At 38.3% G+C, this 72,089-nt stretch overlaps 1 long non-coding RNA gene across 1 annotated transcript; it reads right to left on the bottom strand.

Annotated features, from left to right (window-relative positions):
* Positions 1-36,540: 36,540 nt before the first annotated feature.
* LOC100895293 (uncharacterized) lies at positions 36,541-71,416 on the bottom strand. Its single transcript, XR_621474.5, has 3 exons — positions 71,092-71,416; positions 48,150-48,346; positions 36,541-40,858 (listed from the first exon to the last, which is right to left on the bottom strand). It is a non-coding gene; the product is annotated as an uncharacterized LOC100895293 (long non-coding RNA).
* Positions 71,417-72,089: the final 673 nt, after the last annotated feature.

Here is a 72,089-nt window from a genome sequence, read left to right as displayed (position 1 = left end):
CCCAGAGTTACCACAACCAGTAACAGATGTAAAACTCATCTTTTCCCTTTAGGGTCGAACAGAAAAGCAAAAATCCCTGATGTTGGGCTGCATTTTCACCCAGCCTGGCCAGAATAGACTGATGTGCTCAAACAGACAGAGGACTCCATGGGAAGTGTGTTTCCCAGTCCTTTCTCTGCTAATATGTCTAACAGGAGAGAGATCACACTTCCACCTGCATGGAGGCGAAGAAAGGAAAGGAAAGAAAAAAGATGATATTTTATCTTCCAAGTTCTGCTGCAGCCAAATTGTTCCCCCTTTAAGAACTCTGGGAGAGCCAGGAAGGTAAGAGTAGAGAAAGAGCATTTATTGAGTACCAATTATTTATTTATCAATTATTGGGTGTTTGCCATGTACTACGTAGTGTGTTTCATGTATGTTTCATGGATTTGATCGTGATTATATCTAATCTTTAAAATGACTCTATGTTTTTGTCTTGGGGCAAGGCTGATTGTAATCTTCACTTTTACAGATAAGAAAACTGAAGTTTCTTTCAGGGTGCACAACCTGTATGTGGCAGAGGGAAACTCTGAAGCCAGGTGTGTTTTGACTCCAGAGTCTGTGTAATTCCTGCTCACCCTGATCCTCTTATAGGGCCATGTGACATGATGTAGAAGGATGAAGTTTATTATATCACAGCATTGAAATGCCAGTTAAACACCAAAATTATGATGAGGATGCGATTCCAAAGAAAAACTTGGTGTTAGGGTTATGGGCAGTTTACACGTTCAACAATTACATACTTTTGGATATTGATATACAAGTAAAACAAAGGAGGGAAAATTGTATTAATACTGTTTGCTGTGGATCTGCTTCTGGGCGGGAAAGAACTGTTTTAAGTAGCCTTGGTGCTAAGTAAATAAACTAGGGAGAGCCGAGGACACACAACCTCATGCAGAGTCATAAAATCATCTCATCCAAAAGGATGATCAAATCAACACTAACTGTAGGAATATTTCTAAATTTGGGTGCATGTAATTACGCAATCTTAATAAATGACTTTACAGTCTTTAACTGAGGAAGACATAAAATATTCATTTAAATGACCAAATATTTCATGAGACTGTACTTCATATGGGAAACTATGTTTGGCTCTGGAAATACAGAGATTAAAAATACTCTTCTTACTCCTAGGAAATTATAACTTATAAAAGGGTTAACAACAAATTTGCTTTAAGGGGTCTCTAGCAAATGGATCCCAGTTTGTCATGAGCACTGTGACCCTTGGCAGATCAAGATTGCATGGTGGAAATGCCGTCAGAGCCAGGGAAATTAGGGCTTGAACACTGACCTCAGCCTTACTAGCTTTCAATAAATGGTGACCATTCTGATGGCAAAGCAGATCTGTTTATGTGTCAAGTCTTCATTTTCTTATCTATAAACCGAGAGGTTTGGTTGATAGAAGAAAACTCTTGTAGCTCTGGTATCTTTGACTCTATATTTTGAAAAATCAGATTCCACCATAGCAGATATGGGAGGTTGTGTCACAGGCAATCACGAGTGTCGGGGAAAGAAAAGTAAGTCAGGACGAATTTTTCTGCAACAGCTACTATTTCTCCCCAGGATAGAATTCATTCCCCTTTCTCCACCCGTTGTACCTCCACTTGGCTATTAACTAGACTTCAACTTGACAGGCTTAAAATTCCATCTTATTTCTTGCCCACCCTAAGCTCGAGTAGCTAATGAGCAAAAAAATGACCAGAAGATGGGAAGGAGGATAAAATGCAGAGTTCTTCAATGTTAACAAAGGAAGTGACAGCTTAGAGCTGACCGCCACTTGTTCACCTTCTCAGGGAGCTTCTTGAATAAATACATGCGGTTTAATTTCTTAACAAGGTTATACTCAAGATCCTCCCCCACCAGGATAGATTTTAAAAAAAGGTTGAACCCATGATTTTATGAAAATAGTGGTAGGAATTCAAAATCTGCAAAAAGAAAGATGAAAGATGAAGCATTTAAAAACACAATCTGGCACTTTGTCCACAAAGACAATGGATAGTAAAGGATTGAAAACCTTGATCATGAAACTCCCTAGCATGAGCTCAAGCTGCTGCCCTCTGCGACAGCTCCAGTTCTAGGACTCCAGGGTGGCACCAGCAGCACCCTCCCTGCAGCTGGCACAGCTCTCAGAAGCTACCACTCGCCCATGTTGCTCCTCTGCGGTGACATCTACAGGTGGCGGTTCCCAGCTCCCCAGCCCCTCTCCTTCCACGAACTGCCACTTGGTCACCAACTGTCTGAAGCTGGGATGCTGCCCTGTGCAACTGTCTCCACATCTGCACCAACTCTGCAGAAATGGCTCTTTCAGTTAACTTAAGATTTTAGAATGGTAGCCCTGAAGGTCAGCTGATATTTCCTTGGTTTTCATATTCCACTCATGCTACCGCTGGCCTCCAACACACACACACACACACATACACACACACACACACACACACACGAGAAAGCCAAGGTTCAAGGTCCAGGGATGTAAAACACCTGGACTCAGAGCTGACTGCTGAACACGTACACCAGCCCTGTCATGGTCCCTCTGCCATGTGTCTCTCCTGGAGATGAGGATGATGATATTCAGGACCACATGGTGCTGCCCAGCCTCGCTCCTCACCCTCCCTTCATGGTTATCCGCACACTTGCCACAGGAAGCCTTCCAAGGCAATGTGGTGACAATTTGGTCACTTCACAATGGCTGTGCCTAAACTTGAGCACTAAGGACAATCACAAAGGAGCAGGGGAAGGATCGGAGACTTGGCAACAGCAGGTGATGTCATTGCTGCTTACCAACCTCATCACTGTACACAAGTCATGTCGACATCCTCTTGCTCCAGGGTTATGCTTGTTAATGTGTGAAAATAATTGGTCCTCATCGAGTGCGTTGGGACTAGGGGGTTAAGCAAAAGCCCCGCTGTTCTTCTTACAGATAATCCCCTCCCGAGAAGAAGCAAGGAGCAGATGTGAGAACAAGTTCAAGGTATAGTCCTAAGCGTTCTACAAGTTCAAGTTAGTCCCAAGCTAACTAACCTTCTAAAGGGACCCTGAACTTTTAAAAAAGAAAATGTTTTTTAAATCCCCACATTTTGTCAAATGGGTTGTAGCACTCATTTGGATTTATATTATTCTTTATAGTTTACAAAAAGCCTTTTCTTTAATGAATGACAGTCATAGAATTACTAAGCAGTGAATCTGGGTTTGAACAAAAGTCTTCTAACTCTTCTCATGCCTTTCATCAGTTCATCATTATCTAAAAAGTAGATTCTGAAAGTAGGAAGGGTGTCCATGGACTGTAATGGTTTTGAGAAAATTAAACCAAGCAGAGCATTAAAGGTAAAAGAGATCTTGTACTATTGGCAAGTCAATGCCACATTTTACACACAGGTCTGTAGAAAGGCATGGAGCTTTCTCCAATTCATGAAGCAATCTGATGTCACATCCTTGGCTAGAATTTGGATATCCAGCTGCCCACACTTCATCTACCCAGGACATACACACAGTCTCCTGTGAGCACATAGATCCGTGATTTAATGAGACACCTCATCTTCTCCTCATGGGAGAGCTTTGTCGGCCAACTTACCTCGAGGATCTCATTCCTCTTTTTCTTTTGCAGTAATAAACAAGTGGATTAGCACGTGTCGTAATTCAGACCAAGGAAGAGGGAGCGATGTGGTGAGGGGCTTCTGTGTGAAGTTACCTTTCAAAGACACAAGAAAGAGTCAGCACATTCTTCTGCCTCTGGATGTTGTTAAATGCGGACGTGATGCCTGGAACCACTGCAGCCAGGTTGCAACCCTGAGGAACCAGCCTTAGAATGAACCCAATTTGGAGGAAATGAATTAATTGCCACCGAAGTATTTAAACATAACATTTTGTCTAAGCAAAATAACATATTCTTATCATTTTAAAACCACTTTCAGTTGCACTATCAGGCATTGTGCTTAAATAAGGAATAATGAATAAAATTTCTGTGTGGGTGATGGATATGTGGATTCCTATAAGCACATAACTATAATCATCTATTATTTATTCCTCATGACAATCAAGGGCAGAAATTATTATTATGTGTACATTACCAATAAGAAAGTGAAACAGGCTCAAGAGGGTGATGATTTGCCCAAGGTCACACACCCTTGTGATTGGCACAAGAGATTCCAGTCCCCATACCCGACACAGGGCCCATGCATTCATTTGCTTCCCACTACCACTTAGAGATATGAGGACTCTCTGGACAGGAACAAATTGTTTCCATTCCAAAGTCTGACATACTCATCGTAATTTAAGAACAGAAGTAAGCGTGAAGACCCAGAGAAGGGCTTTGTGAACTCTGTAAACAAAAGCAAAGCTAATGTATCTATTGATGGAGCAGTTACTCAACAGTCCAATGAGAGACAGGTGAGATGATGGTCTACCTTCTAATTCAGAGCACTTTTGAGAGTGAAAAGCATGTCATGATTAATTAAGCTAGGACAACAGGCATCCACTCAGCCTGTTTGGGGTTAAAAGAGATGTATGGTCAACATAGAGATAGCCAAGAAGCATCCCCCATGTTTCCCTCTGTTAGAAACACCACCCTAAAGAAAAATGCTTATGAAATGCTCGAAAGTGTCCCATCATTTTCCTGTGGAACTCTATTTCTGTATCCTGTCACAGTACATTTAGTGATGAACAATCTGTTCTGAAATTAAGAGAAACAAATCGAGCTAGGAGTTGGAGGGTAACTTGAGGATTAGAAGCAAATAGGTCCAGAGAGGCCTCAAGCTAGACGAGCAGTAATAAGGGTACTTATCATTTTACCAAGTGACAGGCAGAGAAGAACAATGTGGGAGAGGGGAAACTGTGCCACGAAAAATTGAAATAAAGGAGAAAACAAAATAGAGAGGAAATACAAAAGAGCTGGTGCTGAAAGAGAGCCGGTATCCAGGAGCGCATTTTACTTGCCCTATTTCACCATAACCCTGGGATACTTTTAATTACCTGGCTCTTTCACAAACAGCGTCTGACTATTTTGTCAGAGGGTCAAGGATAACAGCAGGACCTGCCCTTTCCTTGTGCTTAAAGGGACACCACCCCCATATACTTTCAGGGACACCCAACCTAGAACGGCTCGTCAAGAAGCACACGCATTTTTCCTGAGCGATCTTTCCCCAAAAAAAGCCTCTCCCGGAGGCTGTGCTTGCTAAGCTGGAGAGAAGAAGTCGGCAGCATCAGACACTGTCTAATAACCCAGAATGAGATTTTGTCTGAGGTGCGGCAAATGCTTAGCTGATCTCCTGTTTGGTACTCACACTGAGACATGTCCAGATAACGGAATTAGAGGACACGAAAAGAACAACCAGTGAATACAGCGTTGACAATGAAAAGAACTGGATTTTGGAGAAAAAGAAGGCTGGAGTTTTTCTTCTGCCTTCTTTCCTCTCGGTTTAGGAAATGTGCGCTCTTTTGAAGCAACATTAATAATGGTTTTCTCATTAACCTATTGGATCAAAACACTCACTTAATAAATTCCAGTCAGATTTAATCTGAGAGTTTATTATACACTACAGTTAATTAAAGCAACGCTTGTGTGAAAAATATGACCTCTTACTACAGAAGAAAAAAAACTCATGTCCAGAGTGGGGCTGGAAGTGATGAACATTTTCATATTTTAATTTGGTAAGTTTCACAATTCGCTTGTCTCCTTAACTGTAAATCTTTAAAATTGCTCAACCTCAATTAAGAAAAATAAAAAGCAAATCAAGAGTCAGTATTCATAGAGGAATGCTGTTGGCTAAGGCCCCAGATATTTTTTGTATCTCTGGTGAATTGCTTGTAAAATTTCCAGGAAGTTTGGGAAAACTTTGCATTGACATCACTCAGAAAAACTTGGAAAAGATTTACCAGGGGAAGGACTGGAGGTCAGGCTGACTGTCTGGGGTACTGATCCTGTGATATTAGTAGACTCACTTAATGCTGATGAATTTTGCAGAAATTTCCTTTTTCCCCTTCCTCCTTGCAGTTGTAGCCACTTTACTGTAGAATATTTTAATAATTAAACCACATTTTATTTTATCTTGGCTCTGGGCTTTCTTCCTTCTCAGGGTTTCCTTGTTTAACTTTATTAAAATAAATATTTGTTGAATACATTTGAGGCATATGAAAAAGCAGTAGAATTAAATTTTAAAAAAGTAAAATTTTTAGTTAAAAAGACAAATTGTCAGCCAACACAATTAATAGATTCATACATTAAAATACTATGAATTGTCTTTTTTTTTTTTTTTGAGACAGAGTTTCTCTCTTGTTACCCGGGCTGGAGTGGAATGGCACAATCTCGGCTCACCACAACCTCCGCCTCCTGGGTTCGGGCAATTCTCCTGCCTTAGCCTCCCTAGTAGCTGGGATTACAGGCACGCACCACCATGCCCAGCTAATTTTTTGTATTTTTCATAGAGATGGGGTTTCACCATGTTGACCAGGATGGTCTCAATCTCTTGACCTTGTGATCCACCCACCTCGGCCTTCCAAAGTGCTGGGATTACAGGCGTGAGCCACTGCGCCCGGCCTATAAATTGGTTTTTATATTTCAAGTTACTGTGATTTAGGGGGTTGCCTGTTGATTTTAGTTTAAAAACAGTCACTTCAAAAAGCCCTTTTAACTGGATTGGAATTTCCCTTTCCTATATCTCCATTTTAATGCATACAGATTAATGTTATATTTCACAGAGAGTCTTTTAGAAATTTCTAATAATCTTATAGATTAATGCAAAATGATAAAGTATTAAAATAGTAGATTAAACTCAGAAAAATATATTTTCTGAGAGGAAAAATGTCTCCTTTAAAATACTACTTGTAAATGTGAATCTCACAGATACATGGGACATTTGCAGGAATATATGTCTAAGAAGAAACATGTGGGGCTGGGCATGATGGTGCATGCCTATGGTCCCAGCTACTTGGGAGGCTGAGGTGGGAGGATCACTTGAGCCCCAGAAGTCGAGGCTGCAGTTAGCTGAGATTGCACTACTGCACTCCAGCCTGGGTGACAAAGTAAGACTCTGCCTCAAATAAAAGGAAAGAAAGGGAGAGAGAGGAAGGGAGAGAGAGAGAGAGAGAAATAGAAAGATAGTGTTCACTACATTCTATGCTTAGCTGAACACTGTTTTGGTAACATCTTTATTGATATATAAGTTATAGATCATACAAATCTAAAATATGATATGTGCAGTTCAATGCCTTTTACTATATGTGCACATATGCACAGACACGTTGAGCTATCAACAAAGGCAAATTTTGATTCCTCAAAAAGAACCCAATAATATCCGGATTTAGATATTTTGTATGCCTTTTTATTATAGTTTAAAATGGGATTCTGATAAATATCTTTTCATTTTGCTATACAATAGCTCTTCCTAAAAATGTACTGCTTTTAAATTCTTAGCACTTAAAGTTACTCTATATTTTGTGAACCCTTTCTTTACAACAGATAGTGTCTAGGTCAGGTAAGAGACCTTCTCCTTCCAAAATCAATGATCAAAGAGCTAACAGTACAGTAAGAATATGTACGACTATTCATTCAATATTATTATTACATTTTAGGAAGAATGAATCAGGGAAGATTTATTATAGATATTCTGGTAGAAAACTTTTGCAACTGAAAAGGACTCCAGACATGTTCTCCGTCATTCTGTGGTAGTTACTATTTACTGAAGATTCACCATAGAGCATTTAGGTAGAGCACTTTACAGTGCTTAGCAATGGGTCTGCCACACAATGTGAAGAGCTCCTTACATATTCATGTTCAATTAACTATTGTGTTTATTTATTCCACAGTTTATAGATTAGATGTCAATATATCTTCCAGTTTCAGGTGGAGAAATGAAGGTTTGAGAATATTCTAGAAGTTTCTCCAGATCACACAACTAGCGGAGTTTCAAACCACTGGCCTAGTTTTAAAGTTATTTTCAAAACTCCAGAGCTTAAACTTTTGTTCTCCAGGATTTTACCAGAAAAGAACTTTAGAGGGAATCTTAAGCATCTGGATTCTGCAATTATATGGTGTTTGGTTTATCATATATCTACCCATTATCCATCCTTCTATCCATTCATTAGCCCAGTATCATTTTTAAAATTTATTTCAAAGTAAGTTACAGACATCAGTACACTTTCCCAGCTTATTCTGCATAGCCTTAGAGTTTATTATCTGCTTACAGTTACTTTCTTTACTTTTCCTGTTTGTTTTTTGAGACAGAGTCTTGCTCTTTCGCCAGGCTGGAGTGCAGTGTTGCCATCTCAGCTCGCTGCAACCTCCACCTCCTGGGTTCAAGTGATTCTTCTGCCTCAGCTTCCTGAGTAGCTGGGATCACAGGTGCATGCCACCACGTCCGGCTAATTTTTTTTTTTATTTTTAGTAGAGACAGGGTTTCACCATGTTGGCCAGGATGATCTCAATCTCCTGACCTTGTGATCCGCCCGCCTCGGCTTCCTAAAGTGCTGGGATTACAGGTGTGAGCCACCGCACCCAGCCTATTTTGTTTACTTTTTAGGTATAATTGATAATCACTGAAATGTATACATCTTAAGTGTACTAACAAACACATCTCCCTATTGAAATCCAGGACATTACTCCCTCCATGACTGGACTCGTAAACTACATGACCCTACAGTGCTAGGGGGTGGTTTGTTACTCTAGTTAACAGATAGGGCAATTAGTCTGCTGTCACAAACACAAACTTCGGCACTATCCTCATATCAACCCAAAATGTCGGGGCAGGCGTTATTTCATTCATGAGGAGGGGAAATCTCAGGTTAGAAGAGTTCACCTGAATATTGCACAATTTCGAGAACGATGAAAAAGCATGGTTAATATTGTTAGGGAGAGGCAGCAGAGTCGAGTGCAGGTTCTGATGTCACGCAGCTCAAACAGTAAGTCCCAGCTCACATGCTTCACAGTCTCTCGGCCTTCGCTTCCGTTTCCTCATCTGTAAAGTGGAAATAACTACAGCATGATGGAAGATTACTTGTGATGAGCACAGTATTCTTCCTGGATCTATGTCCTGTTTTAACGTAACTTCACAATTCCTCCATCACAACATGCAGTCTACTTCCCCTCTCCTGAATCTGGGCTGTCCTGTGACTTGTGACTTGCTGTAGGCAACAGAAATCGTGGCCAGTTCTGAACCCGGACCTCAAGGATCTCCTGTGCTTCCACTCCTGCTTTTAAGAAGCTACCAAGGACTACCTGAAAAAGCTTAAGATGGAATGTGACCAAGGAAACACAACAGGGAGCCAGAAAAGCTACCATAGCTGAGGCAACTCTAGACCAACCAGCACCCACCTGGACAGCAGCTGACCACAGACTCACAAGTGAGTCCGCATGAAGCCTCCTCCCCACAGTCAACTCGAGCTTGAATTGCCAACCCTCAGAGAATCAGGCACTAAATAATTGGTGACTGTTTTAAGGCACTAAGTTTTGGGCTATACAGCAATAGAAAACTGTCACAAGTCTCTATTTCACCGAGGTCCTGTTAGGATTTTAAAAAGTTAATACATGTGCCCAGCACTTTGGGAGGCCGAGGCGGGTGGATCACAAGGTCAAGAGATGGAGACCATCCTGGTCAATATGGCGAAACCCCGTCTCTACTAAAAATACAAAAAATTAGCTGGGCATGGTGGCGCGTGCCTGTAATCCCAGCTACTCAGGAGGCTGAGGCAGGAGAATATCCTGAACCCAGGAGGCAGAGGTTGCAGTGAGCCGAGATCGCGCCATTGCACTCCAGCCTGGGTAACAGGAGCGAAACTCCGTCTCAAAAAAAAAAAAAAAAAAGTTAATACGTGTGAAATGCTTTGAGTTTTGCATGCCCCTATAGGAAGGAAATATCAGTAAACATTAACTATCCCAGTCATCATCGCTGTTCTCCTCATCAGTGTTCTTTATTTTTTTTTTTTTTTTTTGAGACGGAGTTTCGCTCCTGTTACCCAGGCTGGAGTGCAATGGCGCGATCTCGGCTCACCGCAACCTCTGCCTCCTGGGTTCAGGCAATTCTCCCTCCTCAGCCTCCTGAGTAGCTGGGATTACAGGCACCACGATGCCCAGCTAATTTTTTGCATTCTTAGTAGAGACGGGGTTTCACCATGTTGACCAGGATGGTCTCGATCTCTTGACCTCGTGATTCACCCGCCTCGGCCCCCGAAAGTGCTGGGATTACAGGCGTGAGCCACCGCGCCCGGCCCTCATCAGTGTTCTTAAGGCAAAGCTGCTCTAGTTTCTTAATGATGACACTGAGATCCACTGTCTCCTTCCTACAGTGTGTTTTCCATACCTTCCTTCCTTAGAAACGTCTAATCATTTCTCAGCAGCTTTGTCCTCTTGTAAGCACTTTGTACATTTCAGTCATGCCATCCTGTACTGTATATATTAATACTGCTGTCTCTCCCCACTCCACACTGTGTGAGTCCAAGGTGTATCTCGTTCACACTTGTACTGAGCACAGTACTCAGCTAACATTTATTGAATAAATGGTCAAAAATAAGAGACACAGGACATTTTATGCCAGCAACTCAAAGACCATGTTTATTTCGGTGTCCTCCTTTTATTCACATGGTGTATCACCTTCGTCAGTTCATTTCTACTTATTTTCAGGACATAGACCTTCTTCAAAATAACGACGTGTAAATTCCACATCTGTTCCTGGGAACCTGCATTTATAAAAATACCATGGCCTCTCTAAAAAACTCCATCAGAGCCCACCCATACTTTAAATTGCTTTAAGTTGCTTTTCTATGAGATTTATGCCATAAAACCTATTCATAGTTGAAGGCCTTTCATCATGGGAGGAGCATATTTGTGTGTTGTTAAATGAAGCTGTTCACTCAGATCCAGGCAAATATTAATTTATTTATAGTGAGATCAAGATTCTTCTCTCTGGAGAGGGAGACATCTTGGTTATTTGGGAAGTATGTAGTGAAAAAATAATTAGTGAATGAAAAATATGGCCCAAGTCATCTAGGCCCCAGGAGAAAACATTGTAATTAAAAATCGCACAAAACTCTGGGATTTTCTGACTTGTCCATTCGTCCATGATTATGGGTCTTCGCTTCCTTCTTCTTTTCCCACTTCCTTGGTCACATTTAACCAGGTGGCCCTGAAGATCACAAAAAGCACTGGTAGAGCAGGAATTAAACGAGGAGTAGGAAGGTTGAAGGGCAGGCACTGTTGTCGATTTTAATAAACAGCGTTGAAACAGCTCTTACATGGAATGTGTGTTTGGTAGCTGTGTTTTATCAGGCTATTCAAGAGAAATGTTTGGTGAGACCTGGGTCTGGTGGAAAGCAGGAATGTGGAGGCAAGGTGGGTACTTCCAGCTTTTAGGCTGCCTTCTCCCATTGGGCCTGGAGAACCATGATTTTTGTATGGCTTGTCATCGCCCTCCCTTGTCTGGCTCCTTTTAATCATCCTTGGGGAGCTATCTAGGAAGTATATCTCCTAAAAAAATGATCACCCAAATATTCTAGATTGAACAAGTCTCTCCCATTCATATTTGTCCCTACTCAAGGATCACTTGTTTGTCTGTGCCAGTAAAGTTGGGATGGTTGTTTTGGCTTTGGTTTTAAGTTTTCATTTTTGCTTTTGAAATCAAGGTGCATCCAACACCTCAAACAGAAAAATGATTCAGTAAAGGGTGGGGGGATAAACGTGTGAGGAATATGTCACTGGATGAGCTTTGTGAGGGATCCAGAGGGGGCCACCTGCCCCCTCAGTACTGTCACTGTCTCCTTGGTGAGATAGGACATGTACACACGCCTAGAATCAACTCATTTTATATACACAACTCTTCTGCAGCTTACTGCCTACCTACAGTGTTGTTGAGGATCTAATTGTTTCGATCCAATGGTGATAGGGAGATAACAGTAGCAGAATACAAAGTTTCAGAAGACAGACTTAATTCATTCTAAAATTGCAGTCAAAATCTGCAGTCTGTGTTTAAGTGTGCAAATTAATTATTTAACTGGACCTACTTTATTTTTAATGTAGGTTATTGACTGGTAAGTGAATCAATAAATTCAATGTGGTTACAGCAGGTCGCCTAGTCTCATGGTCAATAAGCAGCTCCAATCTCCAACTCACAACAATAAAAAGTGAATCAATCAGCATGAGCTGCCAAAGCAAGAAAAAGCAAATGTCTCTGAAAAATGTCCTGTGTATCCTTTCTTACATTTTAAAAAATCTTTTTTGCTACCTTTTAAATTATCCAATCCAGTGGCATTCACAGTGTTGTGCGGTGGTGAGCACCATCCATGTCCAGAACTTTCTCATCATCTCAAACTGAAAATTCCTATCCGTTGAACAACAGCTCCTCACTCTCCTTTCCTCAGCCCTGACAGCCACCACTCTGTTTTGTCTCTGTGAATTTGCCTCTTGTAGGTACATTATGTGACTGAAATCACACAATATTTGTCCTTTTGTGTCTGGCTTATGTCACTTAGCATAATGTCTCCAAGGTTCATCCATGCGGTAACATATGTGAGCATTTCATTCCTTTTTAAGGCTGAATAGCATTCTATTGTCCATTTATGTATTTCTTTTTTATCCGTGGATGGACATTTCAGCTGTTGTGAACGATGTTGCTGTAAGCACTGGTGTATAAGTGTCTGTTTGAATCCCCGCTTTCCAATATTTGAGACATATAACTAATAGTGGAATTGCTGGACCCTCTACTATTTCTATGCTTAATATTTTGAAGAACTGCCATATTGCTCTTTCAGTGGCTGAAATATTTTACATTCCCAACCCCAATATGCAAGTGTTTTAAATTCCCCACATCGCCACCAACACTTTTTATTTCCAATTTTTTTGACATAGCCATCCTTACAAATGTCAAGAGGTGTATAATTGTGATTTCAAGTTGCATTTCACTTGCAGCTAGTTATATTGAGTACATTTTCATTTACATATTGGCCATTTTTATACCTTCTTTTTTATTTTTGCTTTTTTAATTTTTTATTCTTTTTAGAGATGGGAGGTTTCCCTATGTTGCCCAAGATGTTCTCAAAATCCTGCCCTCAGGCGATCCTTCCACCTCAGTTTCCTGAGTAGGTGGGATTACCAGGGCAAGCCACTGCACCTGATCATTTTTATATCTTTTTTGGAGTCCCATGTATTCAGATATTTTGCCCATTTTTTCAATTGGGTTTTTTTTATTGTTACTGCTGAGTTGTAGAAGTTCTTTATATATGCTAAATATTATTATATATATGATTTGAAAATATCATTTTCCATTCTGTGTCTTTTCATCCTCTTGATAGTGACCTTCCATACACAAAATTTGATTAAGTTCCGTTGATATGGTTTGGCTGTGTCCCTACCCAAATCTTAACTTGAACTGTATCTCCCGGAATTCCCATGGGCTATGGGAGGGACTCAAGGGGAGGTAATTGAATAATCATAGTGACTAAGTCTCATAAGATCTGATGGGTTTATCAAAGGTTTATGCTTTTGCTTCCTCCTCATTTTTCTCTTGCTGCCATCATCTGTGAAGTGCCTTTTACCTCCCACCATGATTCCGAAGCCTCTCCAACATGTGGAACTGTAAGTCCAATGAAACATCTTTTTCTTCCCAGTCATGGGTATGTCTTTCTCAACAGTGTGAAAACAGACTAATACACCAGTGTATCTACTTTGCTGTTATTGTTACACGTACTTTTATTGCCATGTCCAATAAATCATTGCCAAGTCCATTGTCATAAAGATTTTCTTCTATGTCTTCTTCTAAGAATTCTATATTTTTAGGTGTAGATTTGTTACCCATTTTGAGCTAATTTTTACATATAATGTATGGTTCCAGTGCAACTTTGTTTTTTGCACTTCAATATACAATTTTCTCAGTACCATTTGCTGAAATGACTATCCTTGCCTCATTGAATGGTCTTGGCACTCCCACTGAAAACTCTTTGCAGTTACAACAGGGTTTATTTCTGGGCTCTCTGTTCTACATGTATCTTTTTTGACTGTTTTTCATGCACTCAGAAACTGCATGTGCTGGTTCTATACACTGTGCAAGAAAAAAAATCAGACAGGAAGATTAGAATCTTTAAAAGATGTAGACTTAGGAAAGTAGTGAGAAGATGGTGTCTCTTACTTCTTGCTGAGTAGTATACCCACAGCAGGATGAACAGCTACTTTAAGAACTAGAAGCAAAAAAGAAGTGACTCTCACTTAAAATGAATGAGTTTTTAAGAATGTATTAAGAATTGCCAAGTTTCCAACCTTTGATGTTGAACTGATTGCTCTTTCTACATTACTTTTTGATTTTCTCTCATGGAAAATTATCCATTAAAAAAGTTCCAAAAATTGTCCCTTTTCTACCATTTCTTTACTATGTTGTTTAGCATCATAAGAAATCTTGTGCTAATTCATTATTAAGGTTTCCAGTAAAAATAAAATACACATGAAAGAAGCTGCACATTTATGTGTATATGGATTTATTTCTCTTCCCACAACCAAAATGTTTATCCATTATATATTTTAAGAAGTTGTGGATGCAGAGGGAAGTAAAGGCAGATTTTATTCAGACTAATACACCTTGTTTTCTATAAAATCCTCAAGGTTGTAATTTGAGAAGAAGGTGATTTCTCAGAGTTCCCTTTGTAGGGAAATGTTGACCCTTATCATATTCACTGATGTCCTGCACGACCCACCAGATTGGGAGCTGCAGCCTGGCTCATTGAAGCCAGCCCCTGGTGAGGTTTCTGCTAAAGATCTTCATGGTTATCTGCAGAATCCCTTTCTCAATGTCTGAAGAATGTCTTTCCTAAATAATCAGCACTTGTACAATGTTAACAATAACTTTATCCTTGTGTACTGATCATAAGGGCACACATATCACAACTGTTGGCCTTCAAGTCTTACCATCAGCTTTCCAATCTTTCAGAAGAATTTCTCCAACACTACCCAGCCAAAGCCATTGTTCTAAACCCACAGGTGGCTTGGCATTAGGCACCCAGCGGAATTCTAGATTCTTCAGCTCACTTCCTTCCCTTGGCCGCACTCTTGACCCAGGCCTAAGCAGAAAGTACCTCGAGGCAGGGATTGTATTCATCTTTGGCACAATTTCATCCATTGTGCTTGGCCCTAGATGTCTCTTCCCTTAGATAAATATTAAATAATATCAAGACAATGATTGCTCTTCCCTCTGGAGGGAAGGGGATGTTTTCCACTATTTACTTTCACCTTCCTCTTTTTTCATTTGCACATATCAACCAAAACCTTCAATTTAAAAATAACTTTAAAAGGGCATATATAAACTAAACTTAATTTTCTCTACATTGTTGTCATGTCTTAAAGAAAATTTCTGATTTCTATTGCACTCTGACAGATTTTTAATTCTGCCTTGGATACTAAGAAAAAAATTATTAGAAAAAAATAAAATGTTAAAAATGAAATGAAGCATGTTCTAACTGCACTCCATTTATTCTCAAAAGCCCTGCACATAGGTTGTGGCAAGTAGGGTAAATGTAAAATTATGAGGTGTAGTGTTCATTTTGTTAACTATCAAGAAAAAAAAAAGCATGTCCAAATTCAGGGAAGAAAATGTGAGCGCTGTGAAATGCCATGTCTTCCTGCCCCTGGGAGATGTATTTATTGGAAATTATATTGCAAGGAAAAAGTCTAAATAAATTAAGTCCCTAGTTATTATGTCACATGTAACTGCATTGTAGAATATAGCCACAATTTTGCACTTATGTAAACGAAGCTGTCAAGCACTTGTTATTTTAAAGCTGGAACCAGGCAGTTCCCCTGACAGCCCTGTGGTCCCAGCTCCCAGCCTGATTCATGGCCGGCGCTGAGACACAGGAAGTTCATGTCTGCTCTAATCTAAACACCATGAAAATGGAACATAAGAAGCAGTGCAGAAAGGTAAAAATAGGCTAAACTCCATAACCCAGACAAGAACCATACAACACTCTTGGAGGAAAGAGAAGAGAAAATGTAAGCCTGTGAACCACAGCACCACTTTGTATATAACTAGGGATACACAGGACAGGCCCCAGTGCAAAATGAAAATGAAGGGCTCCTTGTTCGAAAATTAAAAGAATTCCAAGACAGTGACAGCACAGCATCAAACCAAGTGCAGGGACCTTCTAAGTGTGGGACCCTGAGTGACTCTACGAGTCACAGCCTCTGAAGCTGGCCTTGGAGGTATCTTTTAAACAACTGAATTGTTACACAGCAATGAAACATCAGTTGCTTCAACAACAAGGAAATAGTGTCCCTCATCTGTACTATTTCATAAAGGCATTGGGCATTTCAGTTGTAAATTTGTAAAGATACTCAGTTTGTACACCTTAAAGGGTTTTTTTCGTGTATGAATTTGCAGCAAATGAGCAAATGCTTGTGGTCATTGTAATTATTTCCATATTTTTCTCCTGAGACATAGTAATCCGAATTCTGTATCAACTCAACAGCAATGAAATCTGGACTCATTGTTTAGCCTGGACTATGACAGTCTTCACTGCTTTAGGGCCAGCCACTGGGGAAAAAGGAATATTTAAAATACACCATGATAACTATTTGTTTAGGGGCAGGGAAGGAGTTTGACCATTCCGACCCTAAATAAAGATAAGCTATGGTTTATCTCCTATAACAAAAAAAGTAAATTTAGCTGTTCATATTTCTCATTTTAAGGAAATTACACTTTAGCCTTATTATTACTCTGTATAAACAAAGAAAAGGCACAAAACCTTGTCTTCCATCAAAAGCAATAAATTGCAATAGGGAAGAGAAGAGTCTCCAGAGGCTGCTGATTTAAGCAGCAGATCTGGTCCTCAGAGTGCCTTCCTTTTTAGCAAGAGGGTGAGTGTCAGGAGACCCAGAGCCACTCCCTCCAGGCCCTCTCTGGCTCAGCTCAGAGCAGGGACCTGGGTGTACCTCAGGAAGCTCCTTGGACCCGTAACATAATCCGCCATAATTTGCCTGCACCAGAACCCTGTCAGCAGGCAATGGTAGGCCATTCTGTTTAAACTGAAGTAATTAAATCTCTCTGCTCTCATAAAAATAAAAATACAACTGCCTGCTGCTGGTCAGTGGAATTGCAATGAGTGAAGGTAAATTTTAATTTCGCAGTGCAAGTGTTAAATTATTGCCCTCTAAGCTGACTGCCAATTCTGCCTGAAATCTCACCACATTTTAATAATTCGCCTTTTGTTTATAATGGAAAGAGACTTAGAAATAGCACATGTGTTATGATTTGGAAGGAGATTTTATGTGCAATTAGGGTCCTGAGAACCACAACAACATGACCACATTCAGGTTCCTTAATTGGGCCAAGAGGAAACTATCATTTCTGAAATGATTTGGGGGCCTTAACCTTTGTTCAGCTTCTCTAAAATGCTTGGAATTATTTTGATAGCGTCTGCTTATTCTCAACATTTCCATTTAATTCTAAAACTGTGTACTTTAGAGATGTGCTTCTCTGTTATATGAATACTGTTAATGACCAATCTTTTTCATTACATTGTGAAGCTGTCAAAAATTGCCATTTATAAGTGATTCTATGTGACAATTAAAAACATTTTTAATATAATCTTAGCAGAATTCCACTCTCTGCCAAAGATCAGAGCCAAATAACTATCAATAGGGAAATTATTTCTGCACAACCCATCAATAAAAAGCTGAACTTTCAGAAAAAGTCAATTTTGAAATATAATAAGTCTCTTAGGTTCTTACTGATGGCGTTGGATGAGCTCTAAATAGTCTCAAATATTCCTCATATTTATTGCATACCACTACTAACTAGTAAAATCCAAATGTTAAATTAAATACCTTTAAATAAAGTAGAGAAAAATCGCCTTAGTTTGTTTTAATCAATATTTTATTTCTTGCAAAGTACTATGACTGCAGTGTTCGAAATCAATGATTCAATGCATCCCTTGTAGTTCAATTGACTTGCTACTCTTACACATTCTGCATAGCTATTAATGTAAAATGGAATTAAAATAGAGTGCTGTGAATCAAACCTGAATAATCTATACAGGGTTTATCCCACACCCCAGGGTATCTGCAAACACTACTTAGGGAGTGAAACAGCCTGACATCCTCCCTATGCTATTGACTTGTTGAATCCCAAATTCTTTAATCTGAATAAAAATAGCATTTTCAAATGGACTCACATTGGAGTAGCCCTGCTACATCCAAGTCAATAATTCCTTAGAGATGGAAGAATGCATATTAGCCAAATAGAGCATGGTACATGGGCAGAGCTGAAGATAGATAGATTGATAGCTAGATAGCAAGGTTTATATGTATTGCAAGGAATTCCAATTGCAAGGTTTCAGCTCTGCCTATATGGTACATACAAATATATGTCAAGAATAAAAATCAAGATAACCAGAATTAAGTTTATAGAAAAGTTGCCATTGGAGTCAGAAGATAAGAAAAAATACGATAAGAATTAGGAGTGGAAATAGTAGGTAAACCTGGTAAATCAATTCAGAGTAAAATTTTATGAACTGTATGATGAGTTTATTCAGAATTTTCAAGCAAAGAATCATAACTTCTGCTGATTTCAGATATTCAAACTGTATAAAAATGGAAAGCAGTTTCCATTTTTCATATATACTCATTTAAATAATTTTCTTTTTTAAGTGAGATTTTGTCTGATTAACCTCGTTGCTTTTTTTTTTTTTTGCCAGTTTTACTGAGGTATAATTGAGAAGTAAAAACTGTATGTACTTAAGGAATACAGTGTGACATCTGGATTCATGTGTAAACTGTGAAATGATTACCACAATGAAGCTACTTAACATCTGTTACCTCACATGGTTATGATTTTTGTGTGCATATGGTGAGAACATTTAAGATAAACTCTTTTGCCAAATTTTAAGTATCCAATACAGTATTGTTAACTACAGTTGTCCTAGATCTCCAGAACTTATTCACCCCACATAACTAACTTTTTGTGCCCTTTTATCAACATTCCCCCTGTGGCAACCACCATTCTACTCTCCACTTTTGTAACTTTGACATTTCTAGATTCCACATGTAATGTAAGTGAGAACTTACAGTATTTCTCTTTCTGTGCTTGGCATATTGCACTTAGCATAATGTCCTCCAGGTTCACTCATGTTATCACAAATGACAGGATTTCCTTCCTTTTTAAGGCTGAATAACATCCCATGGTATACGTTTGCCCAGGTTCTTTATCCAATCATCTGCCAATAGGCACTTAGATTGTCTTGATATCTTGGCTATTGTAAATAGTGCTGTAATAAACATGAGTTCAGGTATCTCGTCAAGATACTAGTTTCAGTTTCTTTGAATATATACTCAGTCGTGAAATTTCTGTGTCACACTGAATAGGGCAAGATATTTGCAAGCCGTATATCTGATAAGAAGCTAATATCCAAAATATACAAGAAACTCAAACAATTCAACAGCAAAAACACAACCACAGTTTTCAAAAGTGAGCTAAGGACCCACTCAAAAGAAGACTTGCAAGTGGCCCATAGGTAGATGAAAAGGTGCTAATGTCACTAGTCATCAGGGAAATGCCAATCTAACCCACAGTAAGATATCACATCACACCTATTAGAATAGCTATTCTCAAAAAGACAAAAGACAGCAGGGGTTGGTAAGCACGTGGAGAAAAGGGATGTCTTGTCACTGTTGGGGGGAATGTAAATGGGGACAGCCATTCTGGAAAACAGTCTGGCAGGTCCTTCAAAGTGTTAAAAATAGAATTATCTTCCCTGGCTGTGATTTGTAGGAAATTTAAGAACAAATGCACTTAGAATAGTCATAATCTTACATCTCGTGTAACTCCCTTAATGCCCTGATGCAAATCATTATCTCTGGTCTTCATTTCCTCACAACAAAATTGGACCCACAGAATACAAAGGCAAACATACATATATACACAGATAGGTATGTATGTGTTTATAAACATGCACCTCCATCTGTGTTTCTATATATATATGCATGCATATATATGTGAATGAATATAGGTCCCCTTCTTTGAACATTTCAAAAGATATGAACATCAGACTGATATTAGTAATTATCAAAGCTACATGAGGTACTTGGAGATAAACTGCTCTATTTTTTCTGCCAATTTGCATGTGTTAAATGTCTGTAATAAAATGTTAAATACAAGAAATGGTGGGCTAGTTGCTATTGTAGTTTTATCTTCTTTTTTGTTTGGTTTTTGCAAATTATTTTGCCTCATTCACAGTAAGAAAGACCACAATTTCCAAAGCACATGGATATTCCCTGGCATATAATTTCCTAACAATTTGTCAATTTATACTGTTAATGGTATTATTCACACTATTACCACCAATTCATTCTGCAAAAATACATTATTCTCTGTTGTTTTATGACACTCATGAGTTCACTACTCTGTGCACAAATAAACACAAGAAGAATTGTGTATTGCAAATATTTCAATATATTTTATTCGATCTAAGCTGCTATCACTACAAGATACACCATTATTTTATGCATTACTAAGAAGGAACCTCTTCTGATTAAACTATTGAAAATGCTCCCTTATCCCTTTATATTTTGTTTTATTCTATTTATATTTTATTCCACTAAAACCTCTTTTGGAATTAGACACCATTTTTTATCATACAACACTTTTTATATAAAAATGAAAATAGAAACGAAATAAGCTGGTGAGTGGGTTTGTAACTTCAAAATACGTTGTAAAAAAGTATTCCTAAAATTTTTTCACCTCCTACTCTGATGAAGAATCGCTGTCTGTGATTCCACACAGAACACCAAACCTTGCTACCAGGAAGTGCTTTGGTGACACAAGAGTGTTCCACCACTGTCTACAAGATTTTCTTTCAAGCTCCTGACACCATTAAAGTCGGTATGCATGTATCTGTATGTGTGTTCTACGTGTATAATATTACTTTTTCCCAGCTTTTCATGTTGAAAATAGCAATCCTACAGGTAAGCTAAGGGAGTTATACAATGAATACCCATCCGCCTCAGTATGCTGCGTATATTGTACAGCTGCTTTACCTGTCTCTTTCCATTTAGAGTTTGATGAACCATTTGGAAATACACTACAGACGCCATGACACATCACTCCTAAATATTTTAGTGTGCATCCTTCATGATGAGAATATTACCCAACATAACCTCAACACCATTATCCTCCCTAAGAATATTTATATTAAACCAATAGTACATGAAATCCATATTAAAGCTTCCACGATGTTCCAAAATGGTTTTTGGTAGCTTTCTTTTTCCCAGTCCACATTCCAATCAAGTTGGTTATTATATCTGAGTCTTTTCTAATCTGGGGCAGTTCCTCAAATTGTGTGTGAGTGTGTGTGTGCGTATGTATCCAAGGGACTTTTTCCGGAAGTCCAGGCCTGCCTTCTTGTAGAATGTCTCACATGATGGGTTTACCTGAAGGTTTTCTCATGACTATATTTAGGTTAAAGATTTTTAGCAGAATGTTACATCTTTAACATTCACTGTATTTCAGACACCCATCCCCGGATTTTACATGTATTATCTCATAATTATCAAAGCAACCCTATGGATCATATTCTATATGTATCCTTATTTTATAGATGAGAGCGCTGAGACTTAGAGAGGGTAAGGCATGCATGACCCACGGGCACGCACAAGAAAGTAGCAGAGCTGGGGTTTGCACTGTGGGGACATTAAGAGGGATGAAAGGACATTGCAGGAAGAGAATCCCTGGCTTGTTAGGCCTGACGGCACAAGAGAGAATGAGGGAGAAGAGCAGGAAGTAAAATTCAGGATGGAGTCTGAAGCCAAATCACAGGGAATCTTTTTGTCAAGTTAATGAATTTGAACTTTATCTAGAAGAAGAGTGACAAGATTAGATTTGCATTCTAGAGCGATTACTCTGACGTCACTGCAGAGAACACACTGAAGTGGTGTGAAGCCTAAGCTGTAAGTGATGAGTGTCAGAAATAGAGCAGTGGCAGACCGAAGGAGACAAGGAGGCAGATTTTGGAAATAACTGAGCTCTGAAATCAACAGCACTTGGTGGCCGGTTAGCAAAAGAGGGCAAGTTGAAAGGACACAGTCTGCCTGAGCCCCAACTTCCTGGCTCGAGAAATTGAATAGATGAATGAATTCTCTAGATAACCTAAGCACCAATAGAGCTTGCAAGGGAAATTAGTCTTAAAATTTTAAAACACTATATTCTAAAAATAAGCCTTTTACCTAGAACATCAATGATACTACTTCTTAAAATGTTTTTACATCATTTGAATTTGAACCCAAGGTTTCTATTTTCATCAATCTCCTCCCTGGTTCAATGTGTTACAGATCTTATTTCTTTTTTTTCAATCTTTCCCCTTTACTATTATATTTCATACTACCAAGGAATATTGGAGTTGTAAGAACTTTTCTGATAAAACAACTCTCCTTAGGCACTAGTTACCTATTAAAAAGAAACAAATTATCCTGAAACTGGAAACACAGACATTCATAGACATTTATTATCTTACATAGTTTCTATGGGCTATGAATTTGGCAGCAGCTTTGCCAAATGGTCTGACTGGGCTTCGCTCATGAGATTTCTATCAATATGTTGGCCAGAACTCCAGTCATCAGAAGGCTCAACTAGGGCTGGAGGATCCGCTGCTAGGATGGCTCACTCCCACGGCTGTTGGCAGCAGGCCTCCGTTCTTTGCTGTGTGAATCTCTCCACGTGGCTGCTTGACTTGGTGTTCTCATGACTGGTTAGTTGCTTCCTCCCCAAAGCCAGTGAGCCAGGAAAGTGACCATGGAGGGAGAGATGACGCCTTTTATAACCCAATCCTGGGAGTCACTCACCATTACTTCCAACACCTTCTCTTCCCTGGAAGGAAGTTACTACATTCAGTCAACACTCGAGAGGAAGGGGAATTAAGGATTATCAAAGCGGTGGGGGATATATTTTAAAACCACCACAATTTATAAATAAGTATTTTCATTCTATGCATTATTCATTAGAAGTAATTCTTAGTAATTAAAGTAATAACTCGATAAGTAGCATTGCATTCTACATCATTAGCTCAACACAAAGCTCAAGTATTGGGCAGTCCACTTGTACCCATTTACGCAACATGGGGTCCTGCAGCCACTGTAAGTTTTGGAATCAGACAGAATGGATGAAGTACCAGCCCCTGTTACTTACCAGCTTTGTGGATTGCATCTTTTAAATGTCAGAAAAACATGCCTTGTAGAAATACTGTATAATGTAAATGAGATAATACAAATAAAATGTCTGGCTTGTATTATTCAATTGGTATCGTGTTTTTTTTTCCTTCTTTCCATTTTGAGTTATTCTTTTTGTGTGGGGTAAAGAAATAATTTAGAAAATAGATCTTTTGTGTGGTTATATATTTAGACTACACCCACTCTAAAAATAGTAATATTCAGATATATTGGATTGATGTTGATAGAGGATCATGTTATATTAACTCAAAGAGCAGATCATAAAATACGATGCTTCATATAATTTCATTTTTATAAATACATGTTTATGTTTATATTTATGTATATACACATATGCATTAGTTTCCTATTGCTACTATAACAAAGTAACACAAACTTAATGGCTTAAAGAAATATAAATTTAGGCCCAGTGCGGTAGCTCATGCCTGTAATCCCAGTGCTTTGTGAGGCCAAGACAGGAGGATTGCTTGAGCCCAGGCGCTCATTACCAGCCTTGCCAACATGGGGTTTTGTAGACCCCATGTCTACAAAAAATACAAAAATTAGCTGGGCGTGTTAGTGTGTGAGAGGTGCTTGGGTAGCTGAGGTGGGTGGATCTCTTGAGCCAGGGAGGTTGAAGCTGCAATGAGCCGTGATCGTGCCACTGCAGTCCAGCCTAGGCAACAGAGCAAGACCGTGTCTCAAAAAAAAAAAAAATTATCTCATATTTCCAGAGATCATACATCCAAAATAAGTCTCATTGCTAAATCGAAGGCATTAGCAGGGGTACATTTCTTCTGGAGCTTCTAGGGAGGCACCTATTCCTTTGTCTTTTACAACTTGTAGATGCTATTCTCAGGCTTTGGCTTGAGTTCCCTTCCCACATCTTCAAAGCCAGCAGTCCAGTCTCACCAACTTTCACTTATCCTGATTCTTTGCCTCCCTCTTTTACTTACACATACCCTTGTGATTATATGAGGCCCACCAGATAGTCAAGAGAAATCTCCCCATCTCAGAGTCAGCTGATAGCAAACCTTAATTTCTCCTGAAACCTGAATTCCTTCTTGCCAAGTAACATAACATAGTAATAAATTTGGGGGACTAGAACGCAGATATCTTGGAGGGGGAGCTTATTCTGCCTACAAGGTATATATGTGTTTGTATATGTATATACATACAAACATATAAGATTGTAATTTGCCAATATCAAAATATTATCAATGACTTCCTCTAAATAGAATTTAGTTTAATACTGAATTTAGTTTAATAATGAATATTGAATAATATTCATTATTCAATCTGAATTTTCTGTTTTTCTTTCCTTTCTTTTGTCGCCCAGGTGGGAGTGCAGTGGTGCAATCTCGGCTCACTGCATCCTCCACCTCCGGGGTTCAGGCAATTCTTCTGCCTCAGCCTCCAAAGTAGCTGGGACTACAGGCTTGTGCCACCATGCCAGGCTAATTTTTGTATTTTTAGTAGAGACGAGGTTTCACCGTATTGGCCAGGCTGATCTCAAACTCCTGACCTCGTGATCCACCTGCCTCAGCTTCCCCAAGTGCTAGGATTACAGGCATGAGCCACCACGCCTGGCCCCTGAGCCACCGTGCTGGCCCCTCCGTTTTTCTATTCGATGCATGAATTAACTTAATGGAATGACAAAGAACAGATTTTTAAGAGCCTGAAAAGACAAGCCACGTGTTGAGAAGGAACATTTGCAAAACTTGTATCTGATAAAAAAGTTATATCCAAAAATATATAAAGAATAGTTAAGTTCAACAATAAGAAAAAAGCCCAGTTTAAAAATGAACAAAAAAAATCAGAAGAGATGCTTGATCAAAGAAGACCTACAGATGCAGATAAGCACATAATCATGTCGACCTTGATGTCTGTCAGCAAATGAAAATTAATCCAACAATGGCATTCCACTACGCACCTACTAAAATGGTAACAATCAGGAACCCTGCGACAACCACACGCTGCTGAGGATGTGGAGCAGCCGGAATTCTCACTCGTTGCTGGTGGGAATGCAAAATGACACAGCCACTGTGGAAGACGGTTGAGTAGTTTGTTGCAAAACTGACCATTCTCCTGCCATATGATACAGCAACTGTGCTCTTTGGTATTGAGGCAAATGAGTTGAAAACTAACATCCACCCAAAACCCTGCACACAAATGTTCATAACGTCTTTATTTGTAATTGCCGAATACAAATCTTGAAAGGAACAAAGATGTCTTTCAATATGTGAATGGATAAGCAAACCATGGTGCATCCAGACAGCGGAAATTACTCAACAATAAAAATAAATGAGTTATCAAGTCGCAAGAAGACATGGAGAAACCGTAAGTGCATATTGCTTGATAAAGGAAGCCAGTTGGAAAAGGCTACATACTGTATGACTCCACTATGTGTTACACTGAAAAAGGCAAAAGTGCAGAGACAGAGAAAAGATCGGTGATTGCCAAGCGTTCCGTGGGTTGTAGATGGGAGTGGGGAGACTTGAGTAGGTTGGTTGCTGGGGATTTTAGGGCAGTGAGCTGTTCCGTATGACACCATTCTGGTGGATACATGTCACTATACATTTGTCAAAACCTGTAGGATGTATGACAACAGGGTTTCTAAGGCCAACTATAAGCTTTAGTGCAAGCAACAATATTGGCTTAACAATTTTATGAAATGTACCACATTAATATAAAATGTTTAAAATAGAGGAAATCGGCAGGTGGGGGCAGTTAAATTTTCAGGTCCACAGTCAAGACTTTTCTTTTTATGATAGAAGATACTAAAAACCGAAGAGCTACAAATTAGTAATGTCTCTCACTACCCCACATAGACCGACTTGGCTTCTATTAACTACTTTTACTAATAACACGAAGTGCAAAAGCTATTAATGCCGTCATCTAAAATGCAATTGACTAAGTTTCCATCTCTGCAGGACTTTTAAGGATACCAGACATGCACCTTACTTTTCTGGAACACTCAAAAGAGCTTAATAATCCTTTGCAAACTGAGTTGCCAAAGCTGCGCCAGAATTTTGATGTTTCCATTAATAAAAGATAGATGCCTGCAGGAGGTACAGATTTGTGATCTCAGGATCCAGAGTTTAGGGGCAAAGGGAAAACGGCTCGCATCTGCACAATGATTAAATGCATGTTCAGGGAGAGGAACTCTGAAGTGTTGCTACAGATCTCAGAAGACCTATTTGGACCTGGGGCTTGCCCCTGCGGGTTATTTTTGATAGCTTTATCTGTGTCAGACACTGGGGCCCCATCCATTCTCACTTATCAATATGGCATAGTAGTTTCAGAGACGAAAATAAGATGAGGGGCCACGGGGGAAAAAAATATAAAGGTCGAGGAACCATTTCAGCAAGCCTACACGTGGCCTGACCAAAATGCAGTGTCAGGAAAAAAAGATAAATCACGACAACCAAGCCCCAAAATAGAATCTATTAATAGTAACGAACTAAAAGTGCTCAAAAGAAAACTAGAGGTAAACATACTTAAGGGCCAAATATCGAGTCCTATAAGTATGTCAACTAGATAGGCTGACAGAGCGCACCCTGAAAATACAGGCCTGGGCATTTATTAATAAAAAGCTGGAGAAACTGTAGCTCCATGAAAGCTCATTGTGTTTTTAAGAGTCACTTGACAAAAACGTGACAACTAATACAATCTGGTCTTTAACTGTTTTAATCAATAATTTTTATTGTCCTTTTTATGCATAAGATACTACACTAGATGTTGCAGCAGAGAAACAAGAATCAATTGAGTACCGAATATTTTTGCACATTAAAATAGCTTTATTTTTGTTCTTACAAAACCTCAAGATAATTAAAAATAGCTATACAAATATACTAAAAATTGAAACTACTATCTAGAAAAAGTATTGACATTGCAGGCTATATTATTTAGTCCCTTAAATATATATAAAAACATTATAAGTGTGTCTGTAATAAGAATGCAGTCTCATGTGATATAACAGCATTTCAGTCAATGAAGGACTGAATGTACCATGGTAGGTCTCATAATATCATAATGGAGCTGAATAATTCCCATTACTAGCGATGTCCCAGCCATCAGAACAGAGTAGCACAATGCACTCCTCATGTGTTTGTGGTGACACTGGTGTAAATGGTCACATGCTGTCCTGGTTTGTAGCTTAGAGGCAATAGGCTATGCCATCCAGTCTAGGTGTGTAGTGGGCTACAACATCTCATTTGTGTGACGGTGCTCAATGTTCGCACAATGACAAAATCATCACCTAATAACACATTTTTCAGAGTATATCTCAGTCAGGTAACTGATGACATGTTTATCCATGCATACCTAATCTACAATATTGGTCTGCTGGGGCTGCCGTAACAATAACCGCAACTGGGTAGCTTAAAAAATGAAAATTTATTTTCTCACAGTTCTGGAGACTGGAAGTCCAAGATCAAGGTGTCTGGGTCTTACTTCCAAGATCCAGCAGGTTTTTTTCCTTTTTTTTTTTTTTTGCTGGATCATACGGTAATTTTATTTTGAAATTTGTGAGGAAATGTCATACGTTTTCTATAGGGGCTGTGCCATTTTGCATTCCCACCAGTGATGCACAAGAGTTCCAGTTTCTCTGCATCCTTGCCAACACTTCTTATGTTTTAGTAAATGTACCTCTTGTAGTATTCTTCTTTTTTTTAACGTCTATTTTATTGCATTTTAGATTTTGGGGTACATGTGAAGAACATGCAAGATTGTTACATAGGTACACACGTGGCAATGTGATTTGCTGCCTTCCTCCCCATCACCTATATCTGGCATTTCTCCCCATGTTGTCTCTCCCCAGCTCCCCACCCCACACTGTCCCTCCCCTAGTTCTCCCCTACAGACCCCAGTGTGTGATGCTCCCCTCCCTGTGTCCATGTGTTCTCATTGTTCAACACCCACCTATGAGTGAGAACATGCGGTGTTTGATTTTCTGTTCTTGTGTCAGTTTGCTGAGAATGATGGTTTCCAGGTTCATCCGTGTCCCTACAAAGGACACAGACTCATCATTTTTGATGGCTGCATAGTATTCCATGGTGTATATGTGCCACATTTTCCCTGTCCAGTCTATCATTGATGGGCATTTGGGTTGGTTCCAAGTCTTTGCTGTTGTAAACAGTGCTGCAATGAACATTCGTGTGCATGTGTCCTTATAATAGAATGATTTCTAATCCTTTGGATATATATCCAGTACGGGGATTGCTGGGTCAAATGGAATTTCTATTTCTAGGTCCTTGAGTAATCACTATGCTGCTCTTCCAGACTTGCAGACAGCTGCCTTCTCATGTGTCCTCACGTGATCTTTTATCTGTGTGTGACTGTTTCTGGTGTTTTGTGTGCCCAAATTTATAAGAACGCCAGTGAGATTGGATTAGGGCTCACTTTAACAGGCTCATATCACTAAATCATCTATTTAAAGCAGGGGTGTCCAATCTTTTGGCTTCCCTGGGCCACACTGGAAGAAGAATTATCATCTTAGTAAAATCTAACACTAACAATAGCTGATAAGCTTTAAAAAAAGAAAAATTGTGAAAAACCTCAAAATGCTTTAAGAAAGTCTACACATTTATGTTGGACAACATTCAAAGCCATTGTGGGCCATGTGAAGCCTGCAGGTTGTGGGTTGGACAAGCTTGCTTTAAAGACTCCATCTCCAAATACAGTCATTCAGAGATGCTGGGGACTAGAGTTTCAACCTGTAAGTTTGGTGGGAGAACACAATTCAGTATATTATACACGTTTATATATATATGTGTATATATATACACACACACACACACAATGTCATGTATATAATTTCATATATATAATCTCATATTTAATGTGATATATATATAATGACAAATATAACATATTTGAGACATTTTTCGTTTTATATAAGGATGGGACCATATTGGGCATTCTGTTTGATAATTTGTTTGCTAATCCTCACTGATTGACTATGTACTAGGCATGAATGTAAGGTAATTTATTTACCAAACTGTTCTTATTGAAATTTTAGATGGTTTATAATTATTTAATATATGCATAAAAATCTATCTATCTGAAGTCTATCATAACTATCCTACTAACACACTCATGCATTTGGGGTTTGGGGTTTTTTTTTCTAAGAGAAATTCTCACAAGTAGAGTTGCTGGATTAAAGAGCATGTATACAATACTATAACTTGCTCTTTAGAAAACTTTTATCAATTTAAAAAAGAAGTTTGCCTGCTTTCCAACATCCTATTTATATTATTAGTATTGATTTTAGACTTTGAAAATATAACGGATGGGAAATGCCATCTTAATTTTTAAAGTTTGCATGTCTTTGCTAACTTCTGAAAGTAGACACCTTTTTTATCAGTTTATTGTCCATTTTAATGTGCCCATTTTTAAAAATTTCATGTTATAGTTTTTGCTCAATTTTCCACTAAGGTATTCCTTTTTTTTTTGTTGATTTGTACATATCAGAATTTGTTGTTTGCCTATGATATTCACTAGAAGTGTGTTACTTTTTTCAAATTTGTTGTTTTCCTTCTAATATCGTTTATAGCAGTCTTCTGACATGATGAAATTTTTTTAATGTTCTCCTTCTGGTTTTTATATAAGTTTTTATTGTTATGATTGTCGGCAACCTATGAAAATTTACCCTATGGTTTTGTAGTTGGCCATACATGGAAAGGTCTGCCCCACAGGAAAATGATCACATTCTCACCAATCTGCATACAGGACTCTATGGATGCTTTTGTATTTTGTTTTTAATCACACTGCTATTTTAGGTATAACAATGATGTAACAATCTAGTATGGTTTATCAAATATAATTAGCCTGCTGTCCTAAGGATATTAAATGAAAAGTTTGCCTTTTATTTAACGGTTTGAGGGGCCATGATGATCATATGCTATACTCTTCTCTATGCACATCTTCAGAGATTTTAGTCTTTTGGCTGTTTCTTAAAAGACCAAACACTGAACTATGTCCATGTAATTTTCTAATTTGTCACAATGGTCACGAATTTTTGTCCTCTGTCTCACTAATATGAAGACTCATGTTACTACATTTGCCAGTGCTTAATAAGTGTCACATTCTTCGGCTCAGTAAACTCTCTTAGATATAGTCTTCCTTTGTTTTTTTTTTTTTCCTCAATTATTTGAAGCATACAAGAGAACAAAAGTAATATATGTAAGTTATAAAACATAATGACAACAAGAACTCTCAAGAAATCTCCATCCAGCCTGGGAATAAAAGCATTTTTGTAATCTTCCAATGACTTCTGTATTTCCCTTCTGTTAGTCCGTGCCTATCCCCCACAAAGTTGACTCCTATCCTGACTTTTTGATATAATATTCCTTAAACTCGCTATGTGGTTGAGCACGTTAAAATTTTCTAGAAGTGTTTTTATCTAATTCATGTGTGAGAATAGTTTATACTTTTCTGCATTATCTTAGTAATGTTTGAAGGTATCATGCCTCAGGAAATCGAAAACCTTTCAATATTACCTTAATATCATAGTACTTATCTGCACCCATTCTTAATGTCAAGGGGTGGCCAGGCACGGTACCTCATGCCTGTAATGCCAGCACTTTCGGAGGTGAGCAGATCACCAGAGGCTAGGAGTTCAAGACAAGCCTGGCCAACATGGCGAAACCCCATCTCTACTAAATATACAAAAATTAGCTGGGCATTTTGGCCTGTAATCTCAGCTACACAGGAGGCTGAGGCAAGAGAATCACTTGAACCTGGGAGGCAGAGGTTGCAGTGAGCCCAGATGGCGTCACTGCACTCCAGCCTGGGCAACAGAATGAGACTCTGTGTGAAAAAACAAACAACAAAGAGACAAACAAACAAAGGGCAAGGAGGATTTGTGGGAATTCTTTCACATCTTCTCCCATTCGTTATAGTTTTTATTCTATTTAGGAGCGGTTTATTGTGTGCTTTGTTTGTGGATTTTCATTTTAACTCTATCACTTTATTTTTAATGATGTATATTTTATATACACAATGCACACATGTGCAAATATATCAGACCACAATTTAAATTAACATTTGGTTTTTATTAATGAGCTCTCTATAAAATAATTCCTGGTGTTAGAACATGAATTTTTATGTGGTTGTCTACTGAGATGTTTCTTGCTAAGTGCTAAGATTTTTCCAGATACAGATTTTAGTTATCAATTTCATTATAATCTCCTTTTTAATCCATTTTTCACCTACATATAATTGCTTTATTTCTTTTTTAAATCAACAAATTGTCATTTCTATGTTCCGGAGTTGACTTGTAGGAGAAGCTGTTTATTCAAACAAATTTGTTATGAAGAATTTTAATATAGAAAAAGAAAGGAAGAGATTTGCTGGCAAAAACAAAATGGAGTAAATCTAGAATCACACAGAGAACACAGACTGAAAGAAAATGAAGGCCAAGTTTACACTGCACACCATCCCATTGCTACAAATTTCCAAATGGCTTAGTTACGTTCCAAATGAAAACATTTTGGCAGTTGCAATGTTAGAGAACGCAATCTGTGCACTTGTGTAGGTTGTTCTGTGTGAACTCGCCAACCTTTGGTGGCATGCATTTTCTGAAAATGGCAATTTTGTGTGTTTCATGCTAAACATTGAAAAATGTTTTCATGTTTTCCTTATTGGCAGCTTTTGTAAATGTCTCATAAATATTTGAAAATAACGTGTTTTTTTAAGGAATTAGTTTCTTTGTATGTTTCTTAATGTACTTGTCTGTATTATTTGGATGCTACATAACAGTTATTTTTCAACTTGTGTCCACAAACCCCTTGAAGAAATTTGAAGAAAGTCATATTTACCACTAATTTTGTTTGCGTTGACAATAATTTAACTTATTTAAAATTTTTAGCTAATGCTTAAAAAGGTATAAAAGTTTCAATTTATCACATGTGAGCATTGATTTTGAAAATGGCAAGAATTATTACTTTATAATTATTTCTGGTTATTCGATTGGTAATATAAGTACGTTATATCTTCTTAATATGAGATCTTGTTTATAGCAGTAACATATATTTTAAGAGAAACAAGATCTCATATTAAGAAGATATAACGTACTTATATTACCAATCGAATAACCAGGAATAATTAAGGGTATAATATTTTAGGTTCATAGCAGTACATGTGTTCTCCTCTCTGTTGCAATTCATACAACTGACCTTAAGATAACATTGTTTTACTCTGAGTTCTTCTTTGAGGTTAATATTGCTTATCTGCTTTCTGTCAGTTTTCATTTGCATAGTGTAGCTTGGCCATCCTACATTTGCAACATTACTCTTTCATTTTTGTTTGACGAGTCGTGTCTTAGAAACAGAATACATCTAAACCATTTTTTCTATCAGTCTTAAAGTCCATTTATTTTAATAGAGTAATGTATTCCACTTGCATTGATTTCAATAACTGTATGTTCTTTCATTTAACTCTTTTCATACTCTTTTTATTAAGATGTCTTGTTTACTTTTTTTTTTTTGAGACGCAGTCTCACTCTGTCACCCAGGCTGGAATGCAGTGGTGCGATCTTGGCTCACTGCAGCCTCCGCCTCCCAGGTTCAAGCAATTCTCGTGCCTCAGCCTCCCGAGTAGCTGGGCCTACAGGTGCACACAACCACACTCATCTAATTTTTGTATTTTCAGTAGAGACGAGGTTTAGCCATGTTGGCCAGGCTGGTCTCGAACCCCTGACCTCAAGTGATCTGCCAGTCTCGACCTCCCAAAGTGCTGGGATTAGAGCCATGAGCCACTGTGCCCAGTTGGGCTCTGTCGTTTCTACCACACATCAGAAACACAATAGACACTTGTGAACATTGTGTGGATGGATAGGCTTCCACTTTACCCACTTGGTTTTCTGAAATGTCCAACCTGCTTTTTTGTTTCCTCTCTGGAGTTGCTAAGTCCCTTGATTGTTCTTCATCTCTATTACTCTTTTACATTTTACGTTGTTCCATTTGGTTTTAATTAAAGCTGTATTTAAATCTCTATGTTTGTCCCATTGCTTGCAGTGACTATAGTTCCCTTTTGCTTTGTATGGTCATCTTCTTTACAATATGTGCCTTATGAACTATCTGAAAACTGTGGCTGTCCAAAAGAACAGTTAGGAATAAAGATGTTCTACCTCTTTCTGACACTTATTAAATCAGGTAGTGTGGGAGGAAATGAGGCATTTGTATCTTTAGCAATACCACCAAGTAATGACATACACTAAAATTTTACAATAATCACTCATATTAAATCATAAACAGAAGACGTTAGAAGGAAGTAAAAATTCAAGTCATTGCTGTTTCTACTGCTTATAGAATCAGAAGTTTAGGGTGACTATAGTTTCAGTTTTTTAGATACAAAAACATTTTGGGGAAAAAATAATGCAGCATCAGAACACTGTCAAAATCCCACTATCTTCATTTCTTCCAATAGCTGTAATTATAGGAGTCTAAAACAGAGACATTTGACGAATGTGTTAAGCCACAGTGAACTGTTTACTTTTCGACAACCCTTTCCATTTGAGAGGGCATAAATAACATGTACAATAAATTTCAATGTGTAACTAAGATAAACAACATCTTTAAAATCAATCACCTCCATTCTAGAATAATTTTATGACAAATAACAAATACTTAGCATTTTAAGAAATTTGGTTAACCCCATTTCTCAGTTGTAACATAAAGCTATTATATTAACCTAAAGGAATTAGTGGCCCAGTACAGCACACATCCTAGATAGAGCAGAAAACTTCAGTTTTCCTAGCAATGAATGTAGCTAGCTTAGCCATTTCATTATATTAGCTTATTTTGTGACTGTTCCTAGACTTTAGCATAATTGATTATTTTATTTTATTTCTAGAAGAAATTAGTAAACTGAACGGAAGACCCACTTTCCTCCAAACTGCGTATTACAGTTTTAAGAAAGACAATTGCTATGGGCTGAAAGTTTGTGTTTTTCCCCAGAATTCATGTGTTGAATCCCTAGTCTCAAGTGTGATGACTTTTGGAGGCAGGGCCTTTCAGAGGAAATTAGGCTTAGATAAGGTCGTGATGGTGGAGCTCCCATAATAGAATCAGAACCCTCATGAAAAGACAAAGAGACCAGAGCCCCCTCTCTCTCTCTGCTGTGTGAGGACATGGCAAGGCAGGCATCTATTAAGCAGAAAGAGAGCCCTCACCAGGAAGCAAATATGTAGGCACCTTGATCTTGGACTTTCCAACCTCAGAACTGTGGAAAATAAATGTTCATTGTTTATACCTCCTAGTCTATGATATTTTGTATAGGAACCCAAACTTTCTTTCTTTTTTTTTTGAGACGGAGTTTTGCTCTTGTTACCCAGGCTGGAGTGCAATGGTGCGATCTCGGCTCACCGCAACCTCCGCCTCCTGGGTTCAGGCAATTCTCCCGCCTCAGCCTCCTGAGTAGCTGGGATTACAGGCATGCACCACCATGCCCAGCTAATTTTTTGTATTTTGAGTAGAGACGGGGTTTCACCATGTTGACCAGGATGGTCTCAATCTCTTGACCTCATGATTCACCCACCTCGGCCTCCCAAAGTGCTGGGATTACAGGCTTGAGCCACCGCGCCTGGCCAGAACCCAAACTTTCTAATATACCAATCTATCTAGCAACTCAAACAACATGAAACTACCTACTATTCTCTGCAAAAAGCAATTCAGATTATCATGAAGGAAAAATGTGTTCTCATTTGTGGTACTTGGGAGTACTGAGGCAATTCAGGGGCCAGTAATGACATTTCTTGACTAGTGAATGAGTGCCTTTATGAATATTCCCATAATAGACCACCACCACAACCATTGAGGTGTGTGAATTAATTATTACAACAAATTAGTGTCTCTACTATTTCTTGAGATTCTGCTACATGCCTGGCTGTATTCCAGGTGGTAGAACTTCGTGAATTGATTTCCTTTTAGAGATTAGATTATAAGGCATGAAACAAAAATGAAATAAGAAATAAATAATAGACTGCTAAATTTATAATGAAAGGAAATAGTAAATTTTATGAAGAAAAATAATCTAAGTATGGACACAGACATACCAGCCACGGCTTGTGTCGTTCATGTGTGAATTGTAAGTAGGGGAGAGATGCTGCAGGGCCCACAGAATGTGGCCCAGAAGAGCCTGAAGAAGTGACATTTGAGAAGAATACTTAATGATCCTGTGAAAGACAGAATAGAAGTGCACATATGTCCCTGGGGCAGAAGTGAGTTCCATGTGTCTGAGGAATAGGAGAGGCGGCCAAAGGGACAGCTGAGGTCAAATCAAGTAGGACTTTGTAGAATGTGATTTTAACACATAGGATGTTTGAATGTAATTTTTTACAGGGAAAAGGCCAAGAAAGTGATTTTGGAATATGCTGGTGGGAGATGGTGATGATTTGGGGTAGGGTACTAATAGAGGAGGTAATGAGACCTGGTTCAATCCAGGCTGTACATTGAAAGCAGAGCCTGTGTAATTTTTTAGATAAAGAATTATATCATCTGTAAACAGGGATAGTTTGACTTCTTCTCTTCCTATTTTGATACCTTTTATTTCTTTCTCTTGACTGACTGCTCTGGCTAGGACTCCCAACACTATGTTAAATTGGATGGTGAGAAGGGGGCATTTTTATCTCGTGCTGATTTTCAAGGGGAATGCTTCCAGCTTTTACCCATTCAGTATGAGGTTGGCTGTGGGTTTGTCATATACGGCTCTTATTATTTTGAAATATGCTCCTTTGATGAAGGGATGTTAAATTTTATCAAATGCTTTTTTTTTGCATCTATTGATATAATTATTAGTTCTGTTTATGTGATGACTCACATCTTTTCATTTACATATGTTGAATCAATCTTGCATCTCAGGAATAAACCTTGGTCTATGTTCATCAAAGAAAATTGGCCTGAAGTTTTATTTTTTTGAGTGATTGTATAATTTTGAGGATTTTCTTAGTATTGATTTCTATTTTTATTGCACTGTGGTTAAGTGGTGTGGTTGGTATAATTTTTTTTTAACTTGCTGATCATTGTTGTGTGTCTGATCATGTGGTTAGTTTTGGAGTGTGTGCCATGTGGCAATGAGAAGAATCTACATGTTATTGTTTTCAGGTGGAGAATTCTGTAGATGCCTGTTAGGTCTATTTGGTCAAGTGCTGAATTCAGGTCCTGTATATCTTCATTAATTTTCTGCCTCGGTGATCTGTCTCATACTGCCAGTGGAGTACAAAAATCTCTAAGAACTTGCTTTGTGAATCTGGGTGCTCCTTTGTTGGGTACATACATATTTAGGAGAGTTAGGTCTTCTTGTTGAATTGAACCTTTTACCATTATATAACGCCCTTCTTTATCTTTTTGTATCTTTGTTTGTTTAAAGTCCATTTTCTCTGAAATTAAAATTGCAAATCCTGTTTTTTTTCCTGTTTACTGTTTGCTTAGTAGATTTTTCTCCACCCCTTTATTTTGAGTCTGTGGATGTCACTGCATGTGAGATGGGTCTCTTGAAGACAGCATACAATTGAGTCTTGCTTCTTTATTCCGCTTACCACTCTGTGTCTTTTATTTAGAGCCTCTAGCACACTTACATTCAAAGGTAATCTTGATATGTGCAGATATGATCTGTTATCATGTTGTTAGCTGGTTATTATGCAGACTTGTTTTTGTGACTGGTTTATGGTACCACTGGCCTGTGTGCACTTACATGTATTTTTGCAGTGGTAACAGATTTTCCTTTCCATATTTAGTGCTTCTGGTTGGAACCTTTTCTAATTCAGGATTGGTGGTAACAAACTTCAAGTCATAAGATTTGGGTAAACATTTGAAAGTATTTTCCTCTATCTAATGACATATAATACTACATGATAGAGTGTAAGACATGGACAGATTATTATTTCACCACTTGCTCTCACTAAAATACATATAATCTCTTCAAGAGAGTGTGACAGTTTAGCTTAATGAAACCACAATAAATGTGTTGATGATGCTATAAAATATCGATTATGTAAATATTAACTATATGATAGCTTTAGATAATATCATTGTGCGTAGAAAAAGGCACTAGATCATCCATTACTTGAGCTGCAGGCTTTGTCTTCTGCAGTTAGCAACCACGCATTGTCACCATCCGTCTCAGCACACATATCCCCTTACCTCATCAATTCACTCATGTCGCCATTGTACACACCAAGACAATACTCTGTTCTGTTCTGACTTCTCCCAACTCATAAAAAGTAATTTACTGGTTCTTTCTCTCCTCCAGCTCAATCACGTGTCATTTATATAATTTTCCAATTGTTTCATGTGGGTCATAGGAGCTCCATATTAGTCAAAATATTTTTGTTAACTAGCCAAAAAATGTGGCCCTTTTAAAATTTCAGGTTAAGTACCCTGTTTGGGGTTGGTACAGAGAGAACAGGCAGGGAAATGCCCCCTTGGCTGGAAGAAGGGGAAAGAATTGAGTACACGATATAAAAGTAATTACTCCCTTGCTGCAGAGTATACAGAGAGAAAGTAAGGGCAAAGAATTACTAAAAAGGAATTTCGTGCTTCAGTGACCCTGTTAGATACCTGCTAAGACCTTTAGCTTCCTCTAATATTTCCAACTAAACCTCAACAACAATAAAGAGAAATCTAAGAAACGGTGGGAATTATGTTAGAACTGCGCATTTTTGTCTTCAATGTCACTGTAGCTGTTATTCCCTGGCAGCTTAATTGTAACTAATTAAAATCTAGTTAAATGGAGAGACAGCATTAAAACCTTCTGCTTAGTTTTCTGCCCTCGATGGTCACAGTCGGTGTTTATATCTTCTCAGAGAAAAGGAAGTTTGAATTCTACAATCACTTGGAATTTTACTTCGATTTGTTTATTTTTGTTTCCAAATAATTTACACAGATTTTGACGTTATGCTGTGGACTCTGCAAACCCCTGTCAGTGCTCACTGCCAGGTCAGCCACTGCATCCACTCAAGGCAGAATAAAGCCCATCCATTACTCTGGTAGCTCTAATTGCAGGATAGCCAGAGGGTAACCATTTGGTCTATAATTAGGTCATTTCTCTCTCATCCCCTGCAAGTGTGTATAATTATAAATTAATTTAAAATCCCACTGTGAGAAAAGAAATTTGCTATAATATAAAAGGAAAGACAAAAGCTGCAGGAAGCATGTCTTTAAAAGCATTTTTTGGTGTTTCCTTCAAAATTGATCCTTGAAATTAAGTTTTTCGTTCTACTCTTCATTTTCCTAGCTAGGAGCTTTATCATTGTCCATTTCAATTTTGGTTTGTTTTAATGTTACACCACAGTCTTAAGATGTTCATGTGTCCTGCAGAATTTATAGTAGAAGATCAAAACTATTCTTTGGGGAAGTAAAACCCATTGAGAGGCTGGCCTTTGAGTGACGCTGAAAGGTGTGGTACTGTGCAGGTGCTGACAGGATGACTTGTTATGTTCCACTCTAAAGGGGCCACGCTTGGGCTCTTTTAACACTTGCCTTTCTGTTTTCACAATAAAAAATAGTATGTGTAATACCAGGTGAGTAAAACATTAGAAAACAAAACCCTGCTCACTGTAGATCCTACAGGAGTTGTTCTTTTCATCTGTTTCGCTGAGCTGCTATCCCATTTGACTTCCATTATTCCAAACTCGAGTTAAATGCATTGCCCTGTGCATTTTTGGAGAGATGCTACAGGTGAAAACATGCATGTCTGACAACAGATTAATCTCAACCAAGCTTTTGAGGCAATGTTTTGACTTGCTAGACTTCCCATTTCTGTCGGGGAATCAACCTCTTTTGTGAACTCGGGCAAAACATGCCAGGTGTTGCCTGAGTAAAAGCGCATAAAACTTAAACTCCGTATGTGAGCTGCTTAGTTTCTAAAACCGGAAGAAATGAGAGAGACCTACACAGATGAAGAAAGATATTTTGCCATCAGATAAAGACAAGGTGCTGTCTTTGAGTCATTTCTCTAAGAGTATTTTGAGGCATTCATTATGATTCCTACAGTAATGTGAAAAAAAATTTTTTTTAAAGTTAGATTATTTTGTTATTTCACAAAACCCTTCCTATTCTGACATCCCACTTGGAGGATAACACCAGGAACATGCCACATTTGTAAATTCTTTGTGTTTACCCTCAGAGGTGGTGCTGTTATGATTCCTTTTTACAGATGAGAAAAGCGAGACCCGAGAGGTTAAGCAATATGTGTGAGGCCTGCCCAAGAGGTAATTGGAGCTCAGTACTCGTGATGTGGGAGTGCTGCTCTCAAGGCACAGTGTTATATTGGGAAAAGAGGAGTAATGGAAGGCCAGGTGGGTGCCACACTTTGCCAGCCTGGGAACCGACAGGGCAGGAAAGGCCTTGACTAATATTCTGTATGAGCTCGCCAACTACTTTTGGACTGGGTTTAGCAGTATGTTCTTAGAGCTGGTGGTGAATGTGCTTTAGTTTTCCATTCAAAAGGATGTCTGCAGCTACGGAATCTTTAAAGATGTTTTACACCAGCAGGAAATGTCATGGCTAAAAGCTGAAGAACCAACTTCTGATCAAAGTCGAGTCTTTAATTTGTGTTTATTTGGCAACCAAATGAAAGTGAAAAAGGGAATGTTATTGAAATCACTCGCATCATTAAAGGCTTTAAATTATTAGCAAGATAGCCTGTCATGAAAATAAGTGATAAAGAGAATTTTAACAAACACAGAGAGGAAAAAATCCATACAACAACAAATAAATTACAACACCCAATTTTGAAAAAAAAATACATAGCCTTCAATTTTCCACTTTCAAAAAACCATAAATCCCACTTCTATTGTTTAAACCTTTAAAGACATTTAGATTTCATTCATAAATAACACTGAACCTTATTTTTTATGAGAAACAAACCTAATGTAGTTTCTTCAAATCACTAACAATAGGGGTTGGCAAATTTCTTATGTAAAGGACCAGATGGTAAATATTTTAGGCTTTGTGGGCCACACAGTCTCTGTCAAAACTTCCCTATCATTGCAGCTCAAAAGCTGTCACTGGCGATATGTTAATAAATGAACATAGTTCTGTTCCAATAAGACTTTATTTATGAAAACAACTGGTAGGCAAGATCAGGCAGCCAGAATACAGATTGCCAGCCTTGGCTTTACGCCATAGAAAAATCAGATGCATTTTTTACCTCCTTCTAGAAAATAAGAATCTATTTATAAATCAAATTATTTCTTCAATATAATAATAACCAATAGACCATTTCTAATAATGTCAAGATTTTATCCAGTGGCATAACAACAGTTCTACAAATTCCCTCTAATTCCAATGTAATTAACATGAATTGTATTTCTCTGTTTTAAATATATGTATATATACTCAGATACAACCAAAGTTTCAGAAAACTAAGGGATACTTTCTAGTCGTCCACACAACTGTGAGATCTGAATAATTCTAGATGCTACATTTGAGTTCTTAAATGCTTTTATCACTGTGGCCTGTGAACACACGGACCATCACAGGGCAAGACAAAAAAATCACACCCATCTGACAGTAAAGTCAGCTATTAAGAAAATCATAAGAAAGAGAAAACGTAGCTACTATTAACGAAGTGGAAGTGGATTATCATAAAGGTCTTCATCCTCATCGTCTTCACCTTGAGTAGGCTGAGGAGGAGAAAGAAGAGGAACAGCTGGGTCTCCTGTTGGCAGAAGCAGAAGACAGTCTGCATATGTGAACCTGTGCAGTTCAAATTTGTGTTGCTCAAGGGTCAACTGTAATTTTAGGTGACTTTAACTTTGGTTATTATGTATTTATTTGAAATAAATTACTTAACCAAATAAATTAATTAACTGGTCAAGTCTCTCATTTAAAAATAAAATCACAGACAGCTCCATGCATGGCATCCAGCACTACCTTTTAATCTTCCTGCTCCCTCCCTCATGAAAATAGATTCACAGTTAGTATCCAAGCCAAGTTCAAGGACACACCAAACTAAACATGCTAAAACACCATCTCATTAAATTATGTCCAGGGAAAGAATGGAGAGGAATGAGCTGGTGAAAGTGTCTGGCTCGAGTGCGCATGCTCGTTTGTCTGCAGCCAGCTTCAGGTTTGGGACACCCAGGTTTCTTGTCCGCCAAGAATGATTAAGAATTTAATGACTTCTTAATGAACGAATGGTTTGGAGAGTCCTGAACAAATTTATGAGACATGTCACTGCTTTATGTCTAAGATAAATCCTACTAGTAAGTAAAATTCTCCCAGACAACTGGAAAAATCCACTAATGGCTATCAAAAAAATAAACAGTCACAGTGAAATATCCTGTTTAGAATCACGGACTGAAGTGCTTCAGTTCTCTTTTAACTAAATGGATTCCTAAAATAAGTATTTCCTAGCGTGAACTATTCCGAGTATATAAATATACCTAATGACTACGAACAAATTAGTTCTAAAAATGGTTAATTGACCTTAGAATCATGATTTCTTTTCCTCTTTTCTACCAAGCAGACAGAATACCATTTTTCTATTGCCACCTCAGAAAATGTCTATTCATCTCAAATCATATCACAGGATTTGGGGGAAAAAAAACACTAGATTTTAACTTACATAACCAGTAAAGGCACCGAAAATAATGTAAAAGCAAGCATAAATCTATGACAGCTCCAAAGTGGGTGGGACTCATGCCCTCATATCGTTTGTGATGGTCAGCAATGTATGTGCACTCAGATTTAGGGCAGTTGTCTCTGGAGGATCATGACAAAAGCTTTGCTGCTAACACGAAAGTCTGCTCTTCCCTTCTTTTCTCTCTGCCCAGCTAGATCCAAGCCACAGCAGCTCAAGAGAACCCAATAGCCTTGGGAACTCTGTAAATGCAGCAGGACACTCCTTATTCTATTGTGAGGAAAAACGATGTCTGGTGCAGGTCAGAATTCTTAGCTGGGCAGCTCAGCAGAGCCATCATGAAGCAGGGAGAGAGGATTTTAGAGGAAATGGCTAATTACTTAGGGTCCTGGCTCAATTTCCTACTACATTTACTGCTAATTAATGTTCTCTTCTTCATTTGTACAGATCTGGGTGAACTGGGGACTGTGAGGCACTTTCTGCTTTTCCTTCTGTAACTATCACCAACTTCTGCTGCTCCATTAGCAAATTGCCCTCCTGAGAATCTCTTTTCTGAAGGTTGGCTGCCTGGGCTATCTCGGTAGTCTTGACCTCGGGTATGACCTTTTGCAAAAGGACTCAGGGCAATAAGCTGTGATCAGTTAAAAACAACAAAATGGGGCTGTAGTAATGGATAAGGTTTCTTTTCTACTTCCTCCCTCTGTCTCCTTTATAAGGAAAGAAGATTATTTTTCAAGACTCTTATTTTTTTTCTGTTTCCTGAGCAGTTCATGTCAACAAGGCATATTTCTAGGAAAGTGCTCATCAAGAAGTAAATGCTTGTGAATTTGAAAATAATAACCGCACAGAGGGCTCATAGACAGCACTGAATGATGAGAGGGAGAGAGAAGAAAATTTTAAATACAATTATTTAGATGTTATGAAGATTTATAAAGATACCTTAAGCAAATATTAACTCCCTTGAATAGATGAGAAAATGATGGAGGCTTATTTCCAGGCATTATTTAATACTTCTAGATAATTGCTCTTTATGAAAAGAATAACAACTGTGATACAAGTTTATCATGCCAGAATTATAGCAAAGTAAACTTGTATCACAGTAGCACCCCTGAGCAGTTTTTTAAAATAAACTAAAGGGAGGCTTACTGACTGGTTTGTTTCAAAAATGCATTTGCATGGTGTGTGCGATGTGTTTCCTCTGTGTCCCTGCACAACATAAAACTCCACTCTTAGCCTTGGTGTGAACTGAATGTAATGAGTGCTCAGACATATGAGCGTTTCAACTGAAATAACATGGTTTTGAATCCAAGCTGTATTAAATTTACTTTCTGGAGCCAAGTCTATGAGCCAATGCTGTCAGTTATGAAATCTGGATTAGAAGAAGTTGGAAAGTGGAGCAAGAAATTAATTAAAATAAGGCTGCAAAAATACAGAGGGGAAAACAAAAAGATATTCTTAAAATACTAAGTCTTAAATACTGCCTATGGAAACATAGGTCCCTCCCCACCCCGCCCTTCCCCTCCCTTCCCCTCCCCTCCCCTCCTCTCCTCTGCTCCTGTCTGTCTGGTTATACTCACATTATAAAGGGCTCATCCTGAGCTCTATGGACTGCCCAGGGTGAGCCCTCTATAATGTGAATAAAACCACACAGACAGGATGGTAGCATGCAGATCGTGGATTTTCTCATCCAGCTCATGGGACCAGGTGAGTGACTGAGGACCTGCTACTCCACCTAAAGCATCAAAGCCCATTGGTAGGAGGCTACATTATCATGGGTTTGCCACAAGTCACTTATTTGGGCTGGTTAAAATAAATAACCAAACTTCGGCTACCTTAAATAAATAAACCCAACTTCCTGGATTAAGTATTTTGTTTTGTTTTGTTTCACCATGAATGTATTGCTCCTGGGATCCTTAATACAGACTTCAGAAGAACATGGACATCTCTGGAGAAAAAAGTGTGTAAAATTTGCAGGTTTAGGGGCATTCATATATAAATATTAATGACACAGCTACAATTAAGACAACAGTGGAAGGTGGCTCAGAAAACAAAAGGAGACTGTGTTTAGGAGAAAGAAAGGAAAAAGAACACAATTCTCTTCCTGGTAATCCAGAGGATTCTCCTGGATCTTGTCCAAGACCATCAGAGTGGTACTTCTATGAATCTGCAAGAACCACAGCATTACTAGGCTTGGATATCTCCTAAAGTAGACACAGCTTAGATCACAGCACCCAAGTTCTTTCAAATATCTGAAGCCTTCTAAAGAGGGACATACAAATAAGCCCAGACAGTGAAGACAACAATAAACACCTAATTCTTCAATGCCCAGACACCAAAGAATATAAATTAGGATCAACATCATCCAGGAAAACATGACCTCACCAAGTGAATTCAATAAGGCACCGGGGACGAATCCTGGAGGAACAGAGATATGTGACCTTTTAGACAGATAATTTAGAATAGGTGAGTTGAGGAAACAAATCAATTCAAGATAACACAGAAAAGGAATTCAGAATTCCATCAGACACATTTAACAAAGAGAGTAAAATAATTTTAAAAGAACCAGTCAGAAATTCTGGAGCTGAGGAATGTAATTGGCTTAATGAAGAATGCATCAGAGCCCTTTAATAGCAGAATTGATTAAGCAGAAGAAAAAATGAGTGAGCTTGAAGACAGTCTATTTGAAGATACACAGTCAGAGGAAATAAAAGGAAAAAATGAAGCACGCCTACAGGCTCTAGAAATTAGCCTAAAAAGGGCAAATATTTGACCTTACAGAAGAGGTAGATAAAAAGATATGAGCAGAAAGTTTATTCAAAGGAATAATAGCGAGAACTTCCCAAACCTAGAGAAAAAATATCAAATATCCAAGTACAAGAAGGCTATAGAACGTCAAACAGATTTAATCCAAAGACGACTACTTCAAAGAATTTAATAATCAAACTCCCAGAGGTCAAGGATAAAGAAAGGATCCTAAAAAGAGCAAGAGAAAATAAACAAATAATGAAGCTCCCATATGTCTGGCAGCAGACTTCTCAATGGAAACCTTATGGACCAGGAGAGAGTGACATGACATGTTTAAAGTGCTGAAGATAAAAAAAAAAGAAACACTTTTACCCTAGAATAGAACATCCAGCAATAATATCCTTCAAACATGGAGGGGAAATAAAGACTTTCCCAGACAAACAAAAGTTGAGGGATTTCATCAACGTCAGACCTGTCCTACAAGAAATGTTAAAGGGAGTACTTCAATAAGAAAAAAAAGAACAGGCCGGGCGCGGTGCCTCAAGCCTGTAATCCCAGCACTTTGGGAGGCTGAGGCAGGTGGATCACGAGGTCAAGAGATTGAGACCATCCTGGTCAACATGGTGAAACCCCGTCTCTACTAAAAATATAAAAAATTAGCTGGGCATGGTGGCGCGTGCCTGTAATCCCAGCTACTCGGGAGGCTGAGGCAGGAGAATTGCCTGAACGCAGGAGGCGGAGGTTGCGATGAGCTGAGATCGCGCCATTGCACTCCAGCCGGGGGAACAACAGCAAAACTCCGTCTCAAAAAATAAATAAAAAACATTTAGTAGCACAAGAGTAAGAGACATTCTTTAGGGCCTTTTTCTTGCAAACCAAAATGACATGGGCACTCAAGTCAGGCATGCCTTGCCTTCAATCTCTTCTCAACAATTAAAACCTATGCCATCATGGGCAACTCACTTTATTTCATGAGTTACAATGTCTTTATCCAAAAGGCAAATACAACAATGGTTAACTTGCAATGTCATTGGGAAGGTTAAACAGTGTAATGTGTAATATAACGTCGAATAAATAGTAGACAGTCAAGAAAGGCCACAGGTCTTCACATAGTGGGAGTAGATACCATAAAATTGGAGAAGAAACTTACATTTATATGTCAAAAAAGACTTCTCTTATGATTTTACTCAAAACACATTACAGATGTTCTAAGAGGATAGGAAGTCCTTGAAAATTAATTGCAAGCCATCCTGAGCTTAAAGAAAGAATCTTTCAGTAAAAGGGGAAATTTCACTTTGAAATAATGCAGACTAATTATACCATCTTTCCATATTACTTAAGAACCAACTGATATAATCAGGAGAAAGCATACATGTGGGAGGTTTATTTTTCAAAAAAATATACAAATATGTGGTTAAAATTGTTTATTTTAAATAAAAATATTTATCTCAGTAGTTAGGATATTAATGAGTATACTTAATATAAGACATTTTCTCCAGATTTCAATCACTACAAATAAAACTGTATTATTCTTTGTTATATTAACTTCTTTTTGTCTTATTATTATTTTATCACTGCCACTACTGTGATTAATTTAAATAACTTGTAGGAACCTAGGAACACATGCTGAATATAGTTTCTTAATCATTTTATGAAAACATTTTAACAACTAAATATATCTAATATTTTAATCAAGTATGTTGCTCATATTCCTGAATTCCTAAAACGGATCTTCCTTTTAGAGTTCTAATTTTCCCCATCCCAGGCAAGGCTGCCCTTGCCCACGAGTAGGGTGAGAAGCCATCTCCTCTCTCGGTGAATGAGGAAAGCTGCCACCCAGGAAGGTCATCTTTGTCTAAAATTCTCTCCTAGTGTTAAACTTTTCACTTCTTTATTGATGGTGACTAGGAAAGCACTAATGTTATCTTCAAGGCATTACATGTTGAGTCATCGTGGGTCCTTTCCTACCAAAGTGTGAGACCTGAGGAAATGGATTTGGGAGGGAAGGAAAGACAGAAAGGCTAGCAGTAGATGCTGCAGGCAATGGGCAAGGGCAGGTCCTGCTCAGGAGCACAGGACTTCCTTCAGGGAAGAGCCCAGTACCCTGGGATATGGCTGGAGGGACCTGAAGGAAACCCAGTCTATTTCACAATTTAGCCTTGGGCCAAAGCAGAGCCACTGATGTCCTTCCTTCCCGCCACAGCCCAGAGAGCACCTTCCACTGATGTATCTGCCTTGTCTCAGGCGGGTGGGAATGTGAGTGCTACCTATGTCTGCCTCCTTTTCCTGAAACTAAGCTCACAGCTTGGTGCTCAAATCATTTGACTAGGCCTGTAAACCTTAACAGTTACTGTGGAGTTAACATCATTGAAAAATTGAACTATTTAGCTGCAAGAAATCTATAACCTACTTTGTGTTCAACCTCTAGGCAATAAGAGCCTCCTGACAATTCTAAGTAGTAGCCTTGACCCTTTTCTTACAGAGTTCTAGATAAGGAGATTTAAAAGCTTCTCTTTTCAGTCTTTTACTCCCTTATTTCCAGGAAAACCTTCTTACCAAAAAAAAAAAAAAAAAAAAAATCCTTCTGGTACAATTTAAACCAATTTCTTTTGTCTGGAGGTCAAGTGAAACCAGGTAAATTGCTTGAGAGTATAAACCTTATAGGCTTATGGGACGTTCATAGTATTGGGAGGATCCTTAGTGAACATTTAGTTCATCTCCTTTCTTTTGCAGCTAAGGATTAAAATACCGGGATGTACAGTAACTTGAGCAAACACACAGAGTCAATTAATCATAGCTCTCCTGAGCTTTAATCAAATGCAAATATAAATAATTCTAAGACATTAAAAACTTATTGGAATTATGAAGCTAGTAAAACAAAGAAAAATAGTAAAATAGAGAAATTCAAACAATCTGAACAGGTTTGATCAGGACTCAGACTGCCTGGGTTCTATTCCTGGCTCTGCCACTTATTAGTGTGATCTTGATCTTGGGGAAGTTATTTCATCTGCCCTTCAGTTTACTCATCTGCAAAATGGTGTCAATGATAGCACCAACCGTAGAGAATTGTTATAAAGATTAAATGAGCTTACGCATGGCAATAATAGCTAATGTGTTTTTACATGTTCAGCATCTTTTCAATTGCTCTGTCTGTACTAAATTTTCACAGCAAATCCTTGATGTAGATACTGTGGTTCTCCTCAAGGAACTTACCAACGCACCAGGTATATAGTGAACGATCAATAAAGCTTAGTTGAGGACATCATCACATTGTCGTTAGCATTAGTATTTGGTGATTTACATGAAGATTGTACTTCAAACTTTCTTGAGCAGATTGGTTTGCTTTTATGGTACTTCCAACCCAGAGTTGTTGGCAGCTCAGAAAAGGGAAACAATTAGAAGAAAATCTCACCTTAAAAAAAAATCGTCTGCCCAAAGAAAAACCACAAACAGAATTCCAAAGCCAAATGTAAATGGCATCGATATTACCCACTCTTTGGAATCATCTCCACAATGCTCCCTTTCATTATGTAGATAATCACACACACACACACACACACACACACACACACACTTTTTCCCCCACTCACCAATAAAAACCACAAAAATTTCAATAACTTACTGTAGTATTAAAGGTCATGAAACACTTGAAATTCACATTTTTTTTTTCCGAAATGCTCTTGTGACTCATGACAACTCATTAAGGGTCCATACATGTCCCGGGCCTGCATGTGGGCAATGAGCAGCTTTCACTGGCTGCCTCTTTAGAATGCATCAACCACAGCTGTGGACTGGTCAGTCTAGAGGGAGGGTGCATCCCTGCAGAGAGAGGACGTTTCATGAGACTTCCTGCCATTTCTCGCTGGCTTTTATTGTGAGATATAGGGCTGTAACCCAAAGCGCACAAGGATTAGAGATGTCATTTTATGTCAATTTTAAGACCAGATACAACAAAAACCCAGAATAGCTACAGCATCGTTTGTCTGACGTGACACTTAGAAGGGAAGATGCACCAGTCACATCAAACAATCGCCTTTTTGGGTAGGTTTTTCCTTATCCACTCAAACTGGCAGCAGTTCTTACTGGGAATTTCATACGCCGCACAACGTACTTTTTGCAAGAGAGCAGTTCTTTCCCACAAATGGGTAAATGTTACTTTGAATGGATGAGTATAACTTAGAAACTACTGGGATCCCAGAAAAAGAAAGCTAAGAGTATTAGAATGGGTAACACCACTAGCTCAAACCCGGTTTCCAAATGGTTATACCTACTTAACACTTACTGAGTTGTTTTAGAAAGTAGGCAGTAAATTTAATTTTCAAAGACTGACCAATTTCAAACAATATGCTCATACAAAGAATAAACAGAAAGAAATGTGTTGAGTAGTCAGCATTGTATTATAAAGAGGATTCTTGCAGAATACAAAAATTTCACAATAATACATTACTTTCCTTTATTAAACACTTCCTATATTTCAGGAAAATTGCTTTGTGCTTTATATATGATGGTTCATCTAGTCCTTTAAGCAAAAATAAGAACGTTAGGTTGAGAAGAACTAAAGTATGCTGCCTACATCACATAACAAGAAAGTGTCACACCCAGGATGGAAACTTTCCTTACCTTGATGCTAAAGATTGCATTCTCCCCTAATGTTCATTCTCACAGTGTGGGGAACACATTTCCTATAGGCTAGAGCACATGCCAAACATAGGCTTAATATGGTACAACTTTCCAGCATTTTACGATAGCTATGGGGAGACAGCTTTTTAAGTGTATATAATTTTAAAGTAGCCCATCAAAGGTATTTCTGCAAAATTCCCACTTCGTAGTTCCAGACAATATAAATGCTTGTTTTCTTGTAAACCCTGGGAACATGAAAAGGTTATATGTAAAGGGGGATTTGAAAAGCTGGTGACTTGTGTGTTCAGCTGATGCCCAAGTGGAAATGTTAGTACTTCTTATTCTTAGAAAGTGAGTGGAGGATCACAAATTGGTAATTAAATGAGTGTTTTAATTTTTTTTTTTTTTTTTTGAGACGGAGTTTCGCTCTTGTCACCCAGGCGGGAGTGCAATGGTGCAATCTCTGCTCACCGCAACCTCCACCTCTTGGGATCAGGCAATTCTCCTGCCTCGGCCTCCTACGTAGCTGGGATTACAGGCACGCGCCACCGTGCCCAGCTAATTTTTTGTGTTTTTAGTAGAGACGGGGTTTCACTGTGTTGACCAGGATGGTCTCGATCTCTTGACCTTGTGATCCACCCGCCTCGGCCTCCCAAAGTGCTGGGATTACAGAAGTGATCCACCGCTCTTGGCCGAGTGTTTTAATTTTAAAGCCTTTTTAGTTTTAGAAAACAACATTAGATGCCACAAACCCGGTCAATCTTATAACCAATTAACAAAATATATATTGACTATGTTAAGCTTTGTTTCTTACCACAGGATGATCCTTGATAACTCATAAATACTAAAAGTTTTAAGGCCTATGATTTTCATGTTATTCTCCACTTGGTATCTTTAAGGTAAAACAATTTTTTAAAATAGATTTTCAAATGATAAGAGGTTTGGCAGATAAACACTGCGAGTTTAAAGTACAGTATTGATACCAAGAAAGGCCACAGGCGTCTGAATCAGCCCAAGTGAGACACATGGTGCAGATGGAATACTATGCAGCCAGAAAAAGAATCACACATCCTTCACAGCAACTTGGTTGGAGCTGGAAGCCCTTATCTTATGGCCTTAATTAACACAAAAGCGGAAAATCGAATACCACATGTTCTCATTTATAAATGGGAGCTAAGCAATGGGAACATACGGACATAAACATGGAAACAGCAGACACTGGGACTCCAAAAACGGGGAGGGGGGAGAGAGAAAAGAGTTGAAAAATCTACATTTTGGGTATTGTCTTCACTATTTAAGTGATGGGTTTAATAGAAGCCCAAACACCAGCCCTACACAATATACCCTTAACAAACTTGTACATGTACCCCTGAAACTAAATTTTTTAAAAAGAGAGATACCTGGCATGGTTGCTGATTCTCCCACAGTGTACTTGAGCAGAAAAATGACCCATTGCCTTGGGTACCACAAACATTGAAACAGCAAGACATAAGATACACCTCCAAGTTAACTGAAAATATTAATCATATTAGTGTGAAGATTAGAATGAGTAAACATCTTGATGTTTATAATGCAAAAAAGGAAAAATAAATTACTCTGAGCAATAATTCTATGAAATTGTCATTCTTGCAGCAAGTTTAAAACAAATCATGGACATTTGAGGGGGAAATCAACAGATTGTCTACAGTTAAAAAAGAGAGAGGTCTTAGCTAGGGCCAAGACAAAGAAGAACGCATCAAACTATACACTATAAAATGCTCATGGTCTGTTTGATGACCATTTTCAGAACCACCTTGAAAGGTGACATGAAAGAAGAGACAATTAGGTAAAGTCCTACCTTTAGATGGGAAAAAAACTTCTTCTTTTGGCAAAAAGGGACAGGAAAACTAAAGAAAACAAATAACTTGCCTCACACAACATTGCCAAGTAATGCAGTTTCAAACGTCCAAGGGTACAGTGGAATTGGTTGAGAGATTTTAGCCTCTTAAGTAAGTTAACATATATGATATTTTTTATTTGTTTACTACATTTACAATGGTTTTATCTATAAAGATATGTTAATTAAAAATATTTATAGCATTTTTTTCTTTCAATTTTAACAAGATACACACCTATGTGAATTTTTTTTTTTCAATCTAGTATGATTCACTAGAATGTACAGATGTCTGCAGGGACAGGGGAAAATCTACCAATGGTTAGAACTCCGTGAGTTATTGCTTACATTGAAGCCATAGGAAACTCTGCTTTTGTCAGTGACTACTGCACTCCCTCACCAAGAACATTTCTTTCAAATGGTTTGTTCATGATATTTCTTTCTCAGTTTGTTCTTTGAGTTGGGAAAACTTTACCACAATAAAAAACTACTAGTTTGCATATGTGTTTGTTAGAAAATTTGAATTAAAATGGAAATGTACTTTGGAATCTTTCCCTACACATATTTCCTGGTAGAATCAGAAGGAGGTGTTAAAATAATTTTTGAACTGAGATTTATTCATTATTTGTCTTTGTGGAGTGTAAGAAAGATAAGGAAAAAAAAAATGAAATCTTGGAAAACGTGTTTGTTGACCCAGAGCTGGCCTGTTCAGACCTATTCTTAAGGCTGAATGCCCTGAATCAAGGTGTGCATCAACTGTCCAAGGCTACATTGCTATAGGGATGAAAAATTGGATGAAGAAATTTGAACTCGTTGGGAGGCCGAGGCGGGTGGACCACAAGGTCAAAAGATCGAGACCATCCTGGTCAACATGGTGAAACCCCGTCTCTACTAAAAATACAAAAAATTAGCTGGGCATGGTGGCGTGTGCCTGTAATCCCAGCTACTCAGGAGGCTGAGGCAGGAGAATTGCCTGAACCCAGGAGGCGGAGGTTGCGGTGAGCTGAGATTGCGCCATTGCACTCCAGTCTGGGTAACAGTGAGACTCTGTCTCGAAAGAAAGAAAGAAAGAAAGAAAGAAAGAAAGAAAGAAAGAAAGAAAGAAAGAAAGAAAGAAAGAAAGAAAGAAAGAAAGAAAGAAAGAAAGGAGGGAGGGAGGGAGGGAGGGAGGGAGGGAGGGAGGGAGGGAGGGAGGGAGGGAGGGAGGAAGGAAGGAAGGAAGGAAGGAAGGAAGAAAGAAAGAAAGAAAAAGAAATTTGAACTCGGAGATTATGAATTATTGGTGACTCTTGATTTGATGCATGTTAAAATGTTTGTGATAAAACTTAAAAAGTGAAACAGGGCAGGGCGCGGTGGCTCAAGCCTGTAATCCCAGCACTTTGGGAGGCCGAGGCGGGTGGATCACGAGGTCAAGAGATCAAGACCATCCTGGTCAACATGGTGAAACCCCGTCTCTACTAAAATACAAGAAATTAGCTGGGCATGGTGGCGCGTGCCTGTAATCCCAGCTACTCAGGAGGCTGAGGCAGGAGAATTGCCTGAACCCAGGAGGCGGAGGTTGCGGTGAGCCGAGATCACGCCATTGCACTCCAGCCTGGGTAACAAGAGCGAAACTCCGTCTCAAAACAAACAAACAAACAAAAAAAAAACCACTAAGAGGCATGAAACTCAAATGCCCTCAGAGAGACATAATGAATGCCGTCTACAGGCCTTTACCTTTCTTGGAGGATTGGGATCAGCTGAATTTTGTCCTAAGGTCACCGGTTGGTAACCCTGTATTCCAGCATGCCCCAGGCCTGCAAGCTTTTTGGGCATCTCTCTTGGGTGCTTATTGTGACTAAGGTTAGAAGGTAACAGAAAATGTTTGCTGACCCTTGGTGTCACACATTTTGAGGACCCTAAATCGCATAATAGGCAATTGATACTATCTATTATGCGAACTAGGATTCTTAAGGCTGAATGCCCCGAATCAAGGTATGCATCAACTGTCCATGGCTACGCTGCTGCAGGGATGAAAAATTGGATGAAGAAATTTGAACTCAGAGATTATGAATTATTGCTGACTCTTGATTTGATGCATGTTAAGTTGCATAATAGGCAATTGATATTACCTATTATGTGAACTAGGATCCTCGAAATGTGTGACACCAAGATAGAACAGAGTCAGTCTGGATTACTGACTTGTTACTGAGAATTAGCTCCATATATGAAGGTACAATTTTCTGAATTTGCCAGTAAAATCTGCATTGAAATGCATTGTCTTCGAAAAAGGACATTTAATGAAATCAACCACTGTTCAGCTATTATCCAACAAGAAAATTTAGTTTTGATTTCTTTTGTCTTTCTGAAGATAAATAATGAAAAATTTTATTTCAATGAATGACACCTTTGAATGGGGTGCAAAATGCCTCTGTTTTAAACAATCAAGTACCTTCAATGACACGTCAGTTTTTATGACCTTAGTGATCTTTTTCCCTTCATTCCTGTTATAGTGTCTCAGAGGAAATGCCTGAGAACACAGCGGACTCCATACTGATATAAAGACCTGTGGTAGGAAAAACCCAGCCATGAGTCAGACTAAACATGGGAATATTTCTCATGGAATGGGGACAGAGCACAGGACAAGGTGAAAAGAAAGAATATTCTCTGACCTGGCACTGTGGCTCATGCCTGTAATCCCAACATTTTGAGAGGCTGAGATAGATGGATCACCTGAGATCAGGAGTTTGAGACCAGCACGGCCAACATGGCAAAACTTCATCTATACTAAAAATACAAAAGCTGGGCGTGGTGGCACATGTACGTAATCCCAGCTACTCAGAAGGCTGAGGCACGAGAATTGCTTGAACCTGGGACGCAGAGGGTGCAGTGAGCTGAGATCATGCCACTCACTCCAACCTGGGCAACAGAGCGAGACTCTGTCTCAAAAAAAAAAAAGGAAAGAAAAAAAGAAACAATACCCTCCATAATTCATGTGATCCTTCATACACATTAGAATCCGGTAATAAAATCCTACACTACTTGTCTCGAAAAATAAATCAAAGTGTGTTTACTGTCATTTAGTCAATGTTAAGGGAGCATTTCATTTGGGACCCAAAATTTTTTACTGATAAGCCGCCATCACAGAATGACTTTAAGTCTAGGGCCTTTACTGAAATAATTTCTAATATGTGTTTTATACAATCTTAATTCACTCCATGCTTTACATATAAAAACATAACTGTAATCTGATAAAGATAATCTTTTTCACCTGCTTTCTTTCTGTATTTTACACCCTCACAGCTAAACTAACATCAACTTTAAAAGTATGAGCCACAGTTCCACCGAACATTAACATTTTAATTGTTTTCCTTGCCCTCTTTACATGAGTGGTATTGATTTCATGTGATTTTTTAAAAAACTGCCACTTTATCCCCTGTGTGTGTGTTTGTTGGGAGGGGGGCGGACGGTGTTAGTATCCTATATGGGCATCATCCATCAATCTCAAATTTTATTAGGCAATCGTGAAAGGGTGTGATGTTTTGTTTAAAAGTTTATATGTTTATATTCATTATTGGATTTAAAGAAACCTTAAGATTTCTCTAAGTTGAAGAAAAATTAGGCAAAATTCTTACCATTAAAATGATGATTAATGGTTTTAACTGGTCCCATTTGCCCATTTGCAGAATCACTGCATATTATTCTGAATGTAATGTTTGATTAAAGAGATGAGTCAAACCCTCTTATTTGTTGGTGTAGTTAGAGCAATCACTATTGATGGCTCACCACTGCTAGGCAATCCTACCTATGAAGAAGAACTCACAGCTCCTCAATTCAGGGCTTCCAGTGGGTTTTGTGGAGACTTCCCTTTACTTTCTTCTTTTATATAAAAGCTTATCATTTAATGTTTACTTATTTATTTACTCTACCTCATGACTTGTATTGGTCATAATCTTTCATTCACAACACATCATCATCCTCTTAGATGTAGGACCGTTCTTTATAGAGTTTGTGGGTTTATTTGTTTTCTAATATATTTATTCTCAATTCTACAATCAACAATCCCCAAAGCACTATGTAATCCAAGAGCTATACCAAAAATACTTTTTCTTAAGTGGTTCTCCCAATCCCGCATCCCTGCCTTTTCTCTGAATTTTACATCTATTTCCTCCTTGTTCTTTAAGTAGAAAAGTTACTTCATAAATATAATGCCTAAAAATATTGTTTAGTTTTACCTGGTTGTGAATTTTAAGAAAAGGATAGCAAACTATGTTGTCTTTTGAGACTTACCTTATTGATTCAGCAAAATGATACTAATGTTTAACTGTGCTGTCGCATGTAACTAAATACATTCCTTTGTGGAAAGACACCATAATTTATGTTTTTTCTATCTATGTGTATTTGTGTTATTTCCATTTTATTCCTTTATGATCAGTGCTATTGTGCACATGCTTTGGGGACACATATACTAAGCTTCTCCTTTAATTGAAACTTGGAGTAGAATGCAAATGTCGGCTACTTATTGTTTTCCAAAGTAGTTATACCAGTTTATATTCCCACCATCAAAGTAAGAGAAAATCCTGGATACACACTCCATCCAACGCTTGATATGGCCAGTCTGCTTTATTTTGCTATTCGAAGGTAAAGTTGATATTGTCTTCTTACTTTGCACTTCCTTCATTATCAATAAAGAGAAAGTCAAGTTGTCGCAGTTTGCTGACATGATTGTGTACCTAGAAAACCCTAAAGACTCATCTGAAAAGTTCCTAGAACTGGTAAATGAATTCAGCAAAGATTCAGGATACAAAATAAGTACACAAATCAGTAGCTCTGCTATACACCAACAGCACCCAACCTGAGAATCAAATAAAACAATTCAACCCCTTTTAAAATAGCTGCCAAAAAGTAAAGTAAGGCTGGGCAGGGTGGATCACACCTGTAATCCCAGCACTTTCAGTGGCCAAGGTGGGTGGATCACAAGGTCAGGAATTTGAGACCAGCCTGACCAACATGGTAAAACCTTGTCTCTACTAAATATCCAAAAATTAGCCAGACATGGTGGCACATGCCTGTAATTCCAGCTACTCAAGAGACTGAGGCAGGAGAATTGCTTGAACCTGGGAGGCAGAGATTATAGTGAGCCAAGATCACACCATTGTACTCCAGCCTGGGTGACATATTGAAACTCGGTCTCAAAAAAAAGTAAAATAAAATACTTAGGAATATGCCTAACCAAAAAAGCCTCTACAAGGAAAACTACAAAACACTGCTGAAAGAAATCACAGATGCCACAAACAAATGGAAACACATCTCATGCTCATGGATGAATTGAATCAATATTGTAAAAATGACTATACTTCCAAAGCAATCCATAAATTCAATGCAATTCCCATCAAAATACTAACATCCTTCTTCATAGAACTAGAAACACAATCCTAAAATTCCTATGAAACAATAAAAAGGAGCCTGCATAGCCAAAGCAAGACTAAGCAAAAAGATCAAATCTGGAGGCATCACATTATCTGACTTCAAACTATACTATAAAGCCATAGTCACCAAAACAGCATAGTACAGGTATCAAAATCAGCATATAGACCAATGGAACAGAATAGAGAATCCAGAAATTAAGCCAAATATAGTCAACTGATCTTCAACAAAGCAAACAAAAACATGAGGTGGGCAAAGGACACCCTATTCAACAAATGTTGCTGGGATAATTGGCAAGCCACATATAGAAAAATAAAACTGGATCCTCATCTCTCACCTTGTACCAAAATCAGTTCAAGATTGATCAAAAACTCAAATCTAAGGCCTGAAACCATAAACATTCTAGAAAATAACATAGGAAAAAAACTTTTCTAGACATTGATTTAAGCAAAGACTTCGTGAGCAAGAAGCCAGAAGAAAATGCAACAAAAACAAAGATAAATAGATGGAACTTAATTAAACTAAAAAGCTTCTACACAGCAAAAGATATAATCAGCAGAGTAAACAGACAATCAACAGTGTAGGAGCAAATCTTCACAATCTATATTTCCAACAGAGGGCTAATATCTAGAATCTACAAAGAATTCAAACAAATCAGCAAGGAAAAAAATTAAAAAACAAGCAATCCCATCAAAAAGTGGGCTAAAGACATGAATAGACAATTCTCAAAAGAAGATACACAGATGCCCAACAAACATATGAAGAAAATGTTCAATATCACTAACGATCAGGGAAATGCAAATGAAAACCATAATATGATGCCATGATGCAAATGACCATAATAAAAAATAATAATAATAATAATAGAAGTTGCATGGTTGTGGTAAAAGGGAACACTTTCACACCATTGGTAGGAATGTAAACTAGAACAACCCTGAATGTAACTAGAACAACCCTATGAAGGATAGTGTGGAAATATTCCTTAAAGAACTATTACAAAAGTGGATCTACCATTTGATCCAGCAATTCCACTCCTGGGTATCTACCCAGAGGAAAAGAAGTCCTTATACGAAGAGGATACTTGTTGGGGTCTGGCACATCTGCCTGGGGACTACCGACCTGTAGGAGTCCCCGAGACTGCCAACGTAGATGTCTCGTTCAACCTGAGGGAGAGAGTGTGAGGAAGTGAAAGAATAAAGGAAAGTGGAGTCTGGAGGGCTGGCTTAGGCTATGTCCAAGCAGCAATTTTATTTTTGCAATATGTTCCTTTATATACTTTTCTGAAGTTAATCTTGTTTACTCCAGATCAACATACTTAAGTTACAGTAAGCAAGTTATGCCCAGTAAGTAAGTTAAGCCCAGTAAGTAGGTTAAGCCCAGTAAGTAGGTTACGCCCAGTAAGTAGGTTACTTCCAGTAAGTAGGTTACACCCAATAGGTCAAGGTAAGTAAGTTACAGTCACGCCCAGTAAGTTATGGTAAGTAAGTTACAGTTACACCCAGTAAGTTATGAAAAGTAAGTTACCAAGTGTAAATACTTAAGTTAATATTTTACAATGAAGGTAACAAGGGTCCAAAATGAACACAATCAAGCAATAAACCATAAGGAGCCGAAAGTGGACACATTGCCTCCCAAGTCCTCATATTCATAAAGTAATGTCTGTTAATTATTTAGAATAACATAGTTCCTCTCTCGGTTCCTGCTTTCCCTCAGCTTGACTCCCCCAACCGGGGATCTGTGTCCGGGCTCAAGCTCACCATATTGCGAGGCCCATTTCCTAGGGGCCTCACATGGGAGCGATCCCCACAGATACTTGCACAGGCATGCATGTAGCAGCACAATTCGCCATTGCGAAAATATGAAACCAGACCAAATGCCCATTAATTAACAAGTGAATAAAGAAAACGTGATATATATATATGTATACATATCACATTTATATATATACTATATATAATATAAATATATATATTATATATTATCTAATATAGATATTAATATATCTATTATATAATATAGAATATCTATATTATATAATAGATATAATATATATATACTGTGGAATACTACTCAGCCATAAAAGGAACAAAATAACGGCATTAGCAGCAACTTTGATGGGATTGGAGACCATTATTCTAAGCGAAATAATTCAGGAATAGAAAGCCAAACATTGTGTGTTCTCACTTGTAAGTGGGAGCTAAGCTTTAAGAACGCAAAAGCATAAGAATGACACAATGGACTTTGAGGAGTCAGGGGAAAGGATGGGAGAGGAGTGAGGGATGAAAAACTACACATTGGATGTACACTGCTCAGAAATCACCACTGAAGAACTTATTCTTGTAACCAAACACCACCTGTTCCCCAAACATCTATTGAAATAAAAATTGAATTTAATTAATATATACATACTGATTCTAGGATACATATGAAAATCAGAAACCAAAAGAGCCAAGACAACCAAGAAAAAGAAGAGAATCAGCAGAAAGAAGAAGAAGAGGAGGGAGGAGGAGAAGGGTGAGGAGGAGGAGAAACTTTAAGAAGAAAAAGAAGAGTAAGGAAAAGGGAGCCAGGGCACGGTGGCTCATGCCTGTAGTGCCAGCACTTTGGGAGGCCCAGGTGGGCAGACCACCTGAGGTCAGGAGTTTGAGACCAGCCTGGCCAACATGGCGAAACCTTGTCTCTACTAAAAATACAAAAAAAATTGGTTAGGCATAGTGGTGTGTGCCTGTAATCCCAGCTACTCAGGAGGCTGAGGCAGGAGAATTGCTGGAATCTGGGAGGTGGAGGTTGTGATGAGCAGAGATGGCACAATTGCACTCCAGCCTGGATGACAAGAGAGAGACTCCATCTCAAAAAAATAAATAAATAAAAAGGGTAGGGAGAAGGTTAGCAATATCAATCATGTTAGATATCAAGAATTACTACTAAGCTATAGTAATTCATATAACATCAGTCTACAGGTGGACAAATGACCAGTTGAAATGAAGAGATGTGAAAAACAAATCCAGACATGTATAAATATGTGATATGGGACATCTGTGGCATTATAAGTCAATGGGGAAGAAATGAATTATTGAATAAACAGTTCTGGGCATCTGCCCATTCAAATGAAAACAAAATTCACAAAAATCACGCAACACACCCAAATTTGTTCTGGATGGATGAAGGCTTACTACGAAAGTCAAATTATTAGAGAAGAAAATGTACTTCTTTGTGATTTCATGATAGACAAACATTTCTTAAAGGAAAAAGCACAAATCCTAAGGGAAAACTTTAACACACTAGACCACATTAAAATCTGCTGCTCAAAGATGACATTAATAAAGTAGAAAAGGGCCGGGCGCGGTGGCTCAAGCCTGTAATCCCAGCACTTTGGGAGGCCGAGGCAGGTAGATCACGAGATCAAGAGATCGAGACCATCCTGGTCAACATGGTGAAACCCTGTCTCTACTAAAAATACAAAAATTAGCTGGGCATGGTGGCGCATGCCTGTAATCCCAGCTACTCGGGAGGCTGAGGCAGGAGAATTGCCTGAACCCAGGAGGCGGAGGTTGCGGTGAGCCGAGATTGCGCCATTGCACTCCAGCCTGGGTAACAAGAGCGAAACTCCGTCTCAAAATAAATTAATTAATTAATTAATTAATTAAATAAAATAAAGTAGAAAAGGAAAGCCACAAATAGAAAGAAGATAATTGCAGTGCCTGGTACTGACAAAGAATTAGAGACCATAAATATAAAGAATTCCTGTAAATTACAAGAGTAACAAATGATAGAAGCAGGTATGTAACAGAAAAGGAAACGTGGTTGGCCAGAACTCACAAGTAATAAAAAGAATGCACACTCAATCCACAGTGGGACACTGTTTTCCTCCCCACCAAATTATTAAAAATCAGGAAGTCTGATAATACCAAGTACTGCTGAACCCATGAAAAGTAATTTGGAATATCTTTTGGCGTTATCAAACAATGCTTGAGATGTATCTAACTTTTAATCTAAAGATTACATTCTGAAAGCTCCTCCCCATAAGCATGCACACAAGGAAATGGATGAAAATTTTCACATAACCAAGTTTGATATATTTTACCGTGAAATACCACAGCCCATTGAAAATGAATCGACAGCTAGGTCCATCAACATGAATGAGTCCCAAGACAGAATGCAGTAGGGGAAAAAAGCACATGGGCGAAGAACACCTATCTTGTGGTTCATTTTCTATAAAGTTCACAAGTATGCAAAGCTAAATTACACATTATTTAAGGATTCAATCATACTAGGTAATGTATTTTTGAACAACCAAGGAAAGATAAATATAGAAGTCAGTTTTCTCTGGGAATACAGATAAGGATATTTTTAAGGCTGGGAACACAAGGAGGCTTTAAAATTACTCGTGGTATTTTAAGTTGATCAGTGAATACAACAGTGTGCAGTGTCTTCATGGACTTGATTCCTCACCCTCATGGGTGCTTAGGATTCTAGACCCTCCTACCTTATGAAGAACTGTTTTAAAAGATGACCTTTTCTTTCTCTGGCGTAGTCAGAATGTCATGCCCTTGTTCCGCATGGCTTGTGATTGTGAAATATAAAGATAAAGTATTCTAGCATTTGTAGTGCCGGAAATACCGTGAAAGTTACTAGAGATGCTGCATTAATCATGTATTTTGTTTTCTGTTTTTGTGATACCTTGACATCTTAAAAGCCTTCCTGGCAGGAGGGAGAATGCCTCTCCCAGGGATAACCCTTTCTTAAGCAAACGTCTGGGCTGGGAGCATGTCTGTCATACACAAACCAGCCAGTCTGGAGTCTGTAGATCCCCCCAATCCCTTATTTAACTCTCACGCACAAAGCCAATAATGTATTCCCTGCCTTGAATCCTCCCAGATTAGAGCCTGGTACAAGGCAACTAAAGATTACCCCTCTAGCCAAAACCCTAGCACTATTTAAACGAGTCAGTTCTGATCCCTTTTCCTTGCTTGGCCTTCACCTTTTCCATGGAAATCCCAATAAAGGGTCTAGGTATGCTGTGCCCTTGCTCCTGTCTTTTGACACTGACTGAAGCTCTGTGCCCTGTGGCCCTGCCTGGCCTGCAGTGGCTGCCTCCCTGTGATCCATGGGCAGAATAACGTGCCTCATGCCAGGCCCCACTTTCTTTCTGTGGCAACACCAGCTTTACGTCCAACGTTGACATAGCCAACATTTACAAATGATGCCCCATAATGATTTTTATACTCCTGCATAGCCCAACAAATAAAGTTCCTGAAGCCACAACATCTAGTAGTGGCTTCTGCAGTTTCAATCTTTTATGCACAGTGCATATCATATGTAAATGTCTCTTTCTACTGGAATCAGAAATACATGTTTTCCACAGTGAAAGCAACATTTTAGCTTGTTTTTCTTATCTGAGTTGTTTCCACATTGGGCCAGGTTGTGTAGGTGACTTGTTTCAAAGACAATTGCTGATTTCTACACATGAGCCAAAGCATTTACGTAGAGAAGTTTAATCTCGCTACAGAAATCCATGGCTTTTATACAACCTGTTTTGGAAACAAATTGCAAAATCAGCTCAGGATTATTTTAGGTTGGACTGAGAAGCAGCTTGTAATCCTGATGCATCCTAAATCAATGTTCTTGTTACAACAAAGGCGGTACCAGTGGGAAGAGGGAGACAAACTTTTTCTTTTAACCTTTGACTTAGGTTAAGTTTTACCAAAATAATGTTAAGGAATAAACAGTGACCCAGTTTGCTTTGATTTAATAAAAATTTGGCAAAAGTGTCTAATATGGTTTCTGGCCTGATTTAATTGTGTCTGGGAAGCTGCTAATATCCATCCACATAAAACTCCCTTCCAAGCTGCCAGAATGTCCCTGCTGACTTATTTGGCAGAAAGTAGTTGCTTTGGCCTCAGATGTGAACCAGCAAGAAGCTGGACTCTGGGTTTATGCAGCCCTGACATGTGCCCTCCGGGACAGCCCCTTTGACGGTTCCAGTCATCATGGCACATTCTCTGTGAGCAAAAAATGTTGTCATAAAAAACACTGCAACAATAGTTGATGTTGGCGGTGCTATGGTACTTGAGGATGAGCATGGATTCTAAACTCTAAGTTCCTCTGTACCTGTAGGAGGACACAGAGCAGCTTTCAAGAGGGTTAATTACCTGAGTGGTAGTGGAAGTGTTACTTTCATTGTGAGCTGTGTGTTAGCAAAGCATCTATGATTGTCCCTTCATATCTGTGGGGGACTGGTTCCAGGACATCAGCAGATACGAAAATCTGCAAATGCCCGAGTCCTGGATATGAAATGATACGGTATTGCACATAACCTCTGTGCATCCTCCTGTACACATTCAATCATCTCTAGATTAATGTAAATGCTATCTACATAGTTGTTAAACGATATTGTTTAGGGGAAAACGACAATAAAGACAAAAGTCTGTATATGTTTAGAACACACACAATTCCTTTTCTGAATAGCGTTTATCATAGGTTGGTTCAATCCATAGATGCAGAACCCAGGAACACAGAAGGCCAACTGTATTATCCAATAAACACAAAACTTAAAGGTGTGTCTTGTACTGTCTTTCTAAAAATGAACATAGCTGTGGAACAAACTCGGATGTTTGCATAACTTCAATGGCAATCGTTTTAAAACTCAAATCTAAAACTTTAAGTGAAGATAGGTTTTGTTTAAGAAGAAAAATAGAAGGAGGAGTCCTGTGTAAGACAAAGGGAAGAGACGAAGCTCCAGCGTCCCTTTCTCACATACCCACCTTTGGCCTTTACTATAAACCATGAAAAGGAGCTACCCTGACTCCCCGCAGTGAATGAACTCTGGCTTTCACCCGCAAAGAGAATTCTACTCCAGGGTTCATGGGACGGGAGGAGCATAAAGCTAAATGCAGCTCAGGTTTATGCATTCGAGCCAAATAATTGGTGAGTTTGGCCAAGTTGATTCAAGTTCATTCTGAAGCATTAAATCAAAGTGTTAGAGGTTTGGTTCCAACACTTTGGAATGCCTCTAGAGTGAATTACGAATCAGCCAAACCCCCACTCCCACCCATGTTGAGGTGACAGAGCAAAGTGGTACCAGGACCTGGCCTGCGTGGCAAACATAAGCAGAAGAATCAGAAGAGTCAATTTCTTTGTTAGCAGCTCTTCTGGGCAAGCAGGAGGGACTGACGAAGGAAAGGAAGACTCTAACAAAGCAGAGACTTGGAAGAGGAAGGATACAGTTATTCTCATACAGAAGTGCAGAGAAAGGGTGGGAATCACAACGGGGATGGAAACTCAACAAAGCCCAGACTCAGGCTAGATGGTAACAGATGTTTGATAGAGGGTTCTAAATTAGAACAAACAAACAAACAAACAGAAACGAAAACAAAGAAACAAAACCCTTAATATAGGAAGAGAAAATAGAAGAGACAAGAAACCAACTGGAGCTAAGTTACATTTCCCCAAATTTATGGGAAGCAGAAGCTCTGGGATGGGGGCGCGGCAAGGAGGAGATGGAAGGGCTGAGAAGCTACGATATTAATCCTTTGGGTTTAAAACAAAGGGAGCACTTTGGGAGGCCAAGGTGGGTGGATCACGAGGTCAAGAGATCGAGACCATCCTGGTCAACATGGTGAAACCCCGTCTCTACTAAAAATACAAAAATTAGCTGGGCATGGTGGCACGTGCCTGTAATCCCAGCTACTCAGGAGGCTGAGGCAGGAGAATTGCTTGAACCCAGGAGGCGGAGGTTGCGGTGAGCCAATATCGTGCCATTGCACTCCAGCCTGGGTAACAAGAGCGAAACTCCGTCTCAACAAAATAAAACAAACAAACAAACAAAAAAACCAAAAAATGAAGATAACAAAGTTGCTACTTAGAGGAAAACATTTTATTTAAATAAATATAAAGCTTTTAACTTACCAGACATAGCATTAAAATATATCATGGGGAAATAAATGTAAATGATACTTTCCAGATCAAGCTAATCTTGATCAGCAAAATTCCAGTCTCACAGCTGACAGAACGAGAATATTCAATTAAATCTCAGAATCTTTAGAAATGAAAGGGCAGATGCCCATGCGTTGCACTTTCTTCCTGTAAAACATAAATTGGAATGCCTTGATTAACAGTGATGTCAGCTTCTACTTAGTGCCTGCAAAGGAAGGCTCCTTCGTCTGAGAAGTTTACGAAGCCTGCCCCAGAATGCTCGATGGGTTTTGATGTCAGGGACAGGGAGGGGTGGCTGGGGGACTGAAGAGTAAATGATAATCTTAACAAATGAAAAAAGATAACGATACCAAAGATGCATAACCATACTAAGAGAAAGCTAGCAGTGTGCAAGCGCATGATAGACTAAATGTTATTGCTGGGTGTGTAAAATGACATTTCTAAAAACATTTTGCCTCTAGGAGAAAACAAAATGTAAATCTGTTCTTTTCTCCGTTCTCTGTGGAAAAGTCCATACTACGATTAAATAAGGCCAGAACATTCCATCTTTTTGTCTGACAGATTCTCCCACTCTCCTTATTGAAAATAACTTAACTCCAGGAACTGCACAGCCTCTCCACAGATTCTAAATAATCACGACTCCATAGATTATTCACCAGCAGCTGTGAGCAGCACAAAGATTTTCCTAGACCAGAGCGGGGAGCATTCTGCAGCAGCCTAGAGGCAGCGTTTCCCCAGCCCTCAAGTGACTTTTAAGAGCCAGCCGGTCTGGAAAATGTTGAATTTGTTCATAGGAAAGGTAAACACTGCCAAAGTCAACAAGTTCCTTCCTTAGGGGGCTGTCGAGCAAATTGGTCTACAGATTAAGACAGTTGAGACAACTTGTGTTGGAGAAGTGAACCCCTTCGGCACTGGGGTTTTACCCTAGAACTGTATTAGAAAGCCGATAAATCTCTGCTGGAGGAATTACGAACTGTGTACTCAAGAGGTGAAGGAAATTAGAATGGATGTCTTCTATAAATATCTTAGACAAAGTGATTTTTTTTAAGTGAAAAAAGTAGGCCAGGAGGTTTAGTGAATTAGGTTAAATGCCTCAGCCACAAGGGCTAGATTGCTCGTTCTGTGTGACTTCACTGTGATTAGAACTATATGAAATGGTTTCATAGGTGAGTGGTTACAAGTCAAGTAAAATGCTTTGATTAAAGTGGAATTGCCAAACATTTTCTGAATGTCCTGTAATTAGAGCCGCCAATAAATGTAGGATGCCAGCTAAATTTGAATTTCAGATACACAACAAATAAATTTTTTTAGTACAAGCATATCCTAAGCATTGCACGTGACATACTTACACTAAACAATTATTCAACGTTTATCTGAAATTCAAATCAAACTGCACATTCGCTATTTTTATTTGCTAAATCTGGCAAGCTCAGCAGTAACACATATAAAATAGGCCTCTGTTTTTCACACTCTGACTCTCAAACCCACAATGAATTCACATTTGAGTAAGTATGGCCAGTCTCTATGTCTAGAACTATTAAGATTAAGTATTATTTATGAGATGAAAATCCAGGCAAGGTTTTCTACGTAGTTAATTCTAAAAGTTACTTTGGGGAATTGAGTTTCTTAAGGTTTCTTCTAGGTTGTATTTTATAACTATCCTGGGAGTTTTTAAAAATCCCTATGTCCCAGATTCAGCTCAAACTAATGAAACTAGAACCTCTGAATAGGACCCAGGACTTTCACCTTTTTAAAGCTTCCTGGCAACACCAAAGTGCTGCCAAGGTGAGAATCGCTGCTATAGACGGGTTGGTACCAACCTGCCAATCTGTGATCACAAAACAAAAACCAAAAAGATGGCTATTGCTGCATGGCTGAATGTCATTTCAGTTAACAGAAAATGCAGTCTCTCTTTTTTTTTTTTAATCATTCCTTGTCTGTAATTCAAAAGAACATACACAGCTACTGAAGGGAGCTAAATGGAGGCGTGAGGAATGGTGAAGAGAAGAAGGTCTTTAAACATTTTCTAAACAAGATCTTCAAATATAACAGGCATATAAAGACTGTATCAGTCTGGGTTTTATGGGCACAGCTGTTAAGTTAAACATCCATAAATCTATGCTCTTATCAAGGGACTGAAACTATATAGAAACATACATGTTTACTTTCACAGTGCATAGAGAAAAGTCATAAAGTGTGTATTTCAAGGACATAGTGCTCCACTGTTTGATTCTGTTTTTTTCCAAAAATATTTCCTATCAGTGTCAGCTATAGAACACTAAAACATGACAGAAATACCCAGCCAAATTTGGTATTTTTAAATTCAAATCATGGGTTCCTTTCCACTCCAATATGTTCTTAAAACTACTACATGTTGAAAAGATCACTAAAGTTGGTTTATTTCAGCAAATGTAACTGACAGCTGAGGCAAATGTATTGCCTGAAGACTCATATAGGAAAATTCTTTCTGGGTTTGTCCTGGAAGTGGATTGATAAGCCTGCTGTAGTGATGTATGCTTTTAAGCATTCCTTGTCAGAAAGCCCCAAGAATTGTTATATTATTAAAACCCCAGTCCCAGCACTTGCAAGGAGAGTTCCAAAGCAAGCTTCCCTATCTTATCACTTACCACTGGCCCCTCAGTGCATTTTGACACAGAGTATATTTACTTTCAACACCGACACATTCCCATGGCTCTACTCATGCCTCTCCTGGATTTAAGATTTCCATATACACTTTTCAACAAGTTGTTTTGTAATTTCAGTCCTCAAAAGGCTAGAGTTCTAATAAGAGTAGAGTTAACCAGATCTTTCATTAATACTGGAGAACTGATCATCACTATACACAACATTGATAGAATTTTTAGTTTGCCTGGTACAAGAAAAGAAGAGCTAGAAGTATAGCAATCATGAAATTATTTCATCTCTGTTCCCTTATGATACTAAATACTGTCTATATTTAAGTTCAAGGTGTTTTCCTTTGCTGGAATTGTGCCTTGTATATTAGGTGGCACACTGGTTAAGTGAAAAGAGAAGCTGTCATCAGATTCAACCCAAAATACATATGACTCCTATGCTTCTGCCTTTCTATCCTTCTTTCCTCTTGCATTATGTGTTCTCAACCATTGCTCTCATCCATCTCAAATTCATATCTTAACCCATGTGTTTATTACCCCCAAATGTGTATTTCCATCTCTAAAATCTCTTCAAAGTGACAATCTTATTTTTCCAGTTGTCCATAGGACATATCTCAGCTCCCTAGGCTCAAAAACGTTGACACATCAACCTTCACACAGTCAACTATTTTACTCACCCACTCCTCTTCCATAAGAGTTTCCGTATCTGTCTCTTCACATGCATTCCTGCTTCTAACTTTCTGTACCAGCAGCCTTCATTAACTAACATCCAAACGATTACTATAACCTCCTGTCTGAGCTCCCTAAATCGTATCCATATATAGTCCTGATCATGACACTCCCCAGAGTAAAGGCATTTTTTTTTAAAACTTAGAGTATTTTTATTCTCTACTGACTAAACAGACCATACTAAAGATATGGAAATTAAAGCCTGGGAATATCAGTGAAGAGGGATTCTAGCAAATACTTCAGGATCTCAGTGGGAATCCTAGAAGTCTATACCTTAGGAGTAAGAGACAACCGGAGACCCATACAACAATTGCAACCAGCATTGAGTTGCACTCCCTGATCAGATTTATGTTATCTGATGCAACTCTCTGTTTCTAATACAGGCCAGGGTAAATCTCTTGAAAAATAATATCACCCAGAGTCTGCACAATGTCTGCCATTCAGTAAAAATTTACTAGGCATGTCAGGAAATTTGACCAAAGAAAAGCAGTAGAAACAAACACTCCATTTAACCAAGTCATTGAGGTTATTAGAAATGGGCTTTGAAACAGCTGTATTTAATATTTTTTCAGAAGTAGATGACATAATAGAGCATTTTACTAGAGAATTGGTATCTATTTAAAAGAGTGAAATTAAAATTCTAGAGTTGAAAATGTGACACTGAAATGTAGACTAGATAGACAAGTTTAACAGCAGATTGATACAACAAAAGAAAGAATTAGTGAACTAGTCAGGAGAAAAAAATACAGTCTGAAGCATAGAAAGCAAAAAAAAAAGGATAAAATAACACAGGAAAATTGTGAATGCATAGACGTACAGTTTACATAAGTATACATATGAATATGTATGTGTGTGATATACAATATGTCTGAGACATGGAGAAAAATTGTAACATACATGTAATTGAAGTCTCAGAAGAATCGAGAGAGAACAAGGCAGAGAAAATATTGAACAGCAATCAAATCAAGATGCAAATCGTAGAAATACATGCACATGCACACACATGCACATGCACACACACACACACACACACACACACCCCTAGTCAAATTATTGAAAATCTTCTGAAACTAGGGACAAAAGAAAATACTAAAAATGTCCAAAGAAAAACATGATCTCTAAAGAAGCAACAAAGATTTACAGCTGATGTCTTCATAGAAATGATAAGACCAAGAAGTCAGGAGTGATATCTTTAAAGAGCTTAAGGAAAAAAAAGAAGAGCCAAACTAGAATTCTGTACCTAGAGAAAATATTCCTCAAAAAGTGAAAGATAAATAGATATTACCATACATATAAAAACTGAGAGAATTTGTTGCCAGCAGACAAGAATGTACAAAAAAGAAATTGTTTCTTTTTTTACAAACATGGTCACGAGCTCATGCTATTTTTCTTCTGGGAGTTTGGGGAAAGGTATGTTGTGTCACAGTAGGGGAATAATTTTTAAATAATTTTAAAAATCGACATATAAAATTGCATGTATTTATTGTATACAGCACGATGTTTTCAAGTGCATATTCATTGTGGCATGGTGAGATTTAGCTAATTAACAAGGCATTACCTCACGACATTGTCATTTTTGTTGCAAGAACACTTAACGTCCATTTTCTCAGCCTTTTTCAAGAATACAATACATCGTCACAAGCTACAGTAACCATGCTGTATGATAGATTTGATGTGGCAGAAGGAAAATAATCTCAGGTAGCAACACAAAAAATGCAGGAAGAAATTAAAAACAGCAGAAAGTATGTGAGTGATTGGAATCCAGTAGATGGATTGGATTTTGTGACCTGACAGAAGTGGACAGCTTTTCATTAACAGTACTCCAGTGTCAGCCTCTCCAGTGACTTCTGCCACCAGGGCAGGACGTTTCTCCTATTTCCTGTTGTTACATTAGTGCCTAAAACTGTGACTGGCACACAGTAGGCACTCAACAAACATCTGTTTAACTGAATAACTGAATGAATATTGTCTTCAAGTCTGCATTATATTTAAAATTTGGGGGCAACAATAGACATGACCTTAGTTACCCAGACCCGGTGTTAAGGAGATTATGGACTGAGATGAAAATTAATGCTTATTTTTGGGGAAGGAAAGACAGGGAGAAAAGAGAGAGGAAAGGTAACTTGTAATATTGTGGAGTAACGCAGAGAAGGATCAGGGTGAGAGCTCAACCCAATTGCACTCTCTGCTCCTAAGCTATTGGAAGGAAAATCTTGTAGCCGTGGTCAGAAAAGGCAGCCAAGCTTCTTTTTGGAAATATATTTAGTCATGTATCATTTGTGGGCCAATACCCTATCAAAGGTCTTAGCAGCAATTTTAAAAGCAACACAATAAGGCTTTTAGCCTTTATGCCCATGATGAGGATTATCCTAAAGGAAAGGAAAGGAAGGATGATGCATATGTTAGCGGGTTTCTAATCAGTGAGACTCGCCGCTGTTATCCCTGTTAAGCTGAGATGGAATGGCTGTTACTGCAAGTGAATAAGGTGACTCCCTGCCACCATCACCTCAGCGTGCCGACAGCACAGCACTGCCGGTGTCATTCCTGAGTGGTCACGAGCTCATGCTATTTTTTCTGCGAGTTTGAGGAAAGATACATTGGTGTCACAGCAGGGGAATAATAGACAAGTGTCACAGTACCACACAGACAGTCAGAGAAAGGGAAACAGATTGGGGTCTTTAACAAGGGAGCTACAGGCATTGATTACTAAGATTTAAATCTAAAATCAAATTATATGGAAAAGGCATTTATGTTGGAAGTAGGATGGGGAACATTTGTAGATGAAACAAATAAAATGACTAAAACATAATTTTCTGTATTTAATTAAATCTTAAAACTATAGAGTTTATTTTCTAGTTGATGAAAACTAAAAAAGAACATCTAATCTCCTATAATTTTATGAGTATTAACACCTTCTTTTATAATAATTTTGTTAGCATACATTGACAGATGTTTCTATTACTAGATAACATTACCCAGGTTTTTGTAACAGATACATTACATAAAATATATATTTTTAATCATTTTTCTTGAAGAAAATTAATACCTTAAAGAGAAAACAAAAGTTCCATTAATATTAAATTATTTTTAAATCAATTAAAATGTGCTCTTTCTATGATTGCAAAGGCAGAGATAAAAAGTTGTTAGAGGTATTTTCCAAGCGTTTACGCAGGGGGAATTCTTTCTTTCTCTCCTTTTTATCAGAAATGATGATTATATAGATCCTTTTGGGGAGTAAAGTTACCTAGAAATATTTCCAGGTATAAAGCCAGAGTTTCTAGGTACTTTGGTTCTCTTTAAGCTACTTCAAAGTAATTCAAGTTTTAGCACTAGTCATCATGTCAGAGAAACAGGAATGAGGTTCTTACCTGCCGCTGAGAATGAGTTCAGAATGTTGGAAGAGGTAGACGTTTATTACAATCCTGATGCATTTGTAGTCGGCTAGAACCTCAGTGGTAAGTTTCCAAAATAAATGCTTGGTGATTAAAAACTTAAAATTTTCAGACCTCTCATTTCATCAGTCCGTGCATACTTGTCTTGGTGTTCAAAGGACTAAGAATTTCTAAACTGCATGTCACAAGATTAGACAGACAATAAGCTTCCCATATGTGTCATTTCCTTTACCCCACTTAAATTTACAGTTGGTGCTTCTCATCTACATTTGTCAATTATGATCATACAAAACAACTACCTAACTGCTGCTAATATTGATGGTTTATGTTTGTGTTGTTTGAGAATTTCACATTAGTAAAGAATTAACTGAGCTCAAGGTTGATCAGTTCTTCCCTTAATAGCTTACTATGGGCTCTGTATTTGTATGAACAAGTTTTAAAAGTACACACACACACACACACACACACACACACACACGTAGGCACACATATAATATCCTGCCTGCAGCTTGGTTTTAATAAACAGAAAACACGAAGGAAACCAAAATTACAACCATAAAATCCCTATCATTAATAGACAGGATCCTCCTCATTAGAAATTGCCATGCCCTCATCATTCTTCCTCAACCAGTGAGTTTGGTAGCTTAGTCATTTTAGGCTGGCTTCTGTCCTTGTTTGTCATGTCTACGTCACAAGGGTGTTGAAAGGATTAATTAGTTAACATGCAAGATTCTTTGAAGATGAAAGCATTCTGAAATTGCTAAGTGGTGCTAGCATTCTTCTATAGTACATACTCTTCTTTTTATATTTATAAAGATTTATCCACCTTCTATTAACCCTTTTGACTAACATTATTTACTCAGACTTTTAAAAAATAATCAACTAGCTTGTATTTTTCTCTACAAGTCTCAAATAATTTTTTAACTTACGTCCTCATTTCTCTCTCAGGGTTTTCTTGGGAGTATTTTTGCTCT

The sequence above is a fragment of the Callithrix jacchus genome, chromosome 7 (genome assembly GCF_049354715.1).
Source record: "Callithrix jacchus isolate 240 chromosome 7, calJac240_pri, whole genome shotgun sequence".
Classification (NCBI taxonomy): Eukaryota; Metazoa; Chordata; class Mammalia; order Primates; family Cebidae; genus Callithrix; species Callithrix jacchus.
The sequence above is the reverse complement of the archived record's forward strand: the minus strand, read 5'-3'. Positions and strand labels throughout refer to the sequence as shown.